This window comes from Polyodon spathula, chromosome 7 (genome assembly GCF_017654505.1).
Source record: "Polyodon spathula isolate WHYD16114869_AA chromosome 7, ASM1765450v1, whole genome shotgun sequence".
Lineage (NCBI taxonomy): Eukaryota > Metazoa > Chordata > Actinopteri > Acipenseriformes > Polyodontidae > Polyodon > Polyodon spathula.
In genome coordinates, this window is record NC_054540.1 from 52,454,871 (window position 1) to 52,519,973 (window position 65,103).

At 39.9% G+C, this 65,103-nt stretch overlaps 4 protein-coding genes across 7 annotated transcripts; all 4 read right to left on the reverse strand.

Moving 5' to 3' along the window:
- Positions 1–410: 410 nt before the first annotated feature.
- On the reverse strand, positions 411–1,295 carry LOC121317870 (syntaxin-1A-like). The gene has a single exon (XM_041253967.1). The coding sequence runs from the start codon at positions 1,293–1,295 to the stop codon at positions 411–413; it is 885 nt and encodes a 294-aa protein (XP_041109901.1).
- A 5,377-nt stretch (positions 1,296–6,672) lies between these two features.
- On the reverse strand, positions 6,673–33,381 carry LOC121318767 (bromodomain and WD repeat-containing protein 3-like). Of its 3 annotated transcripts, none has more exons than XM_041255802.1 (40): positions 33,172–33,381; positions 33,023–33,081; positions 32,897–32,926; positions 32,640–32,699; positions 30,816–30,966; positions 30,086–30,184; positions 29,576–29,736; positions 28,855–29,076; positions 28,449–28,549; positions 28,223–28,293; positions 27,876–27,976; positions 27,375–27,415; positions 27,025–27,129; positions 26,506–26,659; positions 26,070–26,204; positions 25,694–25,822; positions 24,651–24,876; positions 23,904–24,068; positions 23,544–23,724; positions 23,298–23,391; positions 21,196–21,333; positions 21,027–21,106; positions 20,446–20,626; positions 19,517–19,633; positions 18,867–18,974; positions 18,601–18,725; positions 17,966–18,048; positions 17,663–17,774; positions 17,318–17,379; positions 16,797–16,952; positions 15,939–16,059; positions 15,176–15,301; positions 14,813–14,891; positions 14,492–14,545; positions 14,093–14,236; positions 13,695–13,847; positions 13,073–13,242; positions 12,765–12,862; positions 11,714–11,857; positions 6,673–11,353 (listed from the first exon to the last, which is right to left on the reverse strand). In XM_041255802.1, the coding sequence occupies exons 1-40, from the start codon at positions 33,203–33,205 to the stop codon at positions 10,677–10,679; spliced, it is 5,247 nt and encodes a 1,748-aa protein (XP_041111736.1). In that variant the 5' UTR covers positions 33,206–33,381; the 3' UTR covers positions 6,673–10,676. The 3 variants fall into 3 exon arrangements, with proteins under 3 accessions (XP_041111736.1, XP_041111735.1, XP_041111734.1); XM_041255801.1 differs by having other exon boundaries at positions 21,027–21,103; positions 21,196–21,336; XM_041255800.1 differs by having other exon boundaries at positions 21,196–21,336.
- A 3,200-nt stretch (positions 33,382–36,581) lies between these two features.
- LOC121318769 (non-histone chromosomal protein HMG-14A-like) lies at positions 36,582–47,998 on the reverse strand. Its single transcript, XM_041255803.1, has 6 exons — positions 47,876–47,998; positions 45,203–45,232; positions 43,984–44,013; positions 43,696–43,746; positions 42,583–42,720; positions 36,582–37,970 (listed from the first exon to the last, which is right to left on the reverse strand). The coding sequence occupies exons 1-6, from the start codon at positions 47,888–47,890 to the stop codon at positions 37,923–37,925; spliced, it is 312 nt and encodes a 103-aa protein (XP_041111737.1). The 5' UTR covers positions 47,891–47,998; the 3' UTR covers positions 36,582–37,922.
- A 4,962-nt stretch (positions 47,999–52,960) lies between these two features.
- Positions 52,961–59,096, reverse strand: LOC121318770 (non-histone chromosomal protein HMG-14A-like). Of its 2 annotated transcripts, XM_041255804.1 has the most exons (6): positions 58,645–59,086; positions 57,249–57,278; positions 56,773–56,802; positions 56,103–56,150; positions 54,115–54,243; positions 52,961–53,672 (listed from the first exon to the last, which is right to left on the reverse strand). In XM_041255804.1, exons 1-6 carry the CDS (start codon positions 58,657–58,659, stop codon positions 53,625–53,627), a joined length of 300 nt encoding a protein of 99 aa, XP_041111738.1. In that variant the 5' UTR covers positions 58,660–59,086; the 3' UTR covers positions 52,961–53,624. The 2 variants fall into 2 exon arrangements, with proteins under 2 accessions (XP_041111738.1, XP_041111739.1); XM_041255805.1 differs by lacking the exon at positions 56,773–56,802 and having other exon boundaries at positions 58,645–59,096.
- Positions 59,097–65,103: the final 6,007 nt, after the last annotated feature.

Genomic DNA, 65,103 nt, shown 5'->3' on the forward strand with positions numbered 1-65,103 from the left:
CGTTAGGTATCAATCAGTGTGAGCTGTAGGCAGGTGGCTTTAGTCCCCCTTGCAATATAGTCCCACGTCACTTTAAAGAATAACCATGGCGATCACATCACAGGATTGTCACCTATACCTTCTTGCAGTATATTGGAAGAAATGATCCACTACCACTTGTCAGTACAAGACAAGAAGTTTGAGTTATAAGAGTTGTTTCCAGTTAGGTCACAGTGAGTAAGGCCTGTTTTGGGGAATCCTTACCAGCTGTTGTCATCTGCAGTCTGCCGAGATACAGGACGAGTTTAAAGTCTTAGGTGGAAGGTAGGAGAAAAGCAATGTTACCAAGAAGGATTTCCTGCCTCACCCTAAAAATAATAATTTAAAAGCTTTTCATACAAAAGGGAATTATCTACATAGTTTCAGCTGGTTCAAGGCACCACCCTGGACACACAAGAGAGACAAGCGCAGCAGGCACACATCCCCAGCACAGCCGAGAAGACTGCAGCGATGCGGGACCGTCTCTGGTACTTGAATGCCTTCTTCACCTGCTCGTTGGACTGGCTGATATAGTCCACGGCCTGAATGACGTTGTGCTCGATGTTGTCCACTATGCCCTGCTGCTCTGACACCAGCACCTCAAGGTGGAAGAAGAGCTCGTGGAGCTCCGAGATTTGGGCTTCCAGGGTCAACAACTGCTGGTGGCGTTCATGGGCCAGGGCCAAATGTTTCTGGGCTTCCAGGACATGGATGTTAGCGCCCACAATCTGGGGTGCTGAAGGACTCTCCACCAGCATTTGGAGGTCCTCCTCAGCCAGCTCCAACCCAGCCAGTTCCGTCTGCCTCTTAATCTGCTCCTTCAGCCGGCCAACATATTCCATCTCCTTGGCAAAATGGCAGACCATGATCTCCTTGTGGCGCTGTGCCAGGACATTGAACTGACACTGTCGGATCCGTCCCTCAGCACACATCCCTTGGAAGGAGGAAGCCTCCTTCATTTGTCCCAGATTGGCTTGGATCCCCTTGGCTCGCCCAGTGAACTCATTCTTTAAGTCCCCCAGCAGCTTCTTCTCAGCACTGATGGTCTCCATTGCAGTGCTGCACAGGACCTGCGCCTGCTTCTTGGCAATGTCCTCTGAGATATCTTCAAGCCCATCCAGTTCTGCTGCAATATCCGAGACCGTCCTGAAGAATTCCTCCATCTCCTTTGACTCATCTTCATGGAAAGAGGGGTTATCGTAGCCCAGGAAGTCATCATCTGGAAAGCCTTCATCATCCTCCCTCAGGTTCTTCAGCTCCTCCAGCCTATCCTTCATCTCCTAGTTTGGTGAGAGCTCTCTCCCTGGATCTTGTTTTTGCAGGAGAGGCCGTGAAGGAATCTGTTCAACTGGATTTTCTCTTAGAACAGCATCAGGATGTGTGTGCTCCACCCCCTATGTCATCACAAGCTACTTGCTGCTCTCTATCTGGAGCCCGACAAATATTGACAGAGCCCGCAAAGCACGTAGACTGTTTGCTTTCAGTGTCACATGACCTTTTAGCACAGGTTGGGAACAGCTAGAGTTGCTAAAGTGGCAAGTGCACACCACAGCTGGCTGCAGAGCTATTTTAATCCCATAAATGTTTCTCACACCTTTCCTTGGTAAAGGCAGTAGCCCACCGCCTTTGCTTATAAAAATATACAACAGTTCTGGTTGCAGGAAACTATTTCTCTGGAATGTTTTTGTGATCATTTCAGGCAGCTACAAATGGTCAGAGTAAATTAATGCACAGACATCAGGTTGTAATTAATAAGACTGGCAAGTCAGGGGACATCTCCAAAACTATTTTTAATAGTTCTTGTGAAATCAGAGAATAATAATAATAATAATAATAATAATACTGAGAAATATTAAACTAGAAATCACTCAAGAAAGTAATTTGTTTAAAAAATGTATTTGTCAACTTTAATTTTTAATAGAAAGAATTCTCTGACAGGAAATTACAGTAAACACCTTCACTAGAATATTGACATAACAGGTGTAGTAACATTATCCTATCTACACAGTGTCAGTGAAGTGTCTCCCTTTAGTTGTAATATTTTACGTTTACGTTTTAATACTGGTAAAACACAACTGAGATCCACGTTGTTGGACTACAGTCTGCAAATTGAACAAACTTGATGCTTATTGAATTTCAAAGGATTGAGAATGAATTGCATTGGAAATGCTTAGAGTCCTTGAATACTGTTATGTGTACTCCAGAGTGTAACTACTGAACCTGTCCCCTGCAACACTTTGCTTCGTGTGGACGTAAGAAACAGCACATTTATTATTGATGTTTGTACTTCCACTAGGGACAGAGTGGTGCAAATGGACAGGTTAATGGGTACCCCCTATGGAACTGGACATTATATTGAGGCCACAACAGGATGTGATGACTGAACCATAAATGACATGCCAATGTTAATATAAATACATTAGTCTGATATTCCATAGCCATACCAAGTAGCTCTTTAAGCCCAGATACAAAATCAACCAATGTGAAATGAGAGGGCTGCTCCACAGTACCTTCAAAACAATAAGAACAGGAATGACCTACACTCTTAAAAATCATTTAAAGTAGATGACAAAGGGATTTTCATAGGAGCCAGTACACCTTTATCAGCCTGTCCAAACAGTGAGCTTTGAACACTTAGCCTTAGCACATTTTTAAGAGGTTATCTGCAAATACTTACACTTACTGAAAATTGAAACTATTTGCTTTACTGCAACCAGTGCTTGAAATGGGGCGATATCATTGGTACAGAGTACCGCCACTTCTCAATTTCAAATATTTGAGTCCTGCCACTTCTCAATTTAAAACATCTGAGTACCACTTTGGCACTTATCAGTGACTACATTGTGTAACAAAAACTTTTTTTTTTTTGTTCCTGGGTAGTAAGTGTTATTTCCTAATTGCTTATGCCTCAAAAGTATTGAACATGGCTATTATTCCCCACAAACTTTGCTTTTGTGACCAGGACAGTGATATTTCAAAGTATCACTATTTCCAATGGGAAAATGGGAAATTATATTTACAGTATAATTGTAAATCTCGAAAAACTACTCACTTCTAAATCTTTTATAGTCATCTTTGTATTACTTTAGTATAAATATATGTTAAGTTGGATTCATATGTTGTTTTTTTCTGACTTTATGTGAATGAAAAGACACACATTTGCCCATTTTCCCACTGGAAATAGTGATATTTTGAAATATCACTGTCCTGGTCACAAAAGCAAAGTTTGTGGGGAATAATAGCCATTTTCTATACTTTTGAGGCATAAGCAATTAGGAAATAACATCTACTACCCAGGAACAAAAATTGTGTTACATAGTGCTATCTGCCCATTTTGTTTCTAAACTCTCAGCTGCAATTATGTGACTTTGTAGTCCCAGCAGCAGCTGCAAGATTTACGTCACAGCAGAGCATAGATTTCAACTCCCAGAGTGCATTACAAAGCAACTGCAATTCCCAGAGTGCATTACAAAACAACTGCAATTCCCAGAGTGCATTACAAAACAACTGCAATTCCCAGAGTGCATTACAAAACAGCTGCAATTCCCAGAGTGCATTACAAAACAGCTGCAACTCTCAGAGTGTATTGCAAAACAGAGCGGGAATTTATTTTGAATGGTCCAGGTCAAGTCGAGATTAGACGCAGTAGGACTGTGAATAGATTGAGAGTACTATGAGTACCAGCACTCCCCCACCCCACCCCACCCCACCAAGGCCACTCAAGAACAGTAATTCTCTTCTTGTTTAACCACTCCAGTGTGGATCTGGCTTTGTGCTTCGGGTCATTGTCCTGCTGAAATGTAAATTTGCTCCCCAGTCTTGGCTGACTCAAGCAGGTTTTCCTCAAGGATTCGCCTTTACTTTGCACCATCCATTCTTCCCTCTATCCTGACAAGCTTCCCAGTCCCTGCTGAAGAGGAGCAACCCCATAACATGATGCTGTCACTACCATGTCTGACAGTTGGGATGGTGTTGACTTGGTGATGTGCCGTGTCGGGCTTGTGAAAGACGTACCGCTTGGAATTTAAACTGAAAAGTTCCATTTTTGTCTCATCTGACCACAAAACTTTTTTCCACATGTCTGCAGTATCATCAACATGCTTTTTCGCAAACTCCATACGTGCCTTAAGATGAGGTTTTTTGAATAATGGCTTCTTTCTTGTCACCCATCCATACAGGCCAGCTGTGTAGGGACCAGTTTATTGTTGATGTGTGAACACTGACTCCCATCTCAGACACAGAACTTTGCAGATCTCTCAAGGTCATTGTTGGCTTCAGAGTGACATCCCAAACTAGTTTCCTGCTTCCCCAGCTGCTCCTTTTGGGAGGGCGACCTGATCTGGGTAGTGTCTGGGTGGTATGATGCATCTTCCACTTCTTAATGATGGACTTCACTGTGCTGGGAGGGATAATCAGAACCCTTGAAATTTTCTTGTACCCTTCTCCTGCTCTGTGCCTCTCTACTACTGTATCCCTGACTTGTTTCGAAAGCTCCTTGGTCTTCATGGTTGCTTTGTTGGATCATTATGTGAGCTGCAGCTTGAAAGTCTTCCTATACCTGAGGGAAATTATTCATAAGTGAAACCACTTTGAATACACACAAACCATTTCACTAATTTTGTGACCTTTCAGACAAATAATTTGCACCTGAGCTGATTTAGGGTTGCAGTAGCAAAGGGGTTGACCACTTATGCAACTGAGATGAATCTGTTTTTCTCTGTAAATCTTATTTATATTCTATATGCATATTTTAACTTATTAATGTGGAGTAGTTTGTGTAGATTCTACATGTAAAGTCTAATTTGAAAGCGTCATGGAGTATGCTCAGGTGCCAACAAAGATGCACAATTAAAATGCAACAGTCTATTACATCAACAGCTCATTGAGAACATGCATAATGTTATGTACATTTTAAATAGTGAGCAGATAGGTTTGTTGATTGTTTGCGTAGTATTGTTCCTTGGGATAACAAAATACTGAGCTCAAATAATGTGATTTCATAAAAACGCCAGGTGCTCAGTGTTTGGTATTTGAGTTGAGTTAAAGTTGCCAAAATGAGTTGATTAAGAATCTGTATAAATAGCCAATCAAAAAATCATGATTTTAATTAACTCAAGAACCCTTAGAATTAGATGTTCTGCTTCAACAATCAGAGTAGTCCAGAGAAACCAGGAAACCGGCTTTGTGAGGGTCAGGCCATGTCCTGGAAGGCAGAGGGTCACCATACCAGCCCAGGACCATTATGCTGACTGTTGCGTTATTTAAGCCAACCGGTGCGATGGTGGAAGTGTGATGGTGTGGGGAGGAATCTCCTTTAACACAAGAACACCTTTGGTGCAGATTGAGGGCAACCTTACTGCTCAGCGATAGATTGACAAAGTCCTTGAGGCAACAGTTTTTCCGTTCCTGCAGGCCAATCCGGAAGGGTCGATTTTCCAGCAGGACAATGCAAGACCACACAGTGCTAGGATTACAATTGCACGACTTCAAGAAAACAATGTTGAGGTCTTGCAGTGGCCGGCTTTTTCTCCTGAAAAAACATCTGTGGGACCAAAATGGCCAGTGCCATCCACAGGAGACAACCGTGACCAGCCAACCTTCGCCAGCTGGCTGCAGCTGCACAGGAAGAATGAAACATCCGACAGCAATCTAACTAGGTCTATGTGTCAATGCTGCCAAGATTGTGTTAATGCTCAGGGAAGTCATACTTGATACTAAATTTGTAGTGTTTTCGTTTTGACAGTATATCACATTTCATACTGAAAATGTATTCTTTGATCTGTAATTTTGTTCACATTTTGTGATTTTGTTTGATATGTGCTTAAAATATTTGATTAAATCCATTGTTGCTTTTCTTTTGTGCATCAGTTCTGTAATCGTGAATGGTTATCAGTGTTATAATACAATCTTAACATGATGAAGGCTTTACCTGTGTCTACCTAACACACTAGGCCATATTTTTTAAAGCCTTTCTTCCAAACTTTTTTTTTTTTTTTTTTTTTAAAGTTCTGTTCCCCACCCCCCGTAGGGATACACCTACATTTCATGGTCTCTTCAGCACTCTCAAGATTCAAGTAAACATAATGAAAAGATGTTCCATTGTCCTTTTTTTGTTTGTTTGTTTAATGTTAGGGCTACCATAACAGAATAGGTGATCAGAGCAAGGTCAAGCACAAGAAAAAAATTAATAAAAACAGAACCTGTTACTGGGCAACTGGAGTTTTAAGGTCACACCCAGAGGTGAAGCAGGGAATGAGCCATCGAAGAAAGCCTGACAGAAGATTTTTTTTTTATACAATTATTAGTTTGGATTGTGTAAGTTAATTGACAGGCAAGTGAACTTGCTTGTTAATAAGAAACAGTTTACTAATTTGAGGTATTTCAAGATTCTTGTGAGAATAATACTTGATTTATAAAATGTAAGAACAATTTAATTTAGATTTCATAAAACTATACACCCCTGGGATAAGCCACAGCTGGAGTATTTTTCAACACTTGAAGAAAAAAATAAGTCCTAAAAATAGAAATCCAAGTGACGTCATTGGTTCTGTAAAATGCTCTTACAATACTTAAGTTGAATTAAATGAGGGCTTGGAATACTAGAACTACAACTGAAGAAATTTGAGACAATAAAGATGCAGACCTTGTAAAAGATGGCTTCACAATTTTATTAATCTACCAGTGAAAATGAAAAACTACAAAAGTACATAATACACACATTTTAGAATCAGATCCTCTATCAAAAAACTTTACAAAAATGTACGTAATTTCCTTTATTTGTACAGTAAAAAACAAACAAAACTAAAAAGTTGCAGGCATCTCATTGCATATAAATATTACATTTGGTCTGCCGTCGGCAACTCAAAGATTCCCTGAACTTATATATGAAAGGGTCCTGAGATGGTCAAGGAAAAGGATTTGGTGCATCGATGTCCCGTCATTCACACATAAAATCAGCCCGCCTGAATACACCTAGAGAGAAAACCTACATGTCTGTAAAACTGGACATTGACAGGGTATTGGAGGCAAAAAAAATTCACACACAAAACAAACCTTTTCACCTCTGGACATCAGTGATCAAGCCTATTCTCTATACACTTCCATTTCATTGTATGATCTAAAGCTTCTGTGGACTTGGATACCATACAATCCTCTTAATTTCTGAATGACTAGTTTTGATCAGCAGTATACCGCCATACTGCCCTATACAAGGGGAAACTAGTAGCATGCATTCCATCCGTGCAAATGATGCTGGCACACGCAAGACGTGAGCATGCAAATGGTGCCAATTTTAACTCGGAATCTCACAGCTGCACAGTGGCAAGTGCTGGCATAGCATAATATCCCAGATTGAGCAATACTGCAGGATGACGGAAACATGCCAGTTCGTGTCCTAACTGCATTAAAGAAACAATGGCATAGTCATGTCATGAATTGGCAGAAGCCAAATCACAGCCTTTTAAGCAGCATCTGCTTGTAATGCATATGGAAAGTCCACATCAAACCAGAGCTTTATTTATTACCACAGAAAGATGTAGAATGGGTTCCAATGCATTTACACTTATACATGCCAAAAACAAGTTTTTATTTAGTACTGTAAATGCCATCTTAGAAGAATGGAGCTATGGTAGATTTAGGTAACTCATGTAGCCTATGCACTACTATGTAAAAACTGGCTCATAAGGGTAATACTAAAGGCATTTTGTACTTTGTGTGTATAATTACAGGGGAGAGGAACAGTGAGTTTGACACAGCCATTGGTCAGGCAACACAAAATGGTCTTTGTCCAGCACATACCTGACAGTTTATTTTACACAACAATCAAACCCACAATATCCAACAATGCCAAGTAACAAGGCAGCTCGTTTCTAGCTAGCATTTCACACTCCCTTGTATTTTTTTTTTTTTTTAATGGTCAATAATCGTGACACTCCGACTGACAGGTTCCCTGTGGGGTTGGGTCAGATGTGATGTCACCTGGTCTGTGTGCACAGACCCTGTTTGAATGGTTCGCTCCTCAGGGCTGAAAGAGAGTGCTGTGCTGTGCTGTGCTTATATAGGTGTCAATGCTCAGATGTGGCTCTGCTTGTCCCATAGGTTATTTACTCTGGCCAACTAGGAAGCTTCAGTATTGCTCAGCCCAGCTTGGTGGAAAGGCCCTCTACAGATAGCCAAACACTATCCTTTTGTGAATAGCTACACCCGGGTAATACTGATAATAGCACCACTAATTTGACACAGCTACAAGAAGTGGTTTAAATGTTGAGCCACAATAAGTCAAACTATTACCCATCAATTTGTCAGCCTGAAGCAAAACATTATCTAATGCTACAGTTCTATGTGCTACATGAATGTCATAGTAGCAAAAACATAATGATTTTACTTTATTGGGGGAAAAACTTTGGCAATTTCCTACTGCAGTTAATACTGTTGGCTAGAAAACAAGGCTTAATATTAACTACAGAAAAATCTGTCTTAGACCCTGTTTGCTGTACAGAATTAAAAAAAAGTTTGGAAATTTTCAGCACTTTCCCTGATCAATAAATTACCTAGCACCACCAATTTAAAAATGAAACAAAGACACACTGATCAAAGCAACACCGTCAACGATGCTGTAATAAAGGAAAAAAAAAAAAAAAAAAAAAAACTGCTTTACAAAAACACGTTATGTACACACAAATAACAAAACAAGCAAGAAACCTGCAAGTTCAGGACTCTGTAAACATACTGACCACCAACCTACCATCAAAGAAACGTCTGGATTGTTCTAGCACACCCTGATCTACAGTATTCCACACCTCCTACTACACAGCATTCAGACTAGTTTTCACATGCTAAACCAGGCACAGACTCACTACAGTCAGCAGCTTCACAGCTGTTCCGACGTGCTCAAGGCACAGGTCTACCCCCTGCCATCCTACAAGCAGATCTGCTCAAAATCAATGGTGATCCAGTAATATATACTTTTAAATAAATAAAAACATAACACACTGTGAACAGTCATGCTACATACTGTATCTAGCACATAGTGCCACCTGGAGTCCAAATATTAATATTACACCTTTATGTTCACCATTTTCTGCTCATGTGTACTGCTATAAAAACATCTGGAAATTGATTTTAAGCAGCCTTGCATCTAGTCACTCATTAAAGACAGTTTGCTACACACACGCAATTATTAAAAGCCACATACACCCTAGTAGGTGTTTATATGTACAGGCGGCTCTCAATGTTCCCAAATATAGACAAATAGAAAAATACAGTAAACTGTTTTTTTTTTTTTTTTTTATCATAGATGGATAGATAGACCTACACAGAATATGCACCTTGCTTTTGCTGCCATTCAAGCAGAGTCCTGCTCCTAAGTTGTGTCAAGTAGATTTAGTACCTAGAACATGGATTTCTCTTCTGCTACACTGATTCCAGTATCCTGCTACAGTTAAGTAGAATAGCTATCTCTTGTTTTATGGTTTGCCCTTCCAATCCACATGGATGGTGTACATTATGGTAAAGCCACACATGTGTACAATAGAACTGGTCATTCATTTTTTAGTTAATGCTTCAGGAAAGAAATAATTTAAAAACATAACAAGTTTGAAAGCCCTGTAGAGGTTTAAAAGATCTGGAGTTGGCACCATTTGTTTTGAGATACTTCATAGTGTCTTCAAACAGGATACAACTTTATGTATGCATCCCTTCACTTTTTAAAATATACACACTGTAGGTTTGAGGCTTATGCAGACAACAACCATGGCTTGTTACCTGTCTCTGAAGTTATGAGATTTAGAAACTCCTGATCCACCCCCAAAAAAACAGGCAAAAAATGTCAGGTTGTTAATACATTAAGTCAATCCATTCAACATGAATTCTTTTGCTTCAGTTTAGTTTTACAATTGTCTCAAAAGATCGATATATTGTGCAATCATTATTACTGTTGAAGCCACGGCAAAGCAACATTACACCAAAAAAAATAAATAAATAATGTAATAAAAAAAGGTGCTGTTTCATTAGAGATGAAGTTGAAAGACATGTGGCCCTCTTTACCATAGGGCTGCTCAGTTTACAACAGATGCACCTGCAACGAAGGGGTTTGGGGATGAAAACAACAAGACATGGGGCAATGGATAATTTAAAACTCATGAAAGTATTTCTTAGCTAGAAATGTGGAAAATCCATTAATAAGGCCCTATAAAGATAAGATCAGATGGCCAATAAATTGTGTCCAGAAATCCCTTATATCAAAACAATCAGCCAGAATTCTTATCAACCTCCACCTCTCCAGATACCTCACTGACTCTTTACACAAGACAATTTTTTTTTTGGTATCCAAAATTCTTTTCAAAAAACAGAAGCTGGTTTGATAGCGAAAGTTTATAGAGATGTTTGGAGAGAGAGGGCGGGGAGGGAAGATGTGTTCAGTGCATTTAAGGCCCTAGCAAGTTAGGCTCATGTTCAGCTGCTGGACTGTCGTGTTTAAAAGAAGAAGTGCATCATTGGCAAGAGATTTAGAGCACCACTGTCAATTTGAGTTAAAAACTCCCACACCCTCTCTGTATAAAAACTATATGTTTAGAAAAAATTCCCTGCAGTAAAAATTCTTTAAATAGCTTAAAGTGTCTGTTTCCTTAAAAAAACAAAATCTAAAAAACACAAAAAGATTAGTGATTCCAGCCCATGAGATGGCTAACCCGAGCCTTCTCGGTCATCTTGCGCACCCTACCACAGCGGGACATGCCCAAGTTGAGAGGGTCCTCCACTGGCACAGAGGGGTCGTCCTCCGAATCGTCATTGTACAATACGGTTCTCCTGCCCTGGTTGCGGGTATTAATCCTGGACTCTTTGACAGCTGACTTGCGGGTTCCCCTCACCTTTCCCAGTTCCTGCTCCTCCTCCTCCTCCTCTCCTTCCTGCTCCTCTTCATCCTCCATTAACCGGGGCCTTTTCCTTCGCCTCGCCTGCCTGCCCGGCACCGCCTCCCTTTTCTTTTTCTTTAGGTTTGTGGAGACGGGCCTGGTTGCCTTCTTGGTTTTGCGGGTGAGGCGGGGGCAGACGACCTTGCTGTAGTCATGATCTCCTCCGTCGATGAACTCCTGGTCTGACTCTGAGCCCTCACTGCTGCTGCTACTCCCAGAACTCGAGCTGCCTGAGGAAGAGGAGGAAGAGGAAGAGGAGGACGATGACGACAATGAAGAAGTGGACAAGCTGGATTCTGCTCCCTCTGGCTTCTCGATGTCCGAAGTGTCAGAGTCCACTGCCAGCTTTCTCTTGGCAGAGGCACAAAGGGGCCGGTTTCCCCCATTGGTCAATGGTCCATTGGCAGAGGGAACTGAAATAACTAAATCAAACAGAAATTGAGATACATCAATGATCTACTTAAAGCTTGAACTAAAAAGATATTGGTTAAGCAGTCCTTTTGAAATATATATCAAAATGTAAGGGCAACAGAAAATACAGTGTCCAAATATGCAGATGCTTGTGCCATAAACACTTCACAGCAAGTTTCACCATAACTGCACAAGGAGGTCTCTAGATGTACACATATAGACCACCTCTATTGTATCCCTAATTGGATAATACATGACATTGTGACCAACTTCTGGTGAATTAATTTGCATACAACTAGATGGGCATTAAAAGCGCACAGAACTCCTGGAGGAAGTCTAATGCCCTGTAAATGCTCTCTGGCGCCCCCTACCTCGCTTGTTAGGGGTGGCGCGGCTTCTTGTCACCCGCTCGCCCCCGGCTCCTCCACTTGTGCTGGTAGTGATGGAGCTCATTAAGGAAGGCTGGCTATCTTCATCCATCACAGAGCAGCTGGGGTCCTCCATCGTTTCTGAAGCTGAAAGGGAAATATCGTGGGGAAACAAACTTATACTACTTCTATTCATTCAATGTACTTATGGCAGGGATGTTTTAAGACTTTGTGCAGCAGAGAAAAAGGCAAAAAAACAGCCTGGCAATTAATACACCACCCACTCGATATATCGCGGGTGTCGGGGTCCAATATAAATCTGCTATATATAGAGGGCCGCAATATAGCGAGAGATTCATAGAAAAACAAATTGGCTAACAAATACTGTACATCCACTCCCGATTTATCAGGGGCGTCAGGATCCAGTATAAATACTCTACGCAACCTGCTTTTTCTCATTTTTCGTATAAAAAGCAGCACACCGTTTAGATTTGTACTGTTTTGATTTGTACTGCGTAGGGTAATTGCTTCTCATCAACTTGAGTCTCCAATTAATTTCATGAGTCTTCCTCTCCTTTCTCAAATGCACAAACCCACTGCATTGGAAGAGTCCATTCTCAACATAGGAGGCTTGTTGCTAGGGAGCTGACGTCACTGCCCTGTGACTTTCGTTAGTGCATTGCTGCCACAAGTGAACACCTCGTCAGCTAAAATAAAAACCACTTCAGCAAGTGGATACTTAATTTGTTTTGTGCTATTGTGCAATGCAAGTGTATATAACAGTACGATATTAATGTTTTTAATTGTTTTGTGAATTTTTGTTTGTGATGTGCAGTACAAAATAAAACAAACAGTAATTCTAAGTGAATTTGCCTATCTATATAATGCAGCTAATTTTTCACAGTTAAGTAAAAATGGGGAGCCAACTCCAGGACCGCGATATATCCGAATACGCAGTACAGCGAGGACCAATAGAATGAGATGTGGGCGCATATGTAAACAAGCTTAATGACATGTTTTTTTTCTGGCATGAACAAAACTTTTCCACTCTCACCTTGAGAAGACCTTGTGGAACTGGTCCTGGTTAGAGACAATGAGGTATTTGGGGCTGATTTAGGCTGGGTCCTGGATTGCCTGTGCTTTCCTTTCGGACTGGAAGGAGAGAAGACAACAGTGCGTCACAGTCAAGGAATTACGAGAAAAAAACAAAACAAAAAGAAAAAAGGTGCGACCATCAGTGCCTGATTATTGAACAAGTTTATCTCCAGCCAAGCACACAAAATCAGCCCTACAAAGCTTAGCAGAGTTTGCAATAGTATGGATGGATTTGTCATGAGCAAATAGGGTTGGGTAAGAAATCACCTGGAGGCTTGGCTGGTGGAGGGGGAGCTGCTGCCACTCTTCAGTCTCTTGCGGTAGGTCATCCTCTGCCGGCTGCGCCTCAGCCCCTGCACTGCGGACTTGTAGTCAGAGATGATGGGCAGGATCTGCTTCTCAAAGGAGGCAGACAGACTGAGAGTCATGCTGTAGATCTGGGAGGGAGGCAGACACACAGGCACATCATTACTTCTGATGTAACACGAACAAACGTATGCACATTTTTCATTATAAAACCTTGATCCAATATTTTTCAGAAAAGGTTTGTTGTTTCAATGTAGACTGTAAATCTACGTTAAACAGTGGCAAAAAGGACATTTTTAATTAAAGTTAATTTAGTCAATTGTATTTTACTTTCTTATTTTAAAATGGTATAATATTTATACATACAGTACTCAAATACAGTGGTAGACATTGATTTACAATGTATATAATACGATATATATTCTATAAAAAAAAAAAAAAAAAATTTAAAAACATTACTGTTTTTAAAAAAAAAAAGGGCGGGGGGGGGGGGGGGGGGGGGGGGCATTTGGGATTGAGTGTTATGCCAGACTGTACAACTGCGTTGCTGTGGGAGTTAGAGGAGAGTGTGGGAGCGCCTCACCCTGGATTTCTTGTTGGGAGTGTAGGCCTTGGAGTTGCTGAAGATCAGCCTCATGTCCTTGCTGAACTCCATGGGGTTCTCATAGTTCCCTGCGGCCAGCGTCTCCGAGACCACACTTAGATCCACCGGTGTGTCGATAATATCCCGGTAATCCTGCAGGGAGAGGTATTATTACCCAGAACACAATACATACACACACTGACAAAGCTGAGGGTTTGTAAAATAGACTTCATTTGTGCAACTCACTTTTCTCATCCCTTATGAGAAAAGACTTCATTTTATTATTCCCCCTATTAGAGGTCATAGGATGAAAACAATGGAACTACAAGTCAGGTCTCCCTATTTAAGAACATTGGGACTGTGTGGACACGTGGTCAAAAACGGGGTGGATTTCGTACCGGATAGGCAAAGAGGTCAACAGGCTGTCTGAAAGGTTCAGAGTCCTCCCGCTCAAATATTCGGTTCAGCAGCTCTCGGCACTGCTCCTTCCAGGCACCCACGTCAAGCCGGGAGCTCTGCCTCTTTGAGTGCTTCATCGCAGACTAAAAAACAAGGAAAAAGAAAAAAAAAAAACATGTTGGAAAGGTGCATCCAACCAACACACACATTATATCACTATCACCCGGGTCCCAGCAATAGTTCCATGTTTTTTATACTTCCATGTGCACATCTAAATGATTTCTGACTGCAAATCATATCGCACACCCCGACTGCCATATTTAAGTATTTAATTATTTATCCAAATGAAAAAAAAGCTATGCTCTTGTTAAAAGGGAAAATACATGGCTGCTACCCACCTTACGTCCAGTAGAGGTCCCTGGAGTGTCAGAGTCTACATCCACATCGGCCTCCTAAAAATAAAATAAACTCTGCTTTCAACATTGCAGACCTCTAAACAAGCCTAAGAAATAACTCTACTCCAAACAGCATGCTGCAAGGAGTACTCTAGGAAAAAAAACCTTTGCAAAGTTACTTTCTGCAGAAAACATGGGGATACACCAGGGAATACTTTTGACATGGGAAACCTGCAGCAAAAGATGTCCATTTTGATTAAAACACTTAAACTTCTGTTTCCAGCGACTACCTGTGCTGTATACAACACACAGAATCCTCCTTACCACCTCCTCCTCGTCTGCACTGCTCAGCTCAATCTTCACTTTAGTATACAGATCCAGGATGTCCATGCAGCTTTGGTCCCTGTTCAATGTCCAAAAGATACAGGCTTTGTGAACAATCACTTACGGTAATAATCTGTGCATGACGAATGCTGTCGAGCAGTTCACATTTGGGTTGGAACCAAGACACAATTTACATGACACACTTCTACTTTATTTACAGACAGAACGATTTTCATAAGACACAGTGCTGGTCCTTCTCTTTCTATATTTGATTCAGCAGAATCTATCGTAGAGAACACTATTTACAAACACTCAAATGCTTTTCCTCCGTTTCATAGTGTGCCCCCCACCCCTCACACTAACCCTATGAATCGAAGCAACACATCAGTGACAATCTTGGCTGAGGCGACAATGGGGCTCTCGGGCTCGTTGAAGGTCCTGCTGTTGTGTTCAATGTACCTCACCTCCCACATCAGAGCAGAGATCCGCCTGGAGGACGCAACAAAACAGTTAGGGAGCGCACCACTGCCTTCCCCAGGAGGATTCCAACTCTACTGGCCAGCCCTCAGCCAAACGGACACCCACCAAGTGAGATCAACCCTGACATCTACTGTACTCAGCCTGGTTTGCAAGTGCAACTGCAGCATTACAATATACAGTTAATTGGAAATGGATCAAATGTCTGTCACCTGGTCATTCCCTATAATATTCCTGAACAAGGGGGTTCTGAAACAAATATCTAACCCACAGTATGACCAGCCATGTCTTTGCGGTGAGCGCAAGCTTTTAGTATAGCTGTCCTGACCAGGGTTGAACCCTCCAAACGTGAGCCATCAGGCCCCTTGTAAATCTGCTCTGAAGTGATCACACCATGAATAAGTCGAACTATAACGAGTTAGGACTGGGTTTTAGACTATCGTACACCAAGCAAGGGCTGATTTGACTGAAAATGGCGTCTGCATTTCAATCTGCTGCCTATCGGATCCACGAGTAAACCCTCGTTCCTGGAAGCCCTTCGTTAATTGTATAAAACTCTGGGCTTCCCTGCTGTTGCACGATTTGTTAATTATTTTCCTACAGAAGTTATTTATTATGCTTGTGTCACTGTCAAGGCTATGGAACGTGCCTGTAAAACTGATTCTCCAGTCTCTTCCTGATCGTGCCGAGGTCTGTGGGGTAGGCAACCACAGTGCAGTACAGCGGGTAATCATGCAGGTCCACCGGGGAAGAGAAGGCCTTGGCGATGTCTGATGAGGAACAGACAGTCAGCAAGAAACAATTAGCAACTCCAACAATCGGTCTCTATCAGACGAGAGCTAATCTGTGCATACTATGTTATATATACACCAGCTCATTTAATCAGGTATCGATTCTGATCAAACACAGCTGTCCTGTCACCAGCTATACCCTTTCTTTTTATTGCAATAGATAAAAAACATAAACTATTGGTTTGTATACTGGTCCTCAAAACTCCGACTTCAACCTGAAGATTGCGGCTGTACCTTACTTCTCTTGCGATGTAAATAACTCCTCTGTCTTCCTATTTCAAGTAAAACTTCACTTAAAAAAAAGTGTTCCTAAACATTGTTACTAATCTTTTCTGCTGTAATTCTATGTTGATATGCATCCAAAGAAAAAAGTCTTTGTAACAGCATTTTGACAGAAGGAAAAAAAAAAAAAAAAAAAAAAAAAAAAAAAAACAGTTTACAACAGTATTAGTCAGATACCTTCCCTTTAAAAACAGCCACTTGATGTGCACAGTGCAAATACTTAAGTCCCATTTTTTAACACTGAGAAAAAAGCATTTGATGTTTCCACCAGCAGAGACAATAAGACTTGAATAACTTGAGAAGATCTATTCGCACCCACGGCTTCATTGGTAATTGTGTTTGAAGAGTAACCTTAAAAGAGCTCCATAGTCAATCTATATTTCAAACATCCTGCACACAGAGCCATACTGCAGGCACACAGAGATAAGACGCACCGAGGGTGAGGAGATCATCGATGCCCCGGAGGACCCTCTCACACTCCTCGTCGCGGGTGCGAGCCCCCCACTCCCCCTCCTGAGGGCTGTAGAGCAGGGCCTTCAGCTCCTCCTCCGTGACTGGCACCCCGTCCCCCACTGCACCTGGCAGTGGCACTGCAGAGTAAGAGAGAGATGCTTTAGGTGGGTGCGAGACAGAAGGGCAGGGTTGTGTCTCCGCTTGGAGTTCCGTTACCAAAGTCAGTGGAACTGCACCAAGGGGTAGGTGTGATACTGCAATGAGGCAGCTCTACAGTTTAGGACTAGAATAAGAAACCCATTGAGAAAACAAGTATTTTAGGCACATCAATCTCAATCACTCGTGGTAAATAATCTGATACACTAGTTTCCTTAATTGGAGAAGCAGATTTGACACAATAAACCTCTGAAGCATGTCATGCACATGTATGGGCACTTCCACCTATACTGTGGTAAGACACATACAACACTGATTACACAACCCATCTACATTGCAAACATACCTTCATCTGGAATGGGATCCATGTCCCAGGGACTCATTTTCTCCCGCTCGCCGTTATCCCACCTAACAGAACAAGGAGTACAACCTCAGAATTGAACAGCGTTTCACGTTGAATCAGTGCATGCTAATGAAGCATTAATAACCATCGAGTAATTGACATCAACCAGATCCACCAACTATATGAGGTTACTGTTGCAAAGACGAAGTAAAACTAATTCTTGTGCACTTCTGTCCGCTAGAGGCAATAATTGCCGTGACATTTGTAAACAATGAAGGGTTAAAAAAAAAAATAAGTAATTGATATGAGAATACAAGCAGAGTGTATGAGGGAGTATCTGATTCTTACTGGACAGTGTAGCATTGGAAGAGGCTGTCTGGATACTCCTGCTGGAAGGGCTGCTGGCTCTCCACTGTTCCGAACCACCAGGCATCATCGATAATACTGCGGAACTTTGTCCCTGAAGTCAGCACACGTAGGACAGCCCATTAGATTCGCTGTGGACCAATACTGCAAGTCCTCAAATACCAGTAACTATTTCAATAACCCCAAACTTGTACTGAGGGAGCCGCCCACTGCCCTCACAAGAGCTGTACAGCCACCCTCGTGCACAGCCCCACCCCAACCCCAGCTACACAGGCAGACACTCACCACACTGCCAGTTTTGTTCCTTGGCCTCATTGTAAAACTGCTGCAGAACTAAGAAGTCAATAACATCGGGCATGTCGTGATACCTGCAAATTGATTTAAAAAAAATTTAAAAAAGGGAAGACTTGCTTCAAGCGTCCGTTTCAGAGTGGAGTGCAATTCCTTAACATGGCTGTAACTACCAAAGTCTTTCTATTAACCACACCTGTCGTGCACAACAGTAGGTAGTCCAAGATTAGTGTTAATCAGGGTCTGTGAAACCAGCCGTACGTATCAAATGCAACAGGTTAAAGCAAGTTCTCAGTTTCCTTGGCATACTATATTAACACTGCTACGGTTTCACTTCCTAACACGTTCACCTCAGCAATTATTATTGTTATTATTACTAGAATTATTTTTTTTTTTTAAAAATCAAGCTTTTAAAAAAAAATCAGGACATCAGGGTTTAAACACGCAAAAGTTTTTTCTCAAAACTTCACATTTGAGACCAATACAACAAACAGAAGTGTACACTAGGTTAGATTTATTAGATTTACATTAGGTACCACCACTCTAAATCTTTTTGCTTCTGCCTGTGCACATGCTGGATCGCTGGCTTCTCTGCATCAGGGAATTGTAGGGATTCAGAAACCACCTACTTTAAAGAGAAGGACTCCCCCGTCATCTTTCCAGAGACTGGATCAAGAAACGCCAACTTCAAGCAGCACAGTGTAGGCGGTCCCACTTCGTATTTGATCCCAACAACCTTCACAGATTCTTGGTCCTGCAAATAAAACATAAAACAGCTCAGCAGCAAATAGCAGAAGTGCCTTCAAAAATAGTCCTATTGTAGCTGTTGATTCGTTACATGAAGCATGAATGGAATTCAGAGGGGGCGCGAGGGGTTATATGGTCAGTCACTCACCCGGAGATCCATTTTGTTCCACGGCTGTTTCTGGGGGTTGATGCTGTAGGATTTGGACCTGCGCACTGCTCTCACGTAGGCTTCGTGACCCTGCCGGAAATAGATCACCTGGGGAGGACAAAGACAGAGTGTCTCTTCAGAATGGAAGCTCTGCTACCTGTCGCAACTTCAGGGCTAGGCTGAAAAGACACTGGTTTGGTTATTACCAGGTTAACATTTTCAACACTGCAGACCTCTGAAAAGGTCTGAAATAAATCCACTTGAAACAAGTGCAAGAAAAATTATTCCACTCAATACAGCAGAAGTGCTAAACAGTACGTCGTTACACCATTTTTGTATGCCTTACTTCTATACAAGACACTGGAACTATTTACATTAAATTAGTTTTAATAGGGTTGTCTCTGCTTCGATTGCTGAATGTGGGAAGCTTTCATGCCAAGCATATGAACACTTCAGACAAGGGCAATATAGACCCCAGTGCTATGCCAAGCATCAGAACCATTCTACATTCATAATATGTTCAGTAACAATTGTACATTAAAACAGCGGTTCCAAAGATTCACCAAACCAAGGAGACCACAGCTCATGCAAAAGAAGGTAACATTGTTGTATGCAGGTCATGTATGTCAACTCAAGTGTGCCAACCTCACCTCATCTCCCATCTGTGGCACAAAGGGAGACCTGCGTGGAATGGTGTCCATGATCCATTGCGGGGGCAGCCATTCATCGCCAGTGTATCCAGCCATTGTCAACGACTCATTAGGCTTCTACATGGCAAAAATGAAGGGCAGTAACATATATGGAATTACGTTGCTACTAAAACTGTTGCTTATTCTGCTTATGTCTTTGCAGCAGGTGTCCTGCTGACACAGGGAGGTTACTACGCTCAACAAACCCCAGAGGCCTCACAGATGCCAGTATCTAGGCTAACGGTTCAGAACCCAAATCTTCCAGTGTCTCAACGTGCAGTTTGCAGGTGCTGGAAAAAGAAATGAAAACTCAAGGTGCTGCACACATCTGTAGACAGCTTGCACAGAGATGTGGTTAACCACTGGGCACATTACCCACCACAGGCAGCTACAAAGAAAGAAACTCCCTCTGTTTACATTCAAGGGAGACTCTCGATAACCTGGGCCCTTCTGAAGACAATGCAAAATAGGCCACTTGTCTCAGCTTCATATACACACACACAAATGCAAAAGATTGTGGCTTGTTAGATAGCTAAAAAAGCACTGCAGGGTAAGATATAATGTGACCCCAACCTTAAAAGGGATACTTTATCATGTATATTTTTCTAGTATTTAATTTCTTATCCATTTCCAATTTAATTGACTATTTATTTCTGCGTAGATTTCACATCATTCATACCTAATTCCACTAAAACTGCTTCTGAAAAAGAAGGCTGTTTTTTGTAGGGAGATGCACAGGCATCAGTGCTCAATCCTGCTCCTATGGACCCTATGGGCTTCAAATCACAGCACGATGCAAATTTGCTTCCTCACCTTTTTCTCTATGATAGTAAGAAAATATGGCCAATTACCCGGCACTCTCAGCCCCTGCCCTTTGTTCTGTGCATTACCTTCCGTTTGGTCTGTTTGGGTTTCTTGCGCTTCTCCGGCCTCTTCCTCTCTTTCCCGTGGTCCTCCTCCTCCTCCGAGCTGCTGCGGACCCTCCTCACGGCCTGCCTTGTCTGCCTCTTCGGGGGCTGCAGGTTGATCCCTGCGTCCGCCGTCCAGTCAGAGTATTCGCTGGAGGAGTCGCTAAAACAACAGCACCACAGCAGAGTAAACGGGAGAGTCGGACACTGCCAGGAGCAGTCAGCATGATCAGCCGGATCTACTCATTCATTTTCACAGATAATACTTCTCTCCTGTATCCTTTTATCTTGTTGGGCTGCGAGAATGGTGGGTTTTACTGCTTGTGGACCACCATGGCCAGAGCACTGAATAGTGGAGCAAGGAGAATCCCCAGCATGAACTGCATTTCCATAAATGGGTATGCAAAACTGAAACACTGAAGAATCTTTATTTGCCTTTAATCAAAAGTAAATCTGAGATAGCTCACCAAAAGTAACACAGATGTTTTAAAATAGCAGCAGGATTCCCAGGGCCCCACTAGCACAGCAAATCAGAGAAAGCATTATCATCGAGAGGGACTTACCTGGAGCTGCTCTCGCTCTGCCACTCTGGCTCGCCCTCCTCTGAAGAGACATTACCGGCGTCCAAAACTTCGTCATCCTGCTGCAAAAGCCCAATGGCAAGTGAGACTGCTGCAGGGAATGACTTTCCACCACAGTGCAGCACACGAGTAACACAGACCGACTACTCACCTCTCGTGAGCTTTGAGATTCCTCATCCGACTGGGAATTCCGCGCCCTGTCCAGTGGGGGGTGGTCTATGGCGGAGCGGGTCTGGTAAGTGTGCTGCCGCTTGCGCTGTGTCCGTCTCAGGGAGCGCAAGCTGCTAAGCTGCTGGAGAGCAAGAAGTGCATTTGGTTCCCCCGAATCTTATATAAATATTTTAAAGCTACAAGTGAAATGCTTATGGCATTTAAACAAATTACATCATACAAAAGATAATCTGAACTATCTGGAAGTACAGTGCCTATAGAAAGTCTACACTCCCATTCAAAATGTTCACCTTTTGTTGCCTTATAGCCTGGAATTAAAATGCATTAAAACTGTTTTTGTTCACTTATCTACACATCCTACCCCACAACTTCCAAGTGAAAAAAATATACTAGAAATTTGTAGAAAATGTATTAAAAATAAAAACTGAAATAGCTTGGTTGGATAACTGTCCACCCCCCTTGTAATAGCAATCCTAAATTAGCTCAGGTGTAACCAATCTCCTTCAAAATCACACTTACCAATTGGCGTCCACCTGTGTTAAATTATAGTGATTCACATGATTTCAGAATAAATTCAGCAGTTCCTGTAGGTTCCCTCTGCTGGGTAGTGCATTTCAAAGCAAAGACTCAACCACAAGACTCAACCATGACTCAATCACAAAGTATGGCACAGAACGGCACAGATCAGGGGATGGGTATAAAAAATATCAAAGGCTTTGAATATCCCTTGGAGCACGGTCAAGACGATTATTAAGAAGTGGAAAGTGTATGGCACCACCAAGACCTTGCCTAGATCAAGAAGGAGATCGATCAGAGAGGCTACCAAGAGGCCAATGGAAACTATGCAAGAGCTACAGGCTTTTAAGGCCAAGACTGGTCAAACTGTGCATGTGACAACAATATCCCAAGCACTCCACAAATCTGGCCTGTATGGTAGGGTGGCAAGAAGGAAGCCATTACTCAAGAAAGACAACCTTGAATCCCATTTGAAGTATGCAAAAAAAGCAAACACTGGGGAGATTACGTAGCCATGTGGTAAAAAGTTTTGCGGTCTGATGAAACTAACTTTTTGGCCTAAATGCAAAGCGTTATGTTTGGCGCAAACCGAACACAGCGCATCACCCAAAGAATACCATCCCTCCTGTGAAGCATGGTGGAGGTAATATCATGTTATGGGGAAAATGAATAGAGCAAAGTACAGAGAAGTCCTTGAGGAAAACCTGTTGCCCCTTGCAAGAAAGCTGAAACTGGGACAGAAGTTCACCTTTCAGCATGACAGTGACCCAAAGTGGAGTGGCTAAGGAACAAAAAGGTAAATGTCCTAGAGTGGCCCAGTCAGAGCCCCAACATAAATCCAATCGAAAATTTGTGGCATGACTTGAAGATTGCTATCCATCAACGCTCCCCAAGGAACTTGACAGAGCTTGAACAGTTTTGTAAAGAAGGGTCAAATATTGCCAAATCTAGGTTTGCAAAGTTTGTAGAGACCGATCCCAACAGACTCACAGCTGTAATTGCTGCCAAAGGTGCTTCCACCAAGTATTAACTCAGGGGGGTCGAGACTTATCCAATTATAATCTTTCAGTATTGTATTTTTAATATATAACTTTTTTCCCCTTAACAGTGTGGAGTATGGTGTGTAGACAAGTGGGAAAAACCGTCATTTAAATGCATGAAACTCTTAGGCACTGACACAACAAAATGTGAAAAAAGTTCAAGGGGGTGTAGACTTTCTATAAATACTCATTATATATATAACAATCTGTGCAGATACACAACTGCTACCAGTCCTGTATCTGCAATATACTGTTCACAGATGGGCCTCATTGTTAAACATCCTGTGGGGGTTAGCTTGTGATGACAGAAACCGATAAAAGCTAGTGTGATCAGATAGTGAGCTATTCAACAAAAGCCAAAATTCTTCTAAACTGCCAGACATGCCCACCTTACTATCTGATGATCCTTGCAACTGAATATTACTAAACCATGTAAAAACACAATTTTTTTAATCCACTCCAGTACACTTACATGGTCACAGATAACTTGTCAGTACAAGCAAGCTGCATATATGTGAGCACTCACCCCCTGCACTGAGTGGGATGGTTTCTTCCGCCTCTCCAAAGCATAGAGAGTGCACTCAGCCTCTCCCTTTGCTACCCGACACTCCTCCATCACCCTGGGCCAGAGAGTTCTAGTTAGCTGCAATCCTTCAGAGTAATACATTATGTGCTTTATTTCAAATCCTATAATTGCTAGCTTCTTATTCAGCTGCTTGTGTATTAGTTTATTTCCATGTCCTTCCCCAATCCCCCTCCCTGATATTCCTACCTGCTGACCCCCGGCTGCATCTCGTTCACCACTACCCTGCGACTCCAGGCCATCAGGTCCCGCTCGGTTGCCATCTGACTGCGGGGGGCATTGTTGTGCATCTGCCGGACCCCCTCGATCTGCCCGCTGCGCCTCAGACCCACATTAGGAGGAGAGCCCATCAAAGCCGGGCTTCTAGGCTCTGTGGGACACAAAACAAATTAAACTTTCGACCTGCAAATCTTACGTTGCATATATGATTTACTGAATGCTCTAAATAAAATGCCCACATCCTTCCAGGAAGGCAAATTATTTTTATCGGTTAATGTCTATTGATTTTACACAGATGAAAGCAGTTCATGTTGACTGGGAGCTCCTTACCCCCGGGGCGGCTGTCTCCAAGCTCCTCTCCCTGGTCCTGCTCGGCAGGCTCCTCCCTCTGACTGTGCTCCTGCTGTAGCTGTCGAATCAGCCCATCCAGAAGGCTCTCCTCCAGCTCTGCGGCTGTCTGCTGACCAATCACCTGCTCCACCACCTCACCGTCACCTACGATTGCCAGGATATTAAGACACCAAAGCACTGCGGTTCAGCACTAACAGAACATACTACAGCAGTTTACCCAAACCCAGTTGTCACCGAGATACCGGAGGACAACCTTGGATGAGTCTGTTCGATTTCCAGAATATGTCTTAAGGCAGTGGTCATTTTACTCAAATGTCATTTAACTAGCAGCAACAGCTTCAGCAGTCCACGTAACTGTTAAACCACTCTTACTCTCTATTGCAATCATGCTACAGTCAATTAAGGAGCACTTAACACAACACTTTAAAATAGTTTATTTCGACAAAGTATGTATATAGTAGAGTGTATAGAACCCAAGGACTTATTCACTGAAGGAATGGAAATAAGACTCATATTGCATAACAGTTTGCTCCACTCCTAGTTTTACAGTGAGTTTAATAAGACACACCCAAGTTGTTACCTATAAACTGTGGCTAATCAAGCTCATATTCAAACCTGGAATTAGTAAAACTGCTATGCAGCAAGAATCTTATTTCCATCCCTGCTCTGCACAATTTATGTGAAGTCCCTAGCATGCAGGACCCTTCCCAGAGTGCTCATCTATACCGTTGGCCAGGTAACCAAGCTGTGGGATGAGCTGCTCTTCGTTGCAGTTCTCCCTCCCAGGAACTAGGCGCTGATAGTGAGTCGGGTGGGGGTTTCCATCAACGTCCACTAGGAAGGGTGGGGGCATCAGGTGTGGTGCCTGCTGGGTCTGCTCGTCCAGCACGTAGTTATTGGAGTCTCGGATCAGGGGCCGGAAATCCGTGTGGAAAAACATCTGATCGGGAATCTGCAGGGAGGCAGCCAAACAAAATTACTGGAAAACACAAAGAAACTAGGTCTCACCAAGTGTCTACTTGTTTAGGATTTGTGACCAAATGGCCGATTTCCCAAAATAGATATTTTTTATTTAGGGGTCCAATTATTTTACCCCCGCCCAATTTTGAATGTCTAATTATGTTCCCTCACTGTAGCAACTCCCCACACAGCTCAGGCTTAAAGGTTCAGAGGTGTCTTCCGACAACCAAGCCAATTTCCTCTTTTTCACCCAAGAACTCGAGCAGATGTCAGCAAGCTACCTAACCCTGGAGTACAAAGGCCAGACCTGCAAGTGTCCACCTGAGTTCACCAGGTGCCTGGCCAGTAGGGCCTGATGCAGTGCAACAAATTGGAACAGTCCCTGACGGGTTTGGCTCCCTAACCCGCAGGAGCGCCAAGGCCAATGCAACGCTTCCTCTGGAATCCCCTGCAAAGACTGCTGACCCCTAGATATTCTCATGAGCATCATGAGGATACCAGAAATTTGAATTAAAACAGAAACTCATGGTTCTACCAAACTCAGCAGGAATCAAAAATATAAATTGGTTCTGTGCTAAAAGATTGCTACACACTACCTTGCTTTATTTTCCTATGAAACTTTCCCTAAAAAGAAGACTAATTGGATTGCAGATTACTGATCACTCCAACACCCAAGGCTCAGGTTTAATGAGCACTGCCTTCACAGGCCTCTTTTGAAAGCAACTCCTCAGAGGAAACATTTAGCTCATTATGAGCTCTTAGGACTACTCTTGGATCAGATGAAAAGATCTAGAGAAAGTATAGCTCACCTTCTCGTAGGGCCTGCTGCAGCCAAACCCGAATATGAGCAGGTGACCGTGGGAGTCGGTACAAACAAAGTGCTGCCCGTCAGAGGAGAACTTACAGTCGAACACAGCGCCGTGACCCTGACCTTCAATCTGGAGAGGACAGACAGGCAGCCTTTAAATACAGCACAATGTTCTCATATACTATTACAGTTAGACTCCAACTTCAGAATTCTGAAATCAACTCTCCTCCCCCCCCCCCCTCCCATGCTGCTGTTCCTTATACTTTAGAATTGTTGTGTGTGGTATGCACATGACATTTGTACACAGGATAAGCTGCACCGGAATTGACAAATTGTGAACAGTGATTGGTTGATACTGAAGTTCACACAGGGCTCACCATGTTGAAGTAGTTGCGAATCTTCGTGCCCTTGGACAGGTCCCAGATAAAAATGTTCCCATCATGCCCTGCAGACAGCATGATCCTAGAGTCATAGGGGTGGGCTTCCAACACAAATACCTCGTCGTCATGCCCCTGTGGGGAGCAGATATGCGGTCAGCACGGTACAGGCAGCAAGCCAAGCATGGTGGAGAGGAGAGAGAGGGTGGAGAGCAGGTTTCAGTTCAGGAAATGCACGAGTTCAGTGACCAAGAACAAGGAATTGCAATAAGAGCAGTCACTGTGGAATAGGAGCAAGAGAGCAGCAAGAGAATGAGAATACAGAGACTGTGGAGAAATAATGAATGAATGAAGCAAGAAAGCAAGCAGAAGAGGAATAGTGGGAAGGAATGACTAAGTGAGGGGAGACAGAATGCTTTGGAAGAGGACTCTGTACCGAGAGAATGTGCAGTAGCTGCCCGGTGGACGGGTTCCACACTTTGAGCAGGTAGTTGTTGACAGCTGTGATGACTGTGCTGTCAGCTCGGTCCCAGGTCACCATTGTCACATTCAGCTTTGTCACCTTGTCCTCCCCTGGCACCACACTGCGCCTAACAGGAAGAAAGTTTACAGATCATTAAGGAGCAGTTTATAGTGTTCATCTAGGCAAAAAAAGAATTAAACTAGTTCCCTCCCAATGCCATCTGGAAAGTGGGCTACATAATCGCAAGCATGCATATATACCCGTTTACTTTGTGATAATCTTTTCCCATATTACACAAAAAGACAAGTGTCAGAAATATTGTTTTTCTACCATAATCCTTCATCCGCTAAGGTTTTGGGTGAATTCAACAAAGTAATGTTCATGGCATGATAAAGCGGTGGCCAGATACATTTGTCTACAGTATACCATTGTAACACAGCAGTGACAATATGCCTGATGGACCCTAAGCAAAACCCTGGTTGAGGCACCTACCCAGGCAGTTTTGCAGTCATATCAAGGGCTGTGCTCTTCCACTCCTGCTGCTGATAGTGCCAAATGCGTGCGGTGCCATCTCTACTACCACTGACGAACCGCAGGCTAGGGATATAAATAGGTGTATTCATTGACAGCATGCACACACACAAAGCTATACATACAGCAAAGTAGTTCTATTTGCACTACAGTAACTGCAAACAACTAAATAAATGGAATCCTTTAGTTTTTAAAACTATTAAAATTACCATGGGGGGGGTGGGGGGTGGTCCAGTATTAGCTGCAGTGGGAGAAGGAGGGCACATTACTTGCCCCCACCTGTTCGTATGGAAGAAATACAAAAGGCTTACCTGTCGCTGTTGTTAGAAAACTGCACAGCCACAACTTTGTCCTTGAAGCAATACAAAATTAAATATATGGGTTAAAAACACACATATTAGCAGCCACTTAGTCGTAGTAAAGAATAGTTTCATTGTTTTTTTTTTCTAGTTTCATAAAGTTTGTTTGTATTCCTCTGAAAATTAGTGTTTGCGCTTCATTCAAAATGTACATTATTGACACACTATGTTTCCATTCACACAACATACACATTTATTGGCTTTGGACTACCAGGAACATCAACATTTCTTCACCTGCGGCATTAAATGCTTCAGATATGAAGTCATCACCTCAACAAGGGTTACAATGATAGGACTTGATCACAGAATACAGTTGCGTATAAAGTATGAAGCCAGTATCTTAATGTGTTTGGTCTATATCTGGAAACCAAGTAAGAAACATGACCTCAGTAAGGCAACAAATCTAATGAACTTAAACTAAAGATAGAAAAACGTACAGAGGGGCTTCCTTACCATGTGTGCCTCAAGCTCAGCCACTTTCTCAGGAGACTCTGAACCCAGGTAGTAGACCCTGATTACATGATCCGTGCTGCCCGTCGCCAGGAACATTCCCCCTGGAAGAAGCCAGCAAGGGGGTTTATTGATCTGAAGGATAGCACCTTAGACCCTACAATATCCTGGAGCACTGACAATAAGCAATCGGATTCTAATTGTCTTGATTTAAAACAGAAATGTGGGAGAAGGGAAAGAGGATACACCGTTTAGTGTGTGCGTTTGTGTGTGTGAGGCGTGTAGTTGCGCCAGCCCCACCTCTCTCACACAGACGGTGAAAAGGGAGACATATCATCATGGATACATACCACAACTGAAGGAAGAACAGGAGATTTGGACTCCAGGTCTGGATCTCTCTGTGAATTTAAACGGACGCTCACTGTATGAAAAACAAACAACAGCAGAAACGTTAACGAGACACACAGCCAAAGCAAACGTTACTTTTTAGTCTTCATTCGCAATCAAGTACTAACGTTTTGTTCAGTAAGGTGGTTGTTCGGACGTCCTGGAGTGTCATGCTGTTCAAACACTTACTTGAATTTCATGCTGTGGGACTGCCACTGCCAGAAGCAGACCATGCCGTCAGCCCCAGTGGATGTGAGGTATCGAGTTGTTCCTTTTGCTGCCGGAGAGAACTGAACAAGATACAAGTTGGAAGAGTTCACTGAAATTTGTATTAGGATACCCCACAAATGAATACCTACTGACACCACTTTTGCAGCAGTGAAAAAATGGCTCTGGTGTATACAGTAAGATCAACTGTAGTTATTCATTTCAGGTATTGCTTTCTTAATTACCTTTACTAGGAACACATCACTTTAATACAAAAGCACCTATAGGCACCATCACTGTGTGAGTACCATACCACTGCCTTATACTGAAAATAGAATGCTCTGCTGCACAAAGTGCCCTGTTTGTAAGAAGCTGGCAGCCAGCCTACCTGAACGGAGGTGATGGACGCCGTGTGGCCCTGCAGCACCGCCAGAGGCGCGCACGTCCGCAGGCACCACACGCGGATGATTTTGTCACAGCTGGCAGAAGCGATCATCGTGTTCTCGTAGTTAACGGCCAAGTCCGAAATCTCAGCAGCGTGACCTCGGAGGGTCGACAGGAGACGTCCGTCATCTGTAGCCCAGATCTTGACCAGGCAATCATCCGAACCCTGAAATGACACACACTCACACGTTACATTTACAGTACATTAGGGTGCTTCTTGGAAAAGATAGTTTACCTCAGCTTGACTGTCCATTAAAAATCTTAATAAAAACCAACATCTTTTCAGCTTGACTTCAAGATTTGTCCACTTGTATACCTTAAAAAAAACCAACATCTTTTCAAATTAACTATATATATATATATATATATATATATATATATATATATATATATATATATATATATATTTTAATTTTTTTTTTTAAGAAGGGCTGATGCCCCAGTTATAGTGAAATTCAATTAATTTACAAGTTTCTGGTTGGGCAATTAATTTTCAAGTATCTAACGCACAAAACAAAAAACTACTAACACCTTACATAATCAAATGGTAAACGAACTACAATTTCAAGCATTTTCTCTTAGCCTTTAGCCTTTCCAACTCAAATGTATGAGAAGGTTATACAACTCAGAAACAAGTATGGTTTTTGAGTGATTCTGCAATGTACCGTGAAGATTCTTTTGCCAGTTCGGTCGAAGGCCACACAGTACACTGAAGACAGGTGTCCCAGAATCCTCCGGTGCATCTTCACATGCTGATAGGTGGAGGAGGACACAATGTGGCTGAAGCTGGCGAAGCCAGTTGTCTGCCGGGCTGCTGTGATGGTCACTGGAAGTAAAGCAAGGGTTTGGTAGTAGTTTGTGTAGCAAATTCTCTTTCTAGAGACTGTTACATAAATAGCAAACCAAAACACACCACCAAGGTATAGTACTGTCAATATCATATAGCTTAGAAAGGATAAACAAACATTTAAGAGGGCCAGTATAACAAAAAAGTGGGTCATCATGACTTCTGTTGCTGCAGGGTATCCACTGGTATTCAAGGTAAGTGAACAAGTCAATACGAAAAGCAGCAAGTTATCAGATACAACACACTACAGGAATACAGCTGTTAGACGGGTGATTAAACAGATTGTTCCTGCATTTCAAGCATTGTTACGGACTGGGTAACAACTTACCAACATTTGGTGGTTTGTCATAGATTAGAGGAGGTTCTGGAGGTCTGCCTCTGTGCAGAGCTGCAAATGCAGGGCCGCTCCATACTGGGTGCCTACAACCTGTGAATTAAACAAACAGGATTAATGACAGATTAGGTAGACTACTGTCAGCTCTGCAGCATTTGTCTACTTGGCTTTTTGTATTGCATTATCTCAGGAGGACAAAACACCAAACAGCCATGCAGAAGCAGAAGATTATAAAAGACATGGAACATCTAAAGATCTAATTTCAATAGGGACTTCAAAAGGGATCTACTTTCTAAGAGGAGATGTACAAACTGCTCCGGGGGAGCCTAGCTGCTCCACTCCCTGCTTTCACAATGGGCGTCACTGCAGTTTTCACACACCAACAGAATCCAAACTAGTCCCATGCTAAATCTATGCCAGCACTGATTTCACAAACATAAGTCAAATTGGTGTGGACACAAAAGAAGACTGACCAATGCTTTGCAAGATGGTATGCCATTATGCTTTACTTCTTGAATCAATGTTGCATGATGCACTGCCATTACGGATTCTGTTCTGTCAGTGATACGAGACGAGGTTAAAAATTTTAAAACCATCACTGCAGATGAGCCCAGCTCTTGCACTGTGGGTTCACGCCAATCCTCCTCCCTGGTACATTAGCATTACAGTATTGCGTACAGTTATATCTTAGTTTGGTATGTTGTGCTAGCAGTGGATTCGTTACCCTTTGCTGTGTGCAGCAAGGACTGTCGCCCGAGCCCCAGTAAACTCTGAACTCTGGGGACACTGGGAGGAAGCTCTTTGTCCAGGAGGGGTCCGATTCGCTGGCAGATTCGGAGCAGGTAATCAGCTGGGATGTGCTTATTGATTTTCATCTGCGCAAAACAGAGTAAAATAAAGGTTACTGGATATAAACAGAGAGGCAGCATTCCTGTACAGTCAACCCTGACAAGCCATTAATCAGACGCAGAACAATATTATGCTTGGACCCCACTTGCGTAGCTGTGTAATGTGATGGCTGTATAATTCTTTCTCTACAAGTGTCCTTCACAATACTACACTGTGATCATTGTAAATCTGCCACAATAGTGAACTATTTCAAATTGGCTTAAGGCACAGCTTTACACTCTACTGGGCAGACAAATCCCATTACAATGACCCACTTCACACATTTTCATTTCATTCTATTGAAGAATTACTTTCTCAACTTGCGTTTATATTAATTTTACAGTGCTTTCTCTAAACACCTTGACAAATGACTTTATAAATACCCCAAATATCACCTCCATATTCACCAGAACATGATTCCTTATACTGGAGTAATTTGGGTCATATTACTTATTAGTGCATAATAACTGCTGCATGCCCTGACCTTGAGCTATGCAAGGCAATAAACAATGAAGCCTGCTTGCATTTCAACACAAACTCACAGCCAGGCAAAGCAAAAGGGACTTGATCATACAGCTGTTAACAAGTAATGAACACTGATATGGCATAATGCAGAAGGGTTTTAAAAATAACAAAGGTCAGGCAGTGGGTCACTTCAACAGACTTAACAGACATGGTTAAAAACTACATCACTGCTGAACAACACTGCATTGATGTGTTGATATTTTGACTACTGTGTACGCTGAACCAGACGGACTCTTAATAAATTCAGTACAGCACTGAAACACAGACAATATCTCTGCCATTACTGTAGCATATCAGAATTGCACATTTCTCTCTTACGTTGTATCTGCATGACTTACAGAACTTTTCTGAGAATAATCGTGGCACTATTTTGAATCACAGCGCTCAAGCCATAATTGTTCATTTAACATTATTTCAATTACATTTGCAGACAATTCTTCAGACAGGCCATTTGTTTTGGGTGTTCTCGATGACATTATTTAACAATGTCCAGACGAATGTATTTTACAATACAAAATCAGTTTGTTTTGTTTTTCCGTGTGTGTTGAGGGGTTAACAGATTAAATAATAAGACTCCATAATAAGACTGACAGACTTATAACCAATCTTTGGATTTTACAGCGTATTATCAGACAAATGGGATCGATTACAGTTCTGACCCGCTTTCTTTGTCTGTTCTGTTCAGTCGTGCGTGCATTTGTCCTCGCTCTTCTCACAAACCTCGCCAAGGCTCATGAATATTTAAGCACGTACTGCGGACTTGGTTCAAGCGTCTCATTGCATCGCCCAATCTGGTGGTGGCTTTCATTATGCAATACTGCATTTCAAATGAAAGTCTCCTATTGATTGGCTAGAATTCGAGACGGACGTCTGTCCACCACCTTACTACGTGCACTGAAATACCCCCCCCCCATTATGCACAATAAGGCGTTTATTTCAATACAAAATATGATTTAAACCTTTTTATTTTTTCACTCACCCGTAAATCCCTATTTTCAAACTGAATAGAGATGATAAAACGATGTCTTTGTTATTACAATTGTATTTCTTAATTTTATATAAACGCCCAATTACTCAATTAAAAAGTTGTCATATACACCTGACAGAAGTTTCAAACTTTCCAATACATCCTTACCCAGTCATCGAAGTTTCGTTTATGTTCTCTCGATTCCCAATCCAAGCGTTTCGGTATGAGCTATGGGAGGAAAGCACTCGGTTAAAAAGCGCAAACCTCTAACTACACAACCGTATTTTTTTCCGGTTTAACCCGAATCCAAAACAAAAAAAAAAAAAAAAAAAAACGAAACAGTAATTTCACGTGAAAAGTGACATCGCGGAAGTGTGATGTGATAATAAAGATCGCACAAGGCGAGTCGGAGCAGCTCTGCTTACCTCGTATTCTTCCAGCTCTTCCACAAAGACCTGCGGAGAAGACAGACACGGGAATTACATCGTTTTACCGAAAAACAAACACCTCAAAACATGTCCTACAACAAATATAGATATTTATTAGCTCACCTGGGCCGATTTTTTGCAAGGTCCGGACTGTAAAAATCTTGCAATGAGGTAATACAGTTCTGTAAAGAAAGGGGGAGCATAAAAAGAATTATACACACACAAACCTTTTCATAAAAAATATACATATAAAACTGTTTAAAGACACTAACCAGCCTCGATCTGTGAACAGTGGATGCCTGCCATCTTGCAAGCCGGGCGCCGCTATTAGTTGTATTTGTACTCCTCCTGTTGTTTTTATTTGTTTATATAAAATTGCCAGTTGAATTGTTTCCCCAGTGTTCGGCCTTTTTCCTCTCTGGCTTTCACGGCATCGCTCTGTGTTTATTCGATGCCCCCATCAGGCAATACTGGGAACTTGCAATAACCTTACCGGCCGCTTGGGAGGCGGGGGACGGGGGGGGGGGATAGAAACAATTTTTCTAAAGGACAAAATGCCATTGACAAAGACATTTTGGTGAAGGAATCCCAAATTAATTTACATGATGGCCCTGTTTGTGTTCTAGAATCTAGTCTATACATTATATTTATATGTTTTAGTTTATGTTTATAACTAAATTTGAGTTATAAATGCCTAACATACAGCATATATTATAGTCTTCAGTTGGGCTATTTTCATGTGGGCAAAATCATAAGAGACGTTAAAAATAAACTCAAGATTATACACAATACAACTCAAATTTAATCGTTTCGTAATGCGGCAGAATGATAATTGTGATACCCCATGCGTAATTCTCTCTCTCTCTCATGATGGAAGTGACACACCAGAGACGTAAGGGGAGCTGTAATTTACGTTGCAATACACCTGCGGCTTGAATTGAATAATTGCAAAAGGCACACATTTGGTGATCTCAACATAGAGATCACATACATATGCTTATACTTTCCTGTCTAATTGCAAATAGATCACACTGACTGTTTAGAGACTTTAACGGGCTTTTAATAGTTCCATTCTGCATACAGATTATTGCACGCCTATTAAACATTTAGGGTTCCGAGGAACGGTAATTAGAAAACGTCATACGGCTATTTTCTGCAAGAGGGCGCTCATGCACAAGACATTCGTGAATGCTTGTACTGCATATTGGAAGAATGTTCAGTTCAGTGTTGTATTGATTTTATTTTTTTATTTTTTTTCATCAGCAGCAGTTGCATCAATTTTTCGTCGGGCTAAAAACATTTAGGTGTAGTGAAATACATTTGAATGTATACAATATAAACAGAACCAACTGACGGTTTTTAATCAATCCCGACACGCCTCTTTCACCTAGTGTTATTATATAAGGAAGCCATTAGCTGTTAGGGTTATGCCTGCGTTCCTGACTAACGCAATGCAAGTACAACTATATAGGCTAAGGCTACGCTATATGATGAGATGTACATTGTAAGCCCGCAACCCCCCTTGCATTTTCAGTAAATTGGTAATTTTGGATGTGACCTAATTGACCATTAATAATATTTAAATGTTTGACGCTTAATAGCGGCTCTTCCTGTTTGAAGGCTCGGATGCATACCTTTCTGACAGTGCCAGTGCCACCAGTTCTTGCAGCATTTCAATCACTACAATATACTCACTGTATGCTGTACTGCTAGAAAAACCCTCAATAGTTTCCTATGTTGATATAGGGCTGCAGTAGCAAAGGGGTTGAATACTTATGCATCTGAGATCAATCTGTTTTTCCTTGTAAATCTTATTTATATTCTGAATGCATTTTTTCAACTTTATCAATGTATAGTAGTTTGTGTAGATTTTACATGTAAAGACTAATTTGAAAGCATCGTGGAGTACTCTCAGGTGCTTGCAAAATGTGAAAACTTTGCAAGAGGGTGAATACTTCTGCAAACCACTGTATATATATGTATATATATATATATATATGTATATATATATATATATAGTGTCTAATAGCATTTGCTTTATTTTACCCTACTACAGCTCAGGTGCAAATGATTTGTTTAAAAGGTCACAAAATTAGTGAAATGGTTTCAGCCTGTGTGTACTCAATGTGGTTTAACGTATAGATAATTTCCCTCAGGTATAGGAAGACTTTCAAGCTGCAGCTCACAGTGATCCTGCAAAGCAACCATGAAGACCAAGGAGCTTTCAAAACAAGTCAGGGATAAAGTGGTAGAGGCACAGAGCAGGAGAAAGGTACAAGAAAATTTCAAAGGGGCACTTAGGATTCTCCAGACAAGCTCAAATCCAGATTTAGAAAAGAATAATAATTCAATAATAGGAGCGCCAGAACCCTGAAGGATTACAAACACTGTACAATAGTAAAGGGCAAGAAAAAATACTTTTGAAGCTGCTAACATTTTAATGATAATGTATATTTTTCCTAAATAAGTCACTGCAGTTTAAACCTTTTGGGGGAATGTAAAGACTAGACAATGGATGAATGGACCCTCGTAAACCAGCACCAAGGAATAATGTGTTAGTATAAACTTAAGCATTATTTGTGGAACAAAGCAGCTGTGGTTCCTGTGATCTGCTGTGAGAGCCTTTACTTTATCTGCTGATCCTGCGTTACAATTATTATCTACATCCTTCCCCTTTACTAACCAACCACTCATTGTGCACACCCAAACCCCACCCTTCCTCCTTTGGCTGCTAGGTTTAGTACCAGTGCTTAAAAGCAATGCATGTGTTCCAATTTGTCATTTCTTGCGAAAGGCTTTCCACAAGCCTGTTGGGGCATGAACTGTAGTGTTTCTTCTGTAGGAAGAAATTATCTTCGTTTTTATGAAGATAATTGATCATTTAAAGAGTTTAGGCTTTTCTAATTGATTTACTTAATTTAGTTATGTATTAAAACAGATTCCTAAACTAGTAGTAAGGGTGCTCCAAAAGGAGATGGTGTAACTGTTGTGACTGCCAGGGTCACTGTAAATGAAAACAGAGCCTCATACTGTACATGCAGACATTAGAAGGAAACACTGGATGACAGCAGTGTAAAAAGCATTCCTTTCTACCGCAGCTTTAAAGGGGTTAGAGCTAGTGAAATAATTCCACATATCTCCACACCCTTCATCTGAATCAATGTAATCTTACATGTCATGTGTTACTGCTCGCTATATCAATGTGTTTATAGCAAACTTGTGTAGAACCCCCAGTATATTCAGTGGTTGTGCTGAAGAAGACAGGCACATATTCAATAGGAAGCTCCAGTTGGAGTGTCACTCAAACAAGTTGTTTGCTTGCCTTACTTTCAGGTAAACCGTTTCCGTTTCACAAAGAAAACAGTGGTGTAATGTGTGATTGATCTAACCCTGATATATATATATATATATATATATATATATATATATATATATATATATATATATATATATATATATATATATATATATTTGTAAGTTGTAGAATTAAAGATGACTAACTGAACAATTATTGAAATAGTCCTAATTTGAATAAAAGGCAAATATCTAATAAAAACAAAACATTGTAATGCTATACTATCTGAACATCTCTTGCAGAATGCTTTTTTGTGCAAATCATCTGGCCAGCAATAATCTGCACAGCATGTTGAACAAGTTCTGACACATGGCAATGAAGCAATGATTCTTAAGGCTGGTGTTTTTATTTTGAGGAAGATAAGACCATGACGCATTTTTTCTTGATGTTCTACTTCAGCAGGAAAACCTGTTCTTGGGCCGGAGGATTTTAGATATTAATAATTACGAGTGCAGTTTGTTTTTTGATGATCCTCTGACTACGTATGTGAAATTCCCTGGCTCTGGAGTACACAAAGGTGGGGCGAGCAGAGCTGAACAGCCACCATCACGATTTAAGTGGAATAGGGAATGCTGTTCAGTATAGACACCGAGGATACTCTAGACAAACTCAGCTCAAAGCCAGGCAGCATTAGAAAAAAATGAAAACTCAATGATTACAAACCATAAAACAGCACAGGAAATGTCAAACAAGCAATACAATTTATACGAAAATATTTTGGTCACTTTAGGCTGAACTAACATGCAGCTTCAGTTTCCCACCTGATCTGAAAATGTATTCTATCCAATTTAAAAAGGGATTGTGTAATGAAAAAAAATATATATATATTCATTTATGTGAACCGCACATCTTATGCTTGAAAAGGTAATTTCCCTACTAACCCCTCACAAGAAGTAAACACTCAAAACAGGTAAGGGTCTGCAGAGTGTTTTTCTCTTTTTAAATTTGTTTTTATTAAGATCTATCCAGCAAAAATTTCTAAAAAGAAATTGGGTACACACAGCCATCTGCCCATTCAAAAAAAGATGGTGGTTTTCATTAAACTTATTTTACATGATTTTTGTCTTAACTGTATAAAAATCAATAAATCCCCCCCCCCCCCCTCCCCCAACCTGGTATTTTCTCACTTTAAAATATCACTAAAATACTGATTTTTTTTTTCAAATTTTTAAAGCCAACCCCCAAATAACTGGAATGCTTCATTATATTATTTTTTTATACTTTTTTTTTTTTTTCCCCAGGCCTCCCTGGAAAAAAAAAACACATCAACCCAAAATAAAATGAGATATGGAGAAAATTAAAACAGTTGCTGGGTAGAACTTCACACATGAAAAGGGGACACAAAGACCAAAGGTTAAAATCTACCATGACCTTCCCTCCTAGGTATCATACAAACTACTACAACCAGAGAGTTTAAAATTGAAGCGTTTCCTGTCCTCGCTGATGTGTATGTTTTTCATGTTTGTTGTCACGGTTTTCAATCCTTCCTCTGGGAATTCCTTCTTTAACCTCAAGCAACCAAGCTGTTTGGCGCTCCTTACTGAAATTCATGCTTTAAAAAAAACAAAATTTGTATTTATAAAATAGTCGATAAAAATATTCCTCTGTTAACAATACTTCATGGAGGTACAGATATTGGACAACAGAGATGGGAGGGCAGACAGAACGTTACTCAGGGTGGGCATCTTTCTCTTCAGAAGCCTTAATGGACACTTCCTGCAAAACAGAACAAGACATGAGTAGATTCTCTGACAAACACCACAACATTGCGCAGCTACTTCTAACAGTTAAAGACCTGAATTTTAATTAAATTGAATTTAACAATCAACAATGCGCATAGAAATGCGTTTCGCGGCCCTAGTTACAAAACTAAGAGTAAAATACAGTAGCTTAAAATTAAATTTTCTTAATTTTTATGATGCTTACTACATTCAGAGTTGTTTTTGCACTTACTCAAACATGGTTTCAAAAGCGAAGTTGCTTTCACTAGATACTGTAGACACAGGTCCCAAATGTGCAGTTTCAAAAGAAAACACGATATCGCAGACATGTATTTCCAATTTAAAACAGGATATATGGTACTACGTACACTGAAAGAAAGGTCTCGGTTTGATTGCCTTCGCTTTCAGGAAATCTTTTGCACTTCCTTTTCCTGGGCCAAAGCATGTCAGTCATTGGGATACGCACCTGTATGGTTATTGACAGGGAAGGCAGCCCAGATAGGGTGGGGACAATTTCACTCTCCAGGTGAAACAATCATGAAAGTAAAAGCAAGGCTTGCAAAGAGAGATTACTTTGTGTAGTACAAGCTATTGTGTTTTAAAATGCAAATACATGTTGGCTAATATAAAAACTATGGAAGTGAGACCTAATTAACGAATATAGGTGCCTGGCATTGAAAATGTACGGAATTAGTCTAACTTCACTATAACAAACCCTTCTTTAACGAGCCAAACAGCAAGAACCTTTTTTTTTCAATGGAAATTAGCCCTATTAGAACAATCACTTTTACAAAATCTAATAAAACAATCTCGGTAGTGACTGACACTGAACTTTCTCCAGTGTGAATGTGTTATTCTCTCAGTGAAAACAAAGACCTTGGTAGGCTAATTCGAAGATAAGACTGATTCATAGATAACCTATTGTAGTGCAAATCAGGTGTGACATATGCAACCGTTGCCATCTTCACACAAACTGCAACCATGGCAACAGGCATGAGGAGGCAACAAGCTTGAAACAGCGTGCATTGAGAAAAGCACGAAAAAAATGAAGCAATCTGCATTGGATATGTTTTTCAAGAGAAAGGGCACGTAATTACTGTATTCAGCAAGGCAGAGTATTTTTTTCATTTCTTAAATATAGTTTAAACGTTAGTCAATGTGAAGTTGTCTTGGAAGAACTACTGTATAAAAGATGTTCAATTCAAATTTGGGCGTTTCTTCATTATTCTGATGCAGCAAATTGCCAAACCCTATTATAGTGAACAACCTGATATAACAAACATTTCTCCAGGTCAAAGGGGGGTTCGTTACAATGAAGTCAGACTGTATTTTGCTACTACTATCACTTTAAGGTGCTTTGGCCGAATTCAGCAGCTGCTCTTCAGTTCGAATTGCCATCCACAGACATACGTAGTGTTGGCTACCTCCTACAGGTCTTTATTTAGCAAGTGCAGCACCACCTAGCAATGCTGTGTATCACCAGTAAAACAACTGGAGGCTTGAGACCAACTGGCAGATCACCTGAGGATGATAAAAAGCCCCTAATTCATGTATCTACATTCACCTCTAAAATTATTGGCAACCTTGATAAAGATGAGCAAAAAAGGCTGTATAAAATAAACAACACAGGTAATGAGCTATGTTGTAATTTTCCAACATGTGGAATATATTGTACATTATTAACGATTCAAGGGAATCAATCAAAATTACACATTTCTCAAATTATACATTTATTTCCAAAAAAAAATTAAGTATCACAATTACTGGCACCCTTGTTTTCAGTACTTTATGCACTCTCTCCTTGCAAGGATAACGGCACCGAGCCTTTTTCTACACTTTTTTTTTTAATGAGATTGGAGAACACATCGAACTGTTCCTCCATACAGAATCTTCCCAGATCCTTGATATCCTTCGGCCAAGTTTCAGCCTCCTGGCACAGGCAACCAGGTTTTTGGCTAAAATGTCCTTGTACTTGGTAGAGTTCATGATGCTGTTGACCTTAACAAAGGCCCCAGGACCAGTGGAAGCAAAACAGCCACATAACATTAAAGATCCACCACCATATTTTACAGTAGGTACGAGGTTCTTTTCTGCATACGCATCCTTCTTTCGATGCTAAACCCACCGCTGGTGCGCATGGCCAAACAGCTCTACTTTCATCTCATCTGACCATAGCACCCGGTTCCAATCCACGTGCCAATGCTGTTTAGCAAACTCCAGGCGCTTACATTTGTTGGTTGCTCTCAAAGGCTTTTTTCTGGCAACCCTTCCAAATAGGCTGTTGGTATGGAGGTGGTGTCTAATTGTAGATTTGGAGACTTGGTGACCCCAAGATGCAACCAAGTTCTGTAATTCTCCAACTGTGGCACTTGGATTCTTCTTTACCTCCCGAACCATCTTCCTCACTGTGCGTGGGGGCAAGATGCACTTGCGTCCTCTACAAAGTGGTATATTTAGGTTTTTAGCTATTTTTTTGTACCCATTGCCTGATTTATGAAGGTCAACAACCATTTGTCTCTTTTCATTTGTGAGTTCTTTGCCTTTCCCCATGGTGATGGATGACAAATGGATTTTACATGCTTGTTACCTCATTTTTATACCCCAGTGAAACAGGAAGCCATGGAAGGCCACAATACAGTTCCTTTAGATTGAGATGTACTTAAAAAAGTAAAATGTTAATGCAGATTTAATTTTGATTTTATTTATAAGAATCTTTAGGGGTGCCAATAATTTTGACACCTATCTTCGAGAAAAAAATATATTACTTGTTAAAAATAAACGTTTTCTCCGAGCAATTGTATTAGTATAAAGAATATAGTTTTCCCATATTTTTGAGCATAAAATATAGCTCATTACCTGTGTTGTTTATTTTATACAGCTTTTTTGCTCATCTTTATCAAGGGTGCCAATAATTTTGGAGGTGATGTATATGGCAGGCAACTAGAAATGAAGAGCAAGGCAGATCCATGTGAAATCACTTCAATATAGACCGTTAAGAAAATGCAATGTCAAGAGAAACAAGCCACCGACAAGAAACATAATAATTACTTCTAACAAAGATTTGCATGACTAATGCAACATTAAAATGCTATTGCAAGAAACCTTTTTCCTTGTTATAAATCACTGAAACCTTAATACACATGTATGTTTAAAAATAGACCCTTAAAATAGTGTGACACAGCAATTATTTCTAAAGGTAAATCTGAAAGAACCATGGGGGTTTGTCTGAACCACAGCTGGACTTTAGAGGGTTTTACAGTACACAGCAATCTGGATGACAGTCAATAGTAAAAAAAACATATATATATAAAAATAAGTGTAATAACCACATTCAAATAAGTTAATAGTTTTCTTACCTCTCCAACAGCTGGCCATTTTGTTTACCAGACTTTCACTTTGGCTTAGGAAAAGCAAGTACTTCCTGCCCCAATACTAGAGATTCACCTCTTGCCTTACAGATAACAGACCCCCAACCCTACACTAGCATTCTGGGTCAGTTGGGGTACAATACAGTCACAGCAAGAAGTCAATGGGCAAAGCAACCCAAGTACTTCCAGTAAATGTAATAGTGCTATGGGTTATGAGAGTCACCCCAGTCAAAGTCTATTGAAACAAAAATGTTACGTGATGACGACCGCTCTGACCCATGGTGTAGTCCTAGAATCTGGCTGCCCATTGTTGTTTTCACCTGCCAAGTCTATCTGTGGTTATTGATATATTGAACATTTTGGGGTACACAATATGCTGTCTTTTGTCGAGTTCAGAATATGGGGTACTTGGAGACACCCTGTTTGCCTTTCTGTTTCTCTGTCCATTGTCACACTAAGTTTATATCTCCAGTAGCGCTACAAAACAAATATTTTATTAGTTGGAGCAAGCTCTCCACAGGTGAGGGTTCTTGATAGAGATTGGGCTAATTTACCATTCCATGTGAAACACGTGAAGAAAAAGCTGTTTAGATTTGTGTGGATTGCTGCTCTGCAGTCTAAGAAAAGCAGCAATCACCACAAATCCATGCATCTGTGTCTTTACTTGAAATGGTAATTTAGCTCAAGCAAAACTAATGACCCTCACCTGACTGTCAGCACTGGATTTCTATGGAGCGCTCGATCTCAATTAAGTCATGGGTTTGTGCAGCACTAATATCTAGGAGAAGTGCTTCTTTAATAGTGATGAAACTTGATCTGGACTTGCTTTAGCACAACCCATTGATAGTATTAGTTAATTACATCATCACATGCGCTTACACTGGATAAAGGCCATGATGATCTACAACAGTGTTTCCCAGCCCTGTTCCTGGAGGCACAGCGTGTCTGCTGGTTTTCGTTCCAACGCAGCGCTCAATTGCTTACTTGAACTCTTCACTGAACTAAAAGTGATTAACTGGGCATTTTCCCGTTATTTTCAAGCTCTTCGTTTGTTGATACAGTTCAATTAAGCAATTGAGCGCTGCGTAGGAACGAGAACCAGCAGGCACGGTGTGCCGCCAGAACGGGGTTGGAAAACACTGTTCTACAATTTATGTCCATCTATGTATCTTGCGGGGAGGAGGCTGTCCAGCCCTGTCTGACCACACCCACCCAGGCTCCTCCCCCTCTACACTGTACCTCTTTGGCTTTGGCGTCTCCATTCTCAGAGTGGTTTTCCTCCTTTGCATCCTCCTGCTGGGTCTCACCTTTCACACCCTTTTTTCCTTTCACTGCTGCCTTCTTGTCTTCCTTTTTATCATTCACAGCCTTTTCTTTCTGCAGGGGACACACTCTGTTAAGCGCTGAAGAACTAACACAAAAAATAATAATCCTGCGCTCGCCCCTCCTTCAGCTAGGGAAGACAAGTGAAGTCTTACTGGTAAACTGGGCCTCATTTAAAACATGCTAAAAATTAAAAATGTTTAGAACAATTCTCATCTTGGAGCAGGGGTGTGCAAACCCAGACCCGGGGCCAAATGTGCCCTTTAAGACTTCTGAATCAGACCCACTGATTTTTTAGCGGACCTCAGTTAGATATAAAATGGCGGCCAGTGCATACTGTGCTAAACTGACACAAATGATGTATGCTGTGTCTGGTTGGTCCAGTGATATAAGCTTGAGAACCAGCTCAGTTTCACTCCTGTGGATAAAGACACCACAGTCTTATAGCTTGTAGGACAGTTTTTTTTTATGTTCTTTTATATTACCAATACCACATTACATAAACATCAATAAACTTAAATTAATCAAGCCCATTTTCTTGTTTAACACTTGATAGTGGATTAGCAATACTCTACAGTGGGGGTCTCAAACCCTGATCCTGGAGAGCTACTGTGGCTGCTGGTTTTAATTTCAACCAATCTCAGTTACTTAGTTGAACCAATTATTGGCTTAATTAGTCAAGATTAACAGGTGTTCCAGATCTTTAGCCACTGATGATGTAAAGACACCTAGAAAACCTGCTGGATAGGACCAGGCTTGGAGTCCCCAGCTCTACAGTAAGGCTAACATATTTTTTTTGTTTGTTTAGTAACTACCTTTTATTGGCATAACTTTATAATTTATCTGTGGTTCTGAGGACTATTTTCCTGCCGCCATACCCTTACTGTATATGCTATGCAGGAAGTCTGAATACTGCTGCACAAGAAGTGAATCTATTGCGTGGTGGCAGGAGAAACTGTTGAAAAATTAACAGTAAAAGGGGCGTGCTAGCTAGTTGGCATATCTGTTGATTCTGCATAGCCACTTCACCTTTGCTGCTGTCTTTTTGGGTTTTGGATCCGGTTTCGGTGCTGTTGGTTTCTAAATTTGAAAAAAAAACAAAAAAACACACACATTTTATCAACATTATATATTATAATTTAAACTTTACACACATCTATATATTCACATTTACAGAACACGTGGTTGATGAAGATAATCTGGGGGGGGGGGACGACACACTCTCAATGTTATGGTATTGTGCAAGCTAGCAAAATGCCCCAAAAGAAAATTTCAGAAAATACAAAATAAACATACAACAGGAAACAACATACTTACAGCAGATAACCTTGCCGACCTCCTCTGTGGCTATGTAAATAAAACAAAATAAGTTAATGACATGCAATAAATTACACATCGGGCTCAACTCAACCGATTCTAAAGCTGTCAAATCCAAACACTGACCTTTAAACAATTAAATAAGGACCTTGTACATGATTTACAAATAGGCTCTTATTCACGTTTGATTTGGATACCCAGTTACAGAAACAGCCCTATTTGAATAGATCTCATCATCATACTACAAATCAGGTGTAGAAAGGTAGTGTACCTCCTTCATTTCCATCGGGCCATTCAAATGTTATGATTTGTCAGACGCAACAATTCAGTTGTTGTTTCTGCCCTCTACGCATGCTCTTGAATTTGAAACAGTGGTTTTCACCCTGGTTTTTCGCACACGTATTGTAGATATAGTACTGTATATTCTGTTACTTTATGCAACAATAAACAATGGTTAATAGAAGTGATGCGCTTTGTGTCCTACAAGTCTAGGATTGTTCTGTGCACCCCCCCAGGGCTGAATGCCCATTGGAGAATGATGTCATAATCTGTTGCCATCACACCACTGAGATTCCACTTCCTGGAGTCCTTGGCCTAGTTTTAAAAGCAGGCTTAATGAAGCGGTATTGTACACACTTTGAACAGTGCCTGTGTTGTGGTAAGCACGTGTTTCACATGGATTTGGAAACAGACAAAAAGGAGGGCCCTAGTATGTATTGAAATTTGCACAAACATTACACCGGCTGACAGTTTCAATGCTGCTGGCCCCCCTCATGATCTACTGTCTGTCAGTGACGGAGGGTTCTCTTGAAGTTGACACAGTAAACCCTAGCCTTTAAACTGCGTACAGAAACCAGGACGAGAACACACAGTTACAAATTAAATGGAGACAGACTTAGGACAGAGAGGACATGTATTTACAAAAAGTGGTGCATGTTGGGAATAGGACACCAAGCCACATTCTTGATGCTGGGTCACTGGGGCTCAATTGGACAAACATTAAAAGCCTCCTCTTACGAAGGGCAACTGAAGGACTGCCCACTTACACAAAAGTATGTACTTCATGTCAGGAGGTGATTTAAATGTGTTGTTAAACCCCTGTACTCAAGCACCACCATATAATCTTCAGATTAAAACATGAATGGCCAAATGCTTATATTTTTTTTAAAAAAAAGGATGTTTTCAGGATGGCATGACAACTAAACAAAACAAAACATACCTCCTCTTTGGCATCACCCTCAGCTACAGCCTGTAGGAGAAAAAAATAAAAGGAGAAACATTTTATTCAGAACAGCTGAATAAACTGGATTTCTGGAAGAACACACTGATGTAACCCCAAGATGAGATCACAAGCATATCAATAAAAACAAGCACTTTTAGGACTGGGAGGCTACAGATGGTTAGTCTTACTCTTAAATAAAGTCTAGACGGACACTGGACATACTATTGCAATACTGGCATGACACATAATGATGGAAGGCTCTGTACAAATACAAAACTAATAACTTAACAGCTGTTCTTCAAATGAAAAAACAAAAGTTAGACACTTTCGGGTGACAGTGTTAAAAAGTGAGAAATATTATTTACAGGTATCTTAACTAATGCATTTGTGTTGTCTCGATTCGCTTTGTGTAATTTTCTGTTTTATTTATCATATCCGGGTGGCATTTTTAATGAAGTTTAAAGCATCCCTGGAGCTCTCAGGATCATGCCCAACCTTCAGGTACATCAGGAATACTGGAGTGTAACCAGCAACCTGTCCCCCCGCAACACGCTTCATCTAGTGGATGGAAGTTATACCAGTAAGAAATATAGCAATTGAAACATAAAAGAAATGTGGCATAAACATACTTTCAATGCATTATTTAGATAGTGAGGATTGGGTACAAGTCATGTTAGAGTGGGTTTATGAGGCTCCTTTGGCATTGGGGTTAGAGACTCACCCTAGTCTTGGTTTCAGTGATGCCGTTCTTAAGGTATAATATTAAAATTACCAGATACAAGGAATTTGCGCAATCAGGACCCTGCCAAATCTATTCCGAACTGAACTGAACGCACCATTACAGCAGGAACACCTAAGCCTGTAGCTTGCTATAATATGTTCATGCAGCTGTGTATACAGGAGGAACTATTTATTTAACAGGGGCCTCGACTGCTCAAACTATACAAAATAATATACTTATTTTAGGGCAGTTTTGAAACAAAACAGGGTGCAGAGTTAGTGTGAGTTTCTAACCATGCTTAGCAGTCATAATACTAATTTTAAAAAAAAACGATCTGGGTTGTTCCAGTACATCGTGTTTTATTCTCTGCTGTTGTGATTTGAAGTTTTGGAACAGTTGCAGAAACGTGCTCTACAATAGATTGTTACACACTAACCTTTCCGCTCAAATCAAGCAAAAGATAAATAAAAGAAATGAAAAGGCCAAAGCAAGTTCAATGGCAGCATGATGGCATGGAGAGAATCTTAATTCTGCAAACCAGTAACTCAATGTTGCGTTTACACTTGTCATAGTTTGATTTACACTTACACCTGTATTGGCCCAAAATTTTGAATGAAGTGCAAAGTTTGCCCCGATGTATTTAGAAAAAGAATTACATAATTAATTAAGGCGTGTGTGTTTTTTTTCCTTTGGAAAACTATATAGGCTATACGTTTTGCTTATTTTCCCGATTTCACTACAGCACATGCATTACAATGTTGCTAATGTCATACAATTTCTATTTGCATGCTAGTGTGGAAGTAGTTTTTTTTTTTCTTTGACTGTTTGGGAAACAATATATTTTCTAAATATTTTACAGTAAAGATCACCGTTGTCATACATTTATCAAGGCAAATACACTGTATTAACACTTTTTTTTCCTTAATAGAGCTGTTCATTTTGGTGGCTGTAAATAGAACGACTATCCTGGTGCAAAAAAAGCACAGATTTGCCGCTTAAACAATCAACAACGACTACAGATACCACAATCCTGCACAAGCAGCCGTTTCTATTGATTTCCATTGCTATAAGCACACCAATCGAAACAACACGACAGAGCAGTGTAGGTACAGTACTAAAAGGCAATGAGTCCCGCCCCTTCCGCCAAGGAGTGAGGGTAAAACAAAACTGCTATTTGTGGTTCGGAGGTATTCTTGAGATAGCCATGATGTCTATCCTTACGCCCCCTGCTGGGTTGAAATAGTTAAAGCGTCACCATCTGGCACCACAGCACAAAAAGGGGGAGACGACAATGGAGGGAAAGCGAAAAATAAAGAAAAACTAAGTCAAACGCAACAAATACATTACATAATAATAAAACAACACATAAAACAGCTCTTATTGTACGGCTTATTCTGCCTGTAAAGATTTCAGTAGAAACTCCGATTAGACCTTGCTTTTACTGCTGTCCTTGCAGTATTTCCACTGGGGCGCTATGGCTGCTGTTTGTAATCCAGCATGGAGACACATAATCGGCAACCTTCGCTTCCACTTCATTGCCAAACGGCAGCAGACACCTGCGTGAAGCACCGTGATCCCATACATATTTTCTCGTAAAAAACGTTTTCAATTTTTTAATAAAAAGCAAATAAGCGCACATATGTACCTGTCCAACACTCGCAAATAATATTAGCATATATGCATATATATATATATATATACTATATATATATATATATAGTATATATATATATAATATATATATATATATATATATATATATGTGTGTGTGTGTGTGTGTATTTGTATGTGTTCTACGAAACTGTCTCCTACTAGAGAATATTTTAGTTTAAATGTATGTATTACTGTTTTTTTTTTTTGTTGTTGTTGTTGTTTTTTTTTTTTTTTAGTTTCTCCCCTTTCTTTTTTAGTGCAGGTAAGCAAATGGCAAAATTAGCGTATATACGTACCTTTCTCTTCGGCATATTTTTGTGCTTTTTTCAAGTTAGAAATAGAGGGGGAATGGTGTTCCTGTGGATTAATTGCAGCTAAATTCTTTTTTTTTTTTTTTTTTTTTTTTTTTCAAACACTAAACACACCAACACTCCAACCAAACTGCTTGAATAAGGACCAGGGGGAAGCGCTCAGGCTTGATTGAGACTCAAGGAGCCAACCAGCGTTAAAATCGAAATCCCGTGGTGGCAATATTGAAATACACACAGATTTGGCTTAGCTGGGTACTAGAAAAGGAAGGATAGCGAAGAGAACGAGAGAACAGCAAGGTGGGGAGTCGGGTGATAGTTTTTCACGGTGTTCTGGTATAGGCAAGGACAGAGAAAAAAAAAAGAAAGCAAGTTTCTTTACAGGAACTGCTGCACATACGTGGCTGCGTCACCCACAAACACATATTCATGTTTCTTTAGTTTGGAAGAGGGGCAAACATGCCAGCCCAACTATGGCGTGGTACGTGTCTGGTTGCTTTTTTTTAGTCTGTAAGTCTCCAAGTGTGTTGATGCTGTGCCAAAAACGAACCTTACATGAAGTCTCGTTTTTTGGCCGTGTCATTTAGCATTACAAAAGAACACTGGATTAGTTAACACCATATCGTGTTTTTTTTTTTTTTTTTTTTCCTAGTTTGAGCAGAAGCAAACCGGGGGTGTGGGGGTGGGGTGGTTAAGAGAAGTTACTGGAAATTACGATTTAAAAAATATTGAATGCAAAGTCTTTAATTGTAATTTAAATTTCAAATACGCTATATACTATACATACATTCAAACTTACATATAAGACCAAAGAAACGCCTACAGTTATATGTGGATTTTTCAAATTTTGCATGCACAAGCTATCTCACTCTGGAATGAATAATTTGTTTTGTAAATTACTGGTTTTGTTTTAAATCATCAAATATATTTTACATATTTTTACATCTAGTATATCTTGTAAAGTAACAATGCAGTCAGACTACCCCCAGTTTGTTTGCATGAGCCTGGTGTAGATCAGTCTGCTCCTCCTGTGAGCACTGCTGCCCTGACTGCAGGATGTACTGGGGGGTAATGTTGCCTCCCTTGCGGTCTCTGCCAGACTGAGGTTTAACTGCACTGCGCTGGCCATTAAGCATCTGCACATCTGAAACCAACTGAACCTCTGCCCAATAAAGCCATTGGTTCCTAAATACCTAAAGATTTTACAAGGCTGGCAGAGAGCTGGATAGAGAACTTGTTTTAACTAAGAATGCTTTAAGAAGCTAGATCCACCATTACGAGGCGCAGCAATAACTACAGTGCATGAGCGTTGTGCCAGCCGACATCATGAAGCACAAGTTTTAAAGTTGGCTCAGACTGAAGTGACTTCCCTTTTTCCTGTGGAGATTCAGTATGTTCTGAGGAAGCCCTTATAACCAAATGTTCTTGTTTTGTCCCCTGGGTTTGCTGTCTCTTTTCTAAACACTGTACATTGCTTTACCTTATTCTGTTTGTGTGCCTGTTGTTGCTCGAAATCCGCCCACAGCAACCTTTGTTTTGATTATATTGTTTTCATCTGAAATACATTTATTTGGACATTTAAAAAAAAAGCATACCTTAGTATTATTGTTTTTATGGTTATCATTTAGGTGATAACTACAAGGCACAGTGTGCAGCAAAGTGTCAATGATTTTATACAAGGGAGGGAGACTCAAAAATACAGTCAATGTGTTCTGTTATATGACAAGTGATTTGATCTTTCCTTATTGTAAGGCCCTGTTTTAAAAAAGCTGACAGCTAAGTACTGCTTTCACATTGAGTTTGACTTCAACTGAATCAGTCAATTTTCTTCTAATAGGAAAAGCATGGATAACACATCTAAAACAAAAAAAGAAGTTACAGCAAAACTAAATGCCTTCAGTTGTTTATTTCTGGTGTGGTGCTCATGCCACTTTGGAAACTATAGTTCAGAAAATCTGATGAAACACCCACAAATCAAAACTGGAGCTTTGTTACAGTTGGGTGTATGTTATTCCTCTCTCCAAGTGTCATATTTGAGATTGATTGTAATAACAGCCAAAGGTATGAAAGAAGGTTATTGAAAGTCTTATGTGATGCTGCAGATGACGGAAATAAGCAGCCATCATTACAGCCCAGCACTTGAGAGCGTTTCATCTGCTACTGTGTTCATGCCTGAGTGGGTGCCAGCACAGGTCCAGCAGCCCTTGCTTTGTTAAACTGCACCTGCCCGATGGGGAAATGAACATTCCACAATACCCTTTACAGAGGTGTCATGAAAAGAATGCCTCTTCTATTGTCCTGTTCTCCCCTCTCTGAACCATCTGCTTCCACAAGCACCTCTCTAGCCACTTCAAGCATGACAGTGGCTCTTTGCTCTGGGTCTACCTTATGATGGCAAAAACTAATTATATGCTGCTACTTTATGTTTTATTTTTTTGAGGTTTCGGGTATTCTGACCCATGCGAAAATTGGCTTTCGGGAATGATGGTGAATCCTTTTCTCTGCAGAATTGGAATAGGAAATCACTGCTATGAAAGCTTGCTTTTTTTTTTTTTTTGAAGTGTATGAAAAACAGCAAACAGCTGTGAAGAGAAAGATCATTCCAATAGGTGCTGGTGTAATGTGTTTTGACAGCCAGGGTTGCTGTGAATGACAACATAGCCATATCTACAGACCTTAAAGAAAAAGCACAGGATTTATTTTTTTAAATATGTGAATTGCCTAGGGTTTGACCTTTGTGAAAATGTACACTATTACAAAAGCAGTTTAAGTAGATGCAGTAGTTTAATAAAGCACTTTCTCTGCCTGACAGTCTGTTCAAGACAATAAGACGCCCACCTTTACTATTTCTAAACTTACAGTAAGTAGCACTGTTGTGTTTAAAAGTTGTGTGTGTATCTACTACCCTCTTGCCCTCATATATGGAACCTACCACAGGAAACCAATCTGTCACACTCATCTTGTTTATATTTCTAACTTTTGGCTGTTGCTAATTCCATCTGCAGTCTACAGTTAAACATTCAGCCACAAATGTCAGAGATTATAAATATGTATCACATTTTTGCATAATGGCCATTTATACATTTGTTTTCTGACAGAAAACAAATGTATAAATGGCCATTATGCAAAAATGTGATACATATTTATAATCTCTGACAATTCATGCAATGCCTTTTGTTCTGCTTAAGTTCATTTTTTCCTTCTGCAGCCAGAAGTTTAAGAACTCCTCCATCAGTGAATTTGAGCTAAATAATATCTGAGACTGACAAGAGTCTGAATTCAAACCAGTTTCATCTCAGGATAATGTCCACTGAAATAAACAGGGCTTCAATATTTCAACTCAAATATTTCAATATTTCATCGTCCCTGTGCCAGTGGTAATTGGAAATGTAGTAACAACTTTTGTAACCAAGCAGATGCCACGCTGCACCACAGACTAACAGAAATTGCTGTGTATGTGCTGATTAAATGTGTCCATAACCTTAAATTCTCAGTCAGGATATGCAGTTAAACTAAATGCAAATATTATGGCCTCCTGTTTTACAAAAACAAAAGACACTGACAAAGACTAATTTTCAAGTTTCCTGAAGAGTAGTAATGTTGTTGTAATTATTTTTGATAACCGCAGTGGTTTTTGCATGCATCTGGATTGGATCCACCCAATGGAAAGTGAAAGCTGTTGCAGGGTTTAGTATCAGAATGGGAGGCTTGTGCTGTTAACTGGGTTTGTGAAGGAACAGCTTGTGGAGGCAGGATTTGCTGGTACAGACCATAATACCAGGGATGTACTAAGTCTAGAAAATTGCACTTTTTTTCTGCATCTACCAAAAACCACCAGTTAAGATAGAGGGATGTCCATGTCACCTGAATATTGGTATCTTCTGAAATATTGTGGAAGGACAATATCCTATTACTCCAAGTGAGGACTTCCATTCCTGCTCAGGTACAATGGCTGTCTGTTGGGTTCCAGTCTGTTGCCTGTCCTTTTCTATTGGTTCTACCTATCTTTCTGACTTTGTCGCTTCTTACATTCCCAAGTGCCAGCTGTGGTCTTCGGTTGGCAGACACTCGCAAGTACCTAAAACACAAGCCAGAGAAGTTGCTGACTGCTTTAGTCGTTATCCCTCACCTGGTCTGGAACCGAGATGTTACCACTGTACCACTTTTGTTCAAAATTTAATGCAGACTTTCCCTGGCTTTCTGTGGGCTGTAAAATCCAGTTTAGCTTTTTTCCTATGCAGTAATAACATTTCTTAGCATGACAATGCGCTATCCTGTAAAGGTCTGAATGAAATGATAAGGGTGAGGGGTGCACATCATTTACATTATAAGGTGTCAAACATAGCCTCTTCACCACTATCTATGAAAACTGCTTTACAAGATGGATTGCTCAAAGGCAACTGTTTTTTTTTTTTGGTCAAGTGAACTTTGGATTACTTTGTATTGGGAGTGCTAGTCTCCTAAATGCTTACTCAGTTTAAACCATCTCAGATAACCCAGAACAAGCACCACTCCGGTTGAGTTTAAAATCAATGCCTACATGTGTACAGCACAAATGTGTATGAAATAGACTAGGAATAAATACTGAATATTAAATCAATTACCTTACAATGTATAGCAACTACTGTAAAAAACACCAAAGCGAACATCTCTATTTTACATGCATATTTCTGATAACATCTAAAAATGTAACTTTTGGACGCTGTTTATATTCTGAACTGTTACCTCCTCTACCCTGTGCATGCATATACAGATCTTTTGTTTTCACAACACTGTACTTGAGATATGAGGCTCAAGAACAGAATCAGATTCCTTCAGCATCAATGGGTGTGAATAAAGAAACAAATGCCTGAGGTTCTTGTAAGTCTCCAGGAGCATTTACACATTGGATAACATCTGTTGTATAAGAGATTGTCCAACTGAGGGAATAAACAGCAATTCTGTAATCTTATATTGACTTTAAAGTTAGGATTAAATTAAAGGTGTACTGTTTTGTGTGATGCTCCTGGAGATCTGACAACGTGCTACAGAAACGTCTACAGAATTTGAAACAATCACACGATACAGAATGAGGAAACTTCCATAGGGTCTTTTTATTAAGATGCATTCAGAGTTAATGTTTAAAAAGATTGGGAACACACAGACACCTTCATATTTAAATAGATGTTAAAACTTTTATTTTAAAAAACTGTTTACCATGATTTAAAAAAAAAAAAATCAGAAGAAAAAAAGACATTGTTATTTTGTTTTTTCTTCCTGCTTAATATTTTCACATCCTGCAAGTTTTTATCAAAATGGTTTATTTTAAACCCGGTTTACAAAGTCAACCCTCACAACTTATCTGGAATGTTTGGTACATCGTTATTTCTCTAAGATTTTTCCCCCATGTAAAAAAAAAACAAAAACACTGAACATGTATGGACAATATTAGGGATGGGGCCATTTTGGAAAGGGCATCTGAGCAACACACTCACATTTCAAATCTACCACTTGTCCTTTCCCTACACCATAGCAAACTGTTACAAACACATTTTATTCTAAAATAAAAAAATGATTAATTTTTATTGTAGATATATTAGATGTACCTCACTGCAATGGTCTTGCTCAGTTAGCTTTGTGCTAAAAACCTGTATTTATAAAATCGTTGATAAAAAATATTCTTCTGTTAACAATACGTCATGAAGGATTGGGGTACCACACAACAGAGATGATGATGATTGGGGGGGGGGGGGGGGTGCTACTCAGACTTGGCTTCCTTGTCTTCCGAGTCTTCAGGAGACTGTGCCTGTGGAGGGAAGCAGAGAGACACATTTAGATAAGGAGCAATGGCAAAGAGAAGTTAACCAGCCACAACAGAAAGCACAGCTCACACAAATAAACTGTAGAGGGGGGACTGAACATTGGTGAAATTTTATACTACTACTGTATCCCTATGGTATTGCAGCGATACTGCTTAAAATGTAGAACTGTCTAGCAGGTCTGACAAGTTTAAAGAGTAAATTACTTCACTTGACCAACTACAATGAGAAAATGAAAGACAACAGTATTGACTCAAGGTGCATGGAACAACAGTGAAGGCTAGACTTGATGCCACACGCTAGTTGATCAATAAGGCTTATCCTCAATACAGGGTACAGAAGACAGCTGTGGCTCTTTACGCTGTCACCAGCTCCATCCACCCACCAGCGCCCCTGCCAGTCCCATTCTACTGCTTTGTTTCTTTGTACCTCGTTAGTTTTGGCATCTCCATTTTCAGAGTGATTCTCCTCGTTTGTGTCTGCCTCTGCCTTCGCTCCCTTCTTCCCTTTCACCGGTGCCTTCTTGTCCTCCTTCTTATCGTTCACAGCTTTCACCTTCTGCGGGAGGGGAAACTTCATTACCAGCTTTAACATCAGATACAGAAAAGCTCTTGTCCCAAGTAAGATTCCGCTCTCCATTGGAACGGCAAGCAGGGTGCCCGGAGTTATTGTATTTAAAATTGAAACATATATGAATTTTCCTGGCTTATGTATATAAGTGTACATCTTTAATGTGGCAATCAAGGCATTACTTTTTAAAATAAATAAATAAATAAATAAAAATTCTGGCAGGTTGGCTGCAAACTGCCACGCAATACTAATTTGAGAGAACCCTTAAATACTTTCTGCAGTTTGATTTGGTTAGTCGATTTGGTTAGTCTTTTCTCAGCAGTAAGTCACGTTGCTGCTTGTGTACACGGGTAGCGACGTCTTTTGAATTTAAGACGCAGGCTATTTCGGAGAAGCAAAAAATCGTTAAAGTACATCTAAAATTCAAATGAATGATATTATATATATATATATATATATATATATATATATATATATATATATATATATATATATATATATATATATGATGAACAAAATGTACTACTTGCTCTTTGATTTCTGCACTTCTGGCCCATCCTACACATTCTACTTAAAAAGGTTGCATATCAGAACAGAGAAAGAAAACATGCAGCAAAACCAGCGACTGGTTACAGTACTGTGAAGGAGAGACAATACAAGAAGCTTCTTGCAGTGAATTTAAAACTCCTACAAGCAATGACTGCTTTTCCAATGTCCATGCAATCTTTACCATAAGGTATGGGCACACAGGACACTCTGGAAGTGCTGTAGTGCAGAGATCATCAAGGACCTATCAGTGCATTTGGTAATTAATAGCTTACAATAAAATACATGTGTGGATCTTTAATAATGGAAACTGTGAGATCTACGATCTAACGGCAAAACATACTGGGCATTCTGAAATGATGATGTCAGCTTGGTGTGTTAAACCTGCTACACTCTGGATCTTGTCCTGCAACACTATACCTTGACACTTATTAAAATTCCAGTGCAAACTTAACAGGTTTTAACTATAATTAATGTCTTTTTGCTCAAATCCTGGTACTGCTGGCAACTGTTTATTGGTCTATTACAGGGTCTACTCGCTACTGTAAAAAACTGCTAATAAATACCTAAGACTTTTATAAACATGTTTTTTATATATTCTTTTGAAATGTATATTGACTATTTTGTGTATTATTATTATTATTATTATTATTATTATTATTATTATTATTATTAATAACCATTGCATATTTTGGAAATTTAGCATTTTATGTTTGTCAATCATTTCTCATAGACCAACATGCCAAAAATTGTCGGCAGCCATTTTGAAAATGAAAGCCACCATTTTAGATAGCAATATACTCATATTGTTTTGACAGAATGTTAATATGAATATTATCTACCAAATTTGAAGTCTACTTTGTAGATCTTTTTTTTTGTTTTGTTTTTCAATAGTTGCTTACAATGAGCGAAAAACCATTAATAAAACAGTAAACATTCACATGCAATGAAACGTGACTGATATAGTTTTGGTAAAAGTTTACAGCTGGACACAATGTTTAAGTACAGTAAACCACTGAAAATGTAGGTCCATTCATTTTTAAAGTCTGGTTAAAGACTATAGGTTGCATTATTAATGTTGTTATTTATTGCATTATTAATTAGTGTTTCAATAGATCTAATGATTGACGGTACTCTTAGTGCAAATTTGAAGTGGCCAAACCTCCACTGACAGAATTCCTTTGTAAGAAAGCAGGGTCAGTAAACTACATCTGCTTCTGCCACACGCGATGCTCAGTGACCAAGGGGATTGATCTCAGTTATAGACAGACTGACAGAGACAGGCAGACAGACAGGTGTACCTTTGCTGGCTTTTTAAGTTTTGGTTCAGGCTTGGGGGGTACTGGTTTCTAAAAGAAAAGAAAAAATCATGATTTGGACAATTAGAAGAAAGTATTACCATAGTAACACCTGGCACACACAATACCGATCAATATACAGACCACACATTGCTCCAGTCCATTGAGTCTCAAATTACAAGACATCGTACCCAAAAGTCACACTGTGAACCGAGCTCAAGGAATGATGGCCATTTTGTAATTTTTTTTTTATTTTTTATTTTTTTAATGCAAGGGTAGATAAAAACAGATTTTCCATTGAAATTCTAATGAGGTCAAAAAAGTTTTGAAGGTTGTATTTACAGTACTAAGCCTTCTAAAACAGTAATTTACATATTGCATTTAAAACCAAAACTGCTGCTATACCACAAAAAAGGTAAAATTATGTCAAAATGGTGACTTCTATTTAATTTGACACAGCACTGGGTCGACCTGTAAATGTGACCTTGGCTGACCAAAATGATGATGGTAATGTTTATTATCATTGTGTGTTTATTTTATAAGTACACATGTCTATTTTAAAGTCATAAAACAAAACAAAAACAAAAAAGAAAGCATTTAATTGCTCCAGGCTTCAGCTGTTTCTAATAGAGCGCTAGACTTTTCAAGAGAGGGGAATAAATGTAATACTCACTGCTGACAGCCTTGCAGATCTCCTCTGAGGCTGTGGAAATTTAACAAACAGCTTAGCTGGGCCAAACAATATCTACACATACCAGACTATAATATCTCTCTATTATTTTTGCTTCACACAACTTGTGCAATAATAATCCCTGGTAAGTTTTCAAATGTTCTTAAAGATCAGGTAAGGCCTATCTTACCGACTTGTATCTAAAACTGTATAAACATTCTTACTGATACTATATGAAATGCATGGCAGATTTACTCATTCCAAGTTTTAATAAAAGCTCGTTCAGCCTTAGTGTTTACTTATAAAGCTCAGTGTCTTACTAAACTCACATAGTAAAACAAGGAGGCAAATTGCTATGCAAGGGGAGTCTTACTTTCTTTCCTGACATGTTGCATTACAACGCGTTTTGAAATTAAATGAAAATACTGTCGACAATCGTTTACAAAAATTTCGTTATAAGGTGTTAGAAGCAAACCTACCTCCTCTTTCACCTCTCCCTCAGTTCCAGCCTGAAAATAAATAAATAAATAAGATTAAACACAGGTAAATCCTTTAACGTTAGATTTTATTTAAGTTTTGCCCATCCATGTGGCTTATTCGTGAAAATCGGTGGTACTTTGGAACTTAGAGAATAAGAAAGAAATTATTATTTAACAAACTACTATTGAATTATAAAGACTTACTATTAACTATTTAAATAGTTAAATATTTAACTATTTAACAAGAGCGCTGAAAGGGGGATGAAAACCTGTAATAAACACTTAATACAGTATTTCAACTTCAAGCTTATGTGGGAAGTCAAGTAGTGTAGGTAGGGCTTCATTCCCCCCACAATGCTTCGCGCCATCTCAGACCTGAATTTAACCAGACCCGTGTCTAGACTAAAGCATTCTGGTACAAAACCAAAAATCAAATGTTCTGCAGTGAGGAGCGATGTGTTGTTTTGTGGTAGTTCAATAGCCGGGTTTGTGTATCAGTAACAGTCAATTAAAAATGATAGACAAAATTGTGTTTTTTTTTCTTTTTCTAATATCCATTGATGTTAATATCGAATGCAATTTATTTATGTTTATTGTTTTCACAACATTCATTTTTCATCAACACGTAGGGTAAAGTCTTTCCTTTTTAAAGCAACATTTTAAACGCACATAAAACGCTATTTCGTGCCATTATTTTCCTTTCGTAAACAGTCCAATATTTAATTCGAAAACAATTATGAAAAAACGCTTCATAAAACACAAAATGTTGAATGGCACCCCGCAAAAGCAAAGCGTACCCAGTACAGTATATATCTGAGATTGTTCTTTTCTCAGTCAGGCTAGATCGTTACCCGTGCGCCACCTGGCGTTTTTAAACAACTACAGCGGCCATCTGCCACCGCAAATACGAACAAAGAAAATGTAATAAAATTACATCTGCAGAGAGCAGAAAACACGCTCGATCGTAAGATAGGAAATAAGTGAACACAGCGCAAAATTTGCGCACTGTCTAGTTTTATACAACAGGACTGTACCTCTATAAAAAACAAAAATGCCTTTGCCTTCAGCGTATCTACCATAACACATTACAGTATCTTGAATCAGACCATGGCTGCCGTGTTTAGATCCAGCATGGAGACTAACCTTCCAAGATACTCAAACGTTTAGTGCTACGCGGCACAGCAAACCCTCATTTTAACGCGTTTCCTATGCAAAACATGCGGGAAAGATGGTTTTTTAAATGCATTTTTATTTTTACAAATCCTTCTTTTTCCCCTGATAAAATTCACAGGTTTTGTATGAATTAAACCACCGATATCTCACGGGCTACATAATACGCTTCTTTGATTTCTAAAAAGAAAAGTGAACCTTCATTTCTTTATTATTTTTTACATACCTTTCTTTTGGGCATGTTGTATTCCTGACTGGCCTCTTAAAAATAAAAGTAAAAACCTGTATTGCAATTGAGTGTTTACTGCATGTAAACTACAAATGCTCCCCTTTACTAAATACAGTTGTAAAAAACACTAGAACATTAAACCCTGTGGTGAATGGGGGAGGGGCGCGGCTAAACGGTGATGGATGTTTCCGTTGACCAATCTGCGGTCTGCACGCTGAGTTGCATAGAGCTGGAATTTCACCACCGGGACTTTTTACGCGCGAAATACTGAATCGTACGGGGTCGAATTAAAGGGATTGAGTTATTACCACTAAGAAAATAGCATCTGTCGTAATTTATATTACACATATGGTTTAGGATGGTGTTAAACTGTCAGGAAACTATATTTATTCAAAATTAAGCTTGTAAGGAAATGGTCGTTGCGATAGCTACAGAATTTTACCGAAAGAATAAATAATCTGTTCAGATATTTCGGTTGTTTGTAATCCAACATGGCGCCCAGTCTAGTTGACATTCCTGTTTGATGTATAATACACATTCCTCAGTCGGAAAACCCCGAAAGAACCGCTGAATCCCGCCTGAGACGAGATTTAAGATCAATAGTAAGGAACCTCTTCGTGCCCCCGATGGCAGAAAACCAATGACTGCTGCCTGAGCAGCGTTCCTAGTGGCAGAGTTAGTGCATGATCATTGTTATTGTCAGTCGGTTTTAGGTGTAATGCTTTCTTTAAACAATTGTGATTATTTAAATTATTTTAATTTGTTTATTCGATGGGAGTAGGCCAACATACAATCGTAAAGCTTCTAATGCAAAAATAAAACAACAAGAGACCCCAAGTTTCTCCCTATCTCTGTGTAGTTAAACCCTGAATACAAATAAAACAGCTGCTACAAAAAACGGATACGTGTAGCTGTAAACAGGTCCATTTTAACTTCTGTAAATGCAATGTGATAAATTCCACACAACTGATGTAATAATTTGCATTCCAAAATTTAAACTGTGTTTCAATTATAACGAATCATTAAAAAAAAAATATGAAACGTGTAAAATAAGCATAACTAGTTGCAAATAATGTTCCTTCATTTAATTATATATATCAAAATATTTATAGCTGTTATGGTTATGAAAAATATTGCTTTTATTTACAAAACCAAGCGAAGTGTAATTTATCAGAATAGATTTTTAACCCATAACATTATTCTAACCAAGCACCGATTTTTGGTTTACATTTTATTTTTTTAAATAATCTGTTTAAAGAAGAACTCAAATGCATATTTTATATAACATTTTATACAAGGAAGTCCCTCCAGTTCCCACACAATTACTCAACAAGGAGAACAATATTTTATGTGTGGGTTTCCTATTTTTTAATTTTTTTTTCAATTAGTTTGCCTTTAATAAATTACTCCGCTGCATGATTAAATGGTGGTATAATGACAAAACTATAGTTTTACAATGAGTCCAGCAGAGGGCAGCAGTTCTTTTGTTCAAATATCTAGTACTGTTCATATTGTTTGTGTAATTCTGGAATTATAACAGCAACACATCGGTGTGTATTTTTTAAAACTTATTATTTATACTAAAATTGAAATGGATTATAGTCTTTATTATGAAAGAAAGTGCACATAATAATACCATCTCTTCTAATATTCAATAAAGGTGTACTCCCCACATATTAAAATTAATTTCCTAACCTGGCAGGCTAAGCCATTGTTAGTTTCACCGGGTACTATGCAAAGACCATTATGTACTAGACAACAACACAGCAAATATCACCAACGTGATGGTTTTGTTGTATCTTTGCTAAGGTCTCAAATGCAAATAAATAAATAAATAAATAAATAAATCCTCTCATCTTGATTCCAGGTGGGTAGACAGAGTCACATCCCGTTAGATGTTGCCAGAGGACACAGTAACAAGAATTTGCATTGGACAGCAAAACTTCAATTCGACCTTTTACAACGCGAGAGTTCAGGAGCTGTTCTTCACTTCCTGTTAGGCATGTGTATTGTAGGCTATATCACCAAAGTACCGTTATACTATACGTTTTCACAGTTTGTTGTGTTACAACCTGAAATCTTGATGCGTTTAAATGGGATTTTGTTTCCTTTGATTTACACAACCTACTCAACACTTTCAATGTGTGAAAAAATGGGGGGGGGGGGGGGGGGGGGGGGGGTGAAAGAACAAATCAATTAAAACTAAAATCCTGAAAGTCTTCATTAGATAAGTGTTCACCCCCTTTGCTCTGACACTCATAAATAAGCTCAGGTGCAACCAATTGCCTTCAGAATTCACACAATAAGTTAAATGGAGTCCATCTGTGTGCAATAAAAGTGGTTCACATGATTTCAGATTAAATACACCTGTCTCTGTAAGGTCCCACAGTTGGGTAGTGCATTCGAAGCAAAGATACTACCATGAACACCAAGGATCTGTCAAAACAACTACGGGATAAAGTTGTGGAAAGGCACAAATCAGGGGAGGGGTATAAAAAGATTTCAAAGGCACAGTCAAGTCAATTATTAAGAAGTGGAAGGTATACGGCACCACCCAGAATCTGCTTAGACCAGGCTGTCCTCCCAAACAGAGCAGCCAGGTAAAAAGGGCATTGGTCAGAGAAGCCACCAAGATGCCAATGACAACTCTGAAAGACCTATAGCGTTTCATGGCTAAGATGGGAGAAACTGTCCATGTGTCAGCAATAGCTGAATACTCCACAAATCTGGCCTGTATGAAAGAGTGGCAAGAAAGAAGACATTTCTGAAAAAAAAAAAACATGTAAAATCCTACTTGGAGTTTGTAAAAAGGCATGTGGGAGACTCTGAAAAGATGTGACAATAGATTCTGTGGTCCGATGAAACAAAAATGGAACTATTTGGCCTACATGCAAAGCGTTATGTCTGGCAAAAACCCAACACAGCACATGACCCAGGTAACACCATTCTTACTGTGAAGCATGGTGATGGGGATGCTTTTCATTGGCAGGGACTGGGAAGCTTGCCAGGGTAGAGGGCAAAATGGATGGAGCTAAATACAGGCAAATCCTTGAGGAAAACCAGCTTCATTCTACAAAAGACCTAAGACTGGGACGGAGATTCACCTTTTAGCAGGACAATGACCACAAGCACACAACCAAAGCAACACTGGAGTGGCTTAAAAACAAGAAAGTGAATGTCCTAGAGTGGCCCAATCAAAGCCCGGACTTGAATCCAATTGAGAATCTGTGGCAAGACTTGAAGATTACTGTCCACCAACGATCCCCATCCAACTAGACAAAGCTTGAACAATTTTGCCAAGAAGAATGGACGGATATTGCACGATCCAGATGTACAAACCTGGTAGAGACTTACCCCAAAAGACTTACAGCTGTAATTTCTGATTTCAGGTTGTAACACAACAAACTGTGAAAACGTCCAAGGAGGGTGAATACTTACTATAGGCACTGTACATTATAAGTAATATCTAATAATACAATATTAATATGTACAAATTATATACATATATTATATATATATATTATATATATATATCTATATATTATATATATATATATAATATAATATAATTATTAGACACACGTATTCTGCTTATTTACACACCATACTCCACACTGTTAAGGGGAAAAAAGTTTTTATTGAGAAAAAAACATTTATTAAAAATATAAAACTGAAAGATTATAATTGGATAAGTCTCCACCCCCCTGAGTTAATACCTGGTGGAAGCACCTTTGGCAGCAATTACATCTGAGTCTGTTGGGATAGGTTTCTACCAAATTTGCACACGTAGATTTGGCAATATTTGACCGTTCTTCATTACAAAACTGTTCATGCTCTGTCAAGTTCCTTGGGGAGCGTTGATGGACAGCAATCATTCCATAAATTTTCAATTGGATTTAGGTCGGGGCTCTGATTGGGCCACTCAAGGACATTTATCTTTTTGTTCCTTAGCCACTCCAGTGTAGCTTTGTCTGTGTGCTTTGGGTCATTGTTATGCTGAAAGGTGAACTTCCATCCCAGTTTCAGCTTTCTTGCAGAGGGCAGCAGGTTTTCCTTAAGGACTTCTCTGTACTTTGCTCCATTCATTTTCCCTTCTATCCTGACAAGTGCCCCAGTCCCTGCTGATAAGAAACATCCCCATAACATGATGCTGCCACCACCATGCTTCACAGTAGGGATGGTATTCTTTGGGTGATGCACTGTGTTGGGTTTGCACCAAACATATTGCTTTACATTTAAGCCAAGAAGTTCCATTTTAGTTTCGTCAGACTACAAAACTACAGGAACTGCTGAATTTATCCTGAAATCACGTGAATCACTACAATTTAACACAAGTGGAGGCCACTTAACTTGGTGTGTGATTTTGGAGGCAATTGGTTCACCTCAGCTAATTTAGGATTGCTATTACAACCAAGCTATTTCAGTTTTTGTTTTTAATTAATTTTCTTCAAATTTTTTAAATATTTGTTTCACTTGGAAGTTGTGGGGTAGGATGTGTAGATAAATGAAAAAAAAAAGTTTAATGCATTTTCATTCCAGGCTATAAGGCAACAAAAGGTGAACATTTTGAAAGGGGGTGTAGACTTTCTATAGGCACTGTATATTTGATTTATTATTCGTATAATAACATATAGTCCAAATCACGTAGCTAATATCGCACACTGCCTTTTTTATAATACAATTACCAGTATTTCTATTACTGGTGCTACCTCCGGGATCAGTTTCCCAAACATCACAACATTGATCCCAATCGATGAAAGTGGAACTACAACACCATAATAATAGATTGCAGATCAGATTTCCATTCCTTATTATTATTATTTAAAAAGAACACAGCTAAGCAACCTTACTTAATGTGAGACTATTAAGATATATATATATATATATATATATATATATATATATATATATATATATATATATATATATATATATATATATATATATATATATATTATTTTCATATATGCAAGTTTTCAAGTATCTATACTGTATCCTATTTGCACTGTGTGCATCTATTATGATGGCTATTTGAATGTTCAGTGATAGATTAATTAACTCATTGAGATCATGTGCTGACGTATTTAATGGTGCTGGCTTTCTATTCACTACAGCTACAATCATATATACAAATATAATATATTAGTGAGTGCCAGCACCCTCTGTTGCACAGCAGTGTATTGCCAGAAAAACGATACGAAAGGGCCTGTAACTAATTTGTGCTGGCTCCTTCTATAAAGATGCTTGCGCTACTCTGGTCTGTTGTTTATGTATTTGGCAGGCAGATAGAACAGAAGAGTAGCTCAGGTGAAAGCACCTTAACACATACATCAAAAAATAAAGGCAACACAGTATTTAGGTACGCAGTTGCAATTAGGACATCAAAGAAAAGTATAAGTGAATAGGTTTTATGAAGCTTCTATGGTGGACTGGTTTCACTCTTCCTCAGGATTCAAACCAGGTCTCAGAGCTGAAGACCTGGTTTGAATCCTAAGGGATCCAGTTTAATGCAAAGCGAGATGTAAAAGCTGTGCTTTTTTTAACAGAAAGGGATTTAACTTGCTAATCTATCACGCAAACACACCTAGTCAATCTGTAGTGAGTGCAGGATTTGAATGTCAGTTTGCATGGTACGACCTTCACCGCCCATTATTAAACAGCACAAAATATCTGATTTGAAAATCACATGGGACACCAGTCACAGCAGCAACAATATCTCAAGATTAAAATAATCCCCTAGGGGGTCTTCCTACCACCAACCACACAATTCAATAACTTCATAGTAGCATATTAATACTGAAATGTGAAGTTTCAGGTTGGGTTATTTGGAGAGTTTGGTTTGTTTTGTCTTAGGCATTAGCTCTCTAAGCCCTGTGGCTGTTGTACTGTTCCTGCTTACTTTATCGCTGGGAGAGCAACACTGCTAAGTGATACACGTTCACAGTGACACTGCTCCAATTTACATTTGATGTTGTACTTGTATACACATGTGCTGCTTTTTCCTCATTCAATTTAGTTTTGTTTTTAGGCAACAGTTGCAACTTGACATATTTAGAATGTGGGATCCCTTCCAAAAGCACCACAGCACTGTTCATAGTCTGTTGCATGACCAACGTGGGCATCCAAGAAGGCACCTACTCAACATGGCAAGATGCTTAGATTGTTCTGATTAACTGTTGGCTCTAATTCCATTAAGGTCTGTTTCTCTGCAGTATACAAGAGCTCCTGTTACTATCAAAGTCTGTCAGACCTACTAGCATGCCTATTGTGACTGAAACTGTTGCAAAATAGGGAGATGCAGACTGTATATATTGCAGAAGACATCATGTCAATGACGTTATTCGAATGTCTGTTATCAGTGGTGTGAGGGGCGTCTGTGTACACCTGATAGTGCTCCACAACTTGCAGGCGTTTCTAGGTGTGGACCATGCAAATCGCAGGAGACAGTGCGAAGTG

What these genes read in the sequence shown, in the direction of transcription:
- LOC121317870 (XM_041253967.1), bottom strand. Translation starts at nt 1,295, where the DNA reads ATGAAGGATAGGCTGGAGGAGCTGAAGAACCTGAGGGAGGATGATGAA.
- LOC121318769 (XM_041255803.1), bottom strand. An exon ending in GGTCGGCAAGGTTATCTGCT is followed by an intron (nt 43,747 to 43,983) that starts GTAAGTATGTTG and finishes TTTCAAATTTAG; the next exon opens with AAACCAACAGCACCGAAACC. An exon ending in CCAAAAAGACAGCAGCAAAG is followed by an intron (nt 42,721 to 43,695) that starts GTGAAGTGGCTA and finishes TGTCCCCTGCAG; the next exon opens with AAAGAAAAGGCTGTGAATGA.
- LOC121318770 (XM_041255804.1), bottom strand. An exon ending in GATCTGCAAGGCTGTCAGCA is followed by an intron (nt 56,151 to 56,772) that starts GTGAGTATTACA and finishes CTTTTCTTTTAG; the next exon opens with AAACCAGTACCCCCCAAGCC. An exon ending in GAGATGCCAAAACTAACGAG is followed by an intron (nt 53,673 to 54,114) that starts GTACAAAGAAAC and finishes TTCCCTCCACAG; the next exon opens with GCACAGTCTCCTGAAGACTC.
- LOC121318767 (XM_041255800.1), bottom strand. Translation starts at nt 33,205, where the DNA reads ATGGCAGGCATCCACTGTTCACAGATCGAGGCTG. An exon ending in ATGACTGCAAAACTGCCTGG is followed by an intron (nt 26,660 to 27,024) that starts GTAGGTGCCTCA and finishes TCTTCCTGTTAG; the next exon opens with GCGCAGTGTGGTGCCAGGGG. An exon ending in GTGTTGCTTCGATTCATAGG is followed by an intron (nt 14,892 to 15,175) that starts GTTAGTGTGAGG and finishes GACATTGAACAG; the next exon opens with GGACCAAAGCTGCATGGACA.